The sequence below is a fragment of the Ranitomeya imitator genome, chromosome 1 (genome assembly GCF_032444005.1).
Source record: "Ranitomeya imitator isolate aRanImi1 chromosome 1, aRanImi1.pri, whole genome shotgun sequence".
Classification (NCBI taxonomy): domain Eukaryota; kingdom Metazoa; phylum Chordata; class Amphibia; order Anura; family Dendrobatidae; genus Ranitomeya; species Ranitomeya imitator.
This window is the reverse complement of record NC_091282.1, coordinates 981231507-981303595: the sequence shown is the minus strand read 5'-3', so window position 1 is coordinate 981303595 and position 72089 is coordinate 981231507. Positions and strand designations below refer to the sequence as shown.

At 44.3% G+C, this 72089-nt stretch overlaps 1 non-coding gene across 1 annotated transcript; it reads right to left on the bottom strand.

The window, feature by feature from the left end:
* Nucleotides 1-44426: 44426 nt before the first annotated feature.
* TRNAA-UGC (transfer RNA alanine (anticodon UGC)) lies at nt 44427-44498 on the bottom strand. The gene has a single exon. It is a non-coding gene; the product is annotated as a tRNA-Ala (tRNA).
* Nucleotides 44499-72089: the final 27591 nt, after the last annotated feature.

Sequence of the window (72089 nt, the reverse complement as noted above, 5' to 3'; positions counted from 1 at the left end):
CAAACATTTACCCCCTTTTTTTTTTTTCTCTCCTCATTCCCCTAAGATTCTGGTAGTACTTTAAGGACCCATTGCAACATCCACTGCATAACCAATGATTACTCATTAAGTAAGTGCTCTCTTATTCATTTATTCATCTATTTTTCATTTTATTGTTCGTTTTTGTAGACAGCGCAGGTGAATACCACTATTTTTCATTTTATATACTTTACAGGTCTACACAGAACCTGTCACAATCACCAGCAGCACTCTACATTCAGCAATTTTGTTTCCCCACTAGGGACTATCAGGAGCGCCAGTGCTTTTTACTTTCTTTTTTAGGTTGGAATATGGGTCCACATATATCTAAATGCTGAAGCAGCCGGGGAGGTCGAGGGATAGAGCACATGATCGCATACATTATATATATATAAGAGATCCTTCTGGGGGCGATAACCCTGATGAAGAAGAGCGCAATTCTTTGAAACCAGTTGGTTAACACCTGTTTGATTTGAGCACTCTGTGTGACGTCACATGTGGGCAGGGCCTGTCGGCCATTTTTTTTCCCCCGCACTGTATCCAGGAATGCCATCGGTCGGGGCTTCCCTGGCTCTGCTTAGTGCATCATCTCCCATTGGGTATTGGCACCAGCTGCACCTGTCCAGGTACACCTTGGGCACCCATCACTTGTGTTTTAGTCAGGATTTAGACAAGGTAACCCCTTGAACCAGGATGCTTTCATGAACCACTGGTCCAGTGAGTGACCATCCATTATATCGATTTGTCCACAATCCTTGTCTCTTCCTATGAACCCACCCTTAAGCGCAGTATCATCTTTTTGTATTGTTTAGTAGTAGTAACCCCTGTTGTCTATTAATTTAGTTATCCATCTTATGGTGTGTAGTGGTTAGTAGGGTTGAGCGAAACGGATCGGTCAATTTCATAAGTCGCCGACTTTCGGCAAAGTCGGGTTTCATGAAACCCGACCCGATCCCAGTGTGGGATCGGCCATGCGGTACGCGATCTTCGCACCAAAGTCACGTTTCATATGACGCGTTCAGCACCATTTCTCAGCCAATGAAGGCGAACGCAGAGTGTGGGCAGTGTGATGACATAGGTCTCAGTCCCCACCATCTTAGAGAAGGGCATTACAGTGATTGGCTTGCTTTCTGCGGTGTCACAGGGGCTATAAAGGGGCGTGCACGCTGACCGCCATCTTACTTCTGCCGATCTGAGCATAGGGAGAGGTTGCTGTAGCTTCGTCTGAAGCAGGGATATTGTTAGGGAGGAAAGCTTAACCCCCAAACTGCTTGTGCTGTAGCGATTTCCACTGTCCAACACCACCTTTTCTTTGCAGGGACAGTGGAGGCTAGATTTCTGTGCATCAGCCCTGTAGCTTATTAGGCTGCCCTATAAGGCTCCCTGATAGCTGCATTGCTGTTTGTACGCCGCTGTGCAAGCCAACTGCTTTTTTCAAAGCAAAAATCCTGTTGCTCCTTCTTTTCTGCACAGTTCTCTTGTTTCTTTGTCCACACTCTTGTGTGCAGCAGTCCTTTTTATTGCTGCCATACTTGTCCTTTGATCATTGTAGGGAGATTGAAATTCTACTACAGCCCTTGTATTTTTTGATATATCTGCCAACCACTTTCTGCCACTCAAACTGTGTAGTGTAATACAGTGGGTCTGATTTTTTTTCTTCATTCTCCCACACATAAAAAAGGGAGATTTATATTGCCACTGAGTGCATCTGCGTCAGTCCTGTTTGTGGCATGTCTGTCATCCACTTTCTGCCACTCAAACTGTGTAGTGTAATACAGTGGGCCTGATTATTTTCTGCATTCTCCCACACATAAAAAAGGGAGATTTATATTGCCACTGAGTGCATCTGCGTCAGTCCTGTTTGTGGCATGTCTGTCATCCACTTTCTGCCACTCAAACTGTGTAGTGTAATACAGTGGGCCTGATTTTTTTCTGCATTCTCCCACACATAAAAAAGGGAGATTTATATTGCCACTGAGTGCATCTGCGTCAGTCCTGTTTGTGGCATATCTGTCATCCACTTTCTGCCACTCAAACTGTGTAGTGTAATACAGTGGGCCTGATTTTTTCCTGCATTCTCCCACACACAAAAAAGGGAGATTTATATTGCCACTGAGTGCATCTGCGTCAGTCCTGTTTGTGGCATATCTGTCATCCACTTTCTGCCACTCAAACTGTGTAGTGTAATACAGTGGGCCAGATTTTTTCCTGCATTCTCCAACACATAAAAAAGGGAGATTTATATTGCCACTGAGTGCATCTGCGTGAGTCCTGTTTGTGGCATCTGTCATCCACTTTCTGCCACTCAAATTGTGTAGTGTAATACAGTGGGCCTGATTTTTTCCGCCATTCTCCCACACATAAAAAAGGGAGATTTATATTGCCACTGAGTGCATCTGTGTCAGTCCTGTTTGTGGCATATCTGTCATCCACTTTCTGCCACTCAAACTGTGTAGTGTAATACAGTGGGCCTGATTTTATCCTGCATTCTCCCACACATAAAAAAGGGAGATTTATATTGCCACTGAGTGCATCTGCGTCAGTCCTGTTTGTGGCATCTGTCATCCACTTTCTGCCACTCAAACTGTGTAGTGTAATACAGTGGGCCTGATTTTTTCCTGCATCCTCCAACACATAAAAAAGGGAGATTTATATTGCCACTGAGTGCATCTGCGTCAGTCCTGTTTGTGGCATATCTGTCATCCACTTTCTGCCACTCAAACTGTGTAGTGTAATACAGTGGGCCTGATTTTATCCTGCATTCTCCGACACATAAAAAAGGGAGATTTATATTGCCACTGAGTGCATCTGTGTCAGTCCTGTTTGTGGCATATCTGTCATCCACATTCTGCCACTCAAACTGTGTAGTGTAAAACAGTGGGCCTGATTTTCCCAGCAGTCTCACACACCTATAAAGGGAGATTTAAACTCACAACAAGTTTACGTACACCTTCTAACTGGTTTTACAGTACCATATAACTTTTGTTAGTTTGGTTACATTTTTCCAAGAATGAGGAAGTCTGGTGGAAGAGGTCGTGGCCGTGGGCGGTCATTGCCAGCTGGTAATGATGGTAGTGGTGGTGGAGCATCAGGTGGTCGTGGGAAAAGCAATATAGCACCTAAGTCTCGAGTTGTTGAGCCAGCGTCATCGTGTGGTAACACAAGGCCTCGAACGCTCCCTTTTCTAGGAGTAGGAAAACCGTTTTTAAAGCCGGAGTAGCAGGAACAAGTTTTGGCTTTCCTTGCTGACTCTGCCTCTAGCTCTTTCGCCTCCTCTTCGGAAAGTGCAAAATTTAAAAGCAGCGTGTCGTCAGTGGATGCTCCCGGTCAGGAACAAGTCACTTCCTTGTGTCCTTAACACAGAACAACAGAGAAGGATGCGTCAGGCGACACAACAGGTTACTCCATGGAGCTCTTTACACATACCGTGCCTGGGTTAGAAAGGGAAATTGTTAACAGGCCATGCCCATTACAAGATGAATCGGACATGGAGTGCACAGATGCACAGCCACAGCTAGATTATTATGCTGTTCCATTGACTCAGATCACAACATTGCCCTCGCAGTGTACTGAGCCAGCATTTGAACCTGATGAGACTATGGTGCCCTGTCCCGAACGCTATAGCACCGGCTTACACGGTGACACAGAGGAAGGTGCACTGGACATAGAAAAGGAGGTGATAGATGACCCAGTTGTTGACCCCGACTGGCAGCCAGTGGGGGAACAGGGTGCCACTGGCAGTAGCTCTGAAGCGGAGGAGGAGGAGCCGCAGCAGGCATCAACATCGCAACAGCTTTCATCTGGCAGGCCCGTATCTGGCCAAAAACGTGTGTCAAAACCAAAAACAGTTGTAGGACAGCATGGCCATCTGGTTAAAGTAGCTCAGTGTGCAATGCCTGAAAAGGTATTCGATAGTAGGAAGAGTGAAGTCTGGCAATTTTTTAACCAAGATCCGAATGATTGGTGCAAAGTGATCTGTAAGAAATGCTCAAGGACCTTTAGCAGAGGTCAGAATGTCAAAAATTTAAATACAAGTTGCATGCGTAGACATTTAACCACCATGCACTTGCAAGCCTGGACTAACTACCAAACGTCCCGTAAAGTTGTTGCACCCGCTCACAATGAAGCTAGTCAGCAACGCTCCATTCTTTCCCTCACTGTAAGCCCACCGTTTACGACACCACCTGCAGCAAATGTGGAGGTATCGTCGCAAGGCCAAAGCAGTCAGGGAATCACCAGGTTCTTGGTAGGAAACACTGTATGTAGGCCAACAGCAAGAATACCATCACCAACCCTCTCTCAGTCTGCCATGTCCACCACCACCCCCGCTAGTTCCACCATATGCAGCTCTCCAGTCCAGCTCATCCTACAAGAGACTCTCCTTAGGAAAAGAATGTACTCATCCTCTCATCCGCATACACAGGGTTTGAACGCCCACATTGCTAGACTAATCTCGTTAGAGATGATGCCCTACCGATTGGTTGAAAGCGAAGCTTTCAAAGCCCTGATGTCCTATGCAGTACCACGCTATGACCTACCCAGTCAACACTTCTTTGCGAGAAAAGCCATCCCAGCCCTCCACCAGCATGTTAAAGACCGCATTGTCCATGCACTCAGGCAATCAGTCAGTAGAAAGGTGCACCTCACAACAGATGCATGGACCAGTAGGCATGGCCACGGACGTTACGTCTCTATCACGGCGCACTGGGTTAATGTGGTGGATGCAGGGTACACAGGGGACAGCCATAGTGGCACAGTTCGGCCTAGCCCACGGTCTAGGAAACAGTTGGCTGTAGGCATTTGCCCCTCCTCCTCCTCCAGAAGCGAAAGCTCGTCCACAGAGTGCAGTCGCACAACCACTCCATCCACAGGTGCCAGTGTTGCAACCGTGGTGTCCCATTATGGAACAGTTTGTGGGAAGCGTCAGCAGGCTGTGTTGGAAATGAAGCATTTGGGCGACAACAGACACACCGCGGAAGTTCTGTCTGACTTCTTGCAGCAAGAAACTCAGTCATGGCTGGGCAGTGTACATCTTGAGGCAGGCAAGGAAGTCAGTGATAACGGAAGGAATTTTATGGCTGCCATAGCCCTTTCACAACTGAAACACATTCCTTGCCTGGCTCACACCTTGAACCTGGTGGTTCAGTGCTTCCTGAAAAGTTATCCGGGATTACCCGCCCTGCTCCTGCAGGTGCGAAGACTTTGCTCGCACATCCGCCGTTCACCCGTACACTCCAGCCGTATGCAGAATCATCAGAGATCTTTGAATCTTCCCCAGCACCGCCTAATAATCGACGTTGAAACAAGGTGGAACTCCACACTGCATATGCTTCAGAAACTGTGCGAACAGAGGCGTGCTGTTATGTTTTTGTGGGAGGATACACATACACGGGCAGGCAGTTGGATGGCAGACATGGAGTTGTCAGGTGTGCAGTGGTCGAAGCTACAAGATCTGTGTCAAGTCCTTCAGTGTTTTGAGGAATGCATATGCCTCGTTAATACAGACGACGCCATCATAAGCATGAGCATCCCCCTAATGCGTCAGCTGATGCAAAGTTTGACGCACATAAAGGAGCAGGCGTCTGCAGCCGAGGACGAGGGTAGCCTTGATGACAGTCAGCCACTGTCTGCTCAGGGAAGTCTCCTGGACGAGGTGGCAGACAAAGAGGAGGAGGACGAGGAGGATGATGGGGAAGAATATTTATGGGAGGAGGAAGCTTCTCAGGGGGCAATAGAAACTGGTGGCGTTGCAAGGTCAGGTACAGGGTTTTTGAGGGAGACAAGTGATGTTGATTTGCCAGAAAGTGCTCCTCAACCCAGCACAAGCAGTAAATTGACAACTGGAACATTGGCCCACATGGCGGATTATGCCTTGCGTATCCTAAAAATGGACCCCAGCATTATCAAAATGATGACCGATGACGATTACTGGTTGGCCTGCCTCCTGGATCCACGCTATAAAGGGAAATAGCAAAATATCATGCCACATGAGAACCTTGAACAAATATTGGCTACCAAACCAACAACTCTTGTAGACTGTTTAGTTCAGTCATTCCCAGCACACAGCGGCAGTGATAGTTCTCACACGAGCTGCAGGGGGCAACATGGCAGAGGTGTTAGAGGTGCACAAATCAGAAGTGGTGTTGAACAGAGAGGTTTTATGACCAGGTTGTGGAGTGATTTCGCAATGACCGCAGACACGACAGGTACTGCAGCATCAATTCAAAGTGACAGGAGACAACATTTGTCCAGTATGGTTACTAACTATTTTTCCTCCCTTATCTATGTTCTCCTTCACAAGTCATTTTCATTTGATTACTGGGCATCCAAAATAGACACCTGGCCTGAATTGGCAGAATATGCATTGCAGGAGCTTGCTTGCCCAGCAGCTAGTGTGCTATCAGAAAGAGTATTCAGTGCTGCTGGGTCAATACTGACCAAAAAAAGGAGTTGTCTGGCTACCCAAAATGTTGATGATCCAACCTTCATTAAAATGAACCAATCATGGATTTCTAATTATTTTGCCCCACCTTTCCCGGCTGACACCTAGCTTTCCAGTAAAAAGGTCTTTTGGACTGCTCTTACTGACTGTTCTAATTTCTCCATTTGCAGCTGCTGTATGTCCAGCATACGCCATTTTTACACCTCCCTAAATGGGCTGACTCCCCCCAAAGGGCCGTGGTCACCACTTGGCGCAAGCACACGTGCGAGTGCCGTTTGGCTGAAGAGGTGGGTGTGCCCACTTTTGGGCGACGGCACTGGCACAGGGTCCCTCATAGTACAATGAAGTGTCTCTGGCGGTGGTGGTACGCACCCAACATCAGACACACCGTTGTAACATGAGGGGCCCTGGGCCAGTACTGCCAGCCATGAGAGAGTGTTCCCCCCTTGCTCAAACAGTGCTCTACCATTTGCAAAATTATCTCTCACTGCTCCACCACTGTTTAGTCTATGCGGTTAAATCCTTCAATGACACTGCCAATACCAATTTGCTGACATGTATGATGCTACTAAAAATATACTGGGGCCCTGTCCTACATTTACACCAGTTAATACTTTGCGCCAAATACCACTGTCTGCAAGTCAGCAGAGGAGCCAACCCCTGTACCTAGGTATGCCACCTTTTTATTTGTTAATTTTTTTTTTTGCCACACATTAACATCAATTTATTATTTTGGACTACTAACTGTGTCAGACACTCCTTCCAATTGTCCTCCGCTGATCACACCAATGCTGCCTGTGTACCCCTGGAACCTATTTAAACCTGCATCAAGCCGACTTTTTTTATTTTAGACCTAGTAAGTCTGTCTGCGGTCCCTCCTTCAAATTGTCTTCCGCTGACTACACCAATGCTGCCTGTGTACCCCGGAACCTATTTAAACCTGCATCGACCCTACTTTTTTATTTTAGGCCTAGTAAGTCTGTCTGCGGTCCCTCCTTCCAATTGTCCTCCGCTGACCACACCAATGCTGCCTGTGTACCCCTGGAACCTATTTAAACCTGAATCGAGCCGACTTTTTTATTTTAGGCCTAGTAAGTCTGTCTGCGGTCCCTCCTTCCAGTTGTCCTCCGCTGGCCTCACCAATGCTGCCTGTGTACCCCTGAAACCTATTAAAACCTGCATCGAGCCTACTTTTTTATTTTAGGCCTAGTAAGTCTGTCTGCGGTCCCTCCTTCCAATTGTCCTCCACTGACCACACCACTGCTGCCTGTGTACCCCTGGAACCTATTTAAACCTGCATCGAGCCGACTTTTTTATTTTAGGCCTAGTAAGTCTGTCTGTGGTCCCTCCTTCCAATTGTCTTCCACTGACCACACCAATGCTGCCTGTTTACCCCTGGAACCTATTTAACCCCTTCATGACCCAGCCTATTTTGACCTTAATGACCTGGCCGTTTTTTGCAATTCTGACCAGTGTCCCTTTATGAGGTAATAACTCAGGAACGCTTCAACGGATCCTAGCGGTTCTGAGATGGTTTTTTCGTGACATATTGGGCTTCATGATAGTGGTAAATTTAGGTCAATAAATTCTGCGTTTATTTGTGATAAAAACGGAAATTTGGCGGAAATTTTGAAAATTTCACAATTTTCACATTTTGAATTTTAATTCTGGTAAACCAGAGAGTTATGTGACACAAAATAGTTAATAAATAACATTACCCACATGCCTACTTTACATCAGCACAATTTTGGAAACAAAATTTTTTTTTCTAGGAAGTTATAAGGGTTAAAATTTGACCAGCGATTTCTCATTTTTACAACGAAATTTGCAAAACCATTTTTTTTAGGGACCACCTCACATTTGAAGTCAGTTTGAGGGGTCTATATGGCTGAAAATACCTAAAAGTGACACCATTCTAAAAACTGCACCCATCAAGCAGGATGGCACCATTGAAGCTCTAAAAAACTATAGGGAGAAAAATACTTTATCTAAAAAACTAATTAAAGCTGCCAAAAAGGAAACAGAGAAGCACATTGCTAAGGAGAGTAAAACTAATCCCAAACTGTTCTTCAACTATATCAATAGTAAAAGAATAAAAACTGAAAATGTAGGCCCCTTAAAAAATAGTGAGGAAAGAATGGTTGTAGATGACGAGGAAAAAGCTAACATATTAAACACCTTCTTCTCCACGGTATTCACGGTGGAAAATGAAATGCTAGGTGAAATCCCAAGAAACAATGAAAACCCTATATTAAGGGTCACCAATCTAACCCAAGAAGAGGTGCGAAACCGGCTAAATAAGATTAAAATAGATAAATCTCCGGGTCCGGATGGCATACACCCACGAGTACTAAGAGAACTAAGTAATGTAATAGATAAACCATTATTTCTTATTTTTAGGGACTCTATAGTGACAGGGTCTGTTCCGCAGGATTGGCGCATAGCAAATGTGGTGCCAATATTCAAAAAGGGCTCTAAAAGTGAACCTGGAAATTATAGGCCAGTAAGTCTAACCTCTATTGTTGGTAAAATATTTGAAGGGTTTCTGAGGGATGTTATTCTGGATTATCTCAATGAGAATAACTGTTTAACTCCATATCAGCATGGGTTTATGAGAAATCGCTCCTGTCAAACCAATCTAATCAGTTTTTATGAAGAGGTAAGCTATAGGCTGGACCACGGTGAGTCATTGGACGTGGTATATCTCGATTTTTCCAAAGCGTTTGATACCGTGCCGCACAAGAGGTTGGTACACAAAATGAGAATGCTTGGTCTGGGGGAAAATGTGTGTAAATGGGTTAGTAACTGGCTAAGTGATAGAAAGCAGAGGGTGGTTATAAATGGTATAGTCTCTAACTGGGTCGCTGTGACCAGTGGGGTACCGCAGGGGTCAGTATTGGGACCTGTTCTCTTCAACATATTCATTAATGATCTGGTAGAAGGTTTACACAGTAAAATATCGATATTTGCAGATGATACAAAACTATGTAAAGCAGTTAATACAAGAGAAGATAGTATTCTGCTACAGATGGATCTGGATAAGTTGGAAACTTGGGCTGAAAGGTGGCAGATGAGGTTTAACAATGATAAATGTAAGGTTATACACATGGGAAGAAGGAATCAATGTCACCATTACACACTGAATGGGAAACCACTGGGTAAATCTGACAGAGAGAAGGACTTGGGGATCCTAGTTAATGATAAACTTACCTGGAGCAGTCAGTGCCAGGCAGCAGCTGCCAAGGCAAACAGGATCATGGGGTGCATTAAAAGAGGTCTGGATACACATGATGAGAGCATTATACTGCCTCTGTACAAATCCCTAGTTAGACCGCACATGGAGTACTGTGTCCAGTTTTGGGCACCGGTGCTCAGGAAGGATATAATGGAACTAGAGAGAGTACAAAGGAGGGCAACAAAATTAATAAAGGGGATGGGAGAACTACAATACCCAGATAGATTAGCGAAATTAGGATTATTTAGTCTAGAAAAAAGACGACTGAGGGGCGATCTAATAACCATGTATAAGTATATAAGGGGACAATACAAATATCTCGCTGAGGATCTGTTTATACCAAGGAAGGTGACGGGCACAAGGGGGCATTCTTTGCGTCTGGAGGAGAGAAGGTTTTTCCACCAACATAGAAGAGGATTCTTTACTGTTAGGGCAGTGAGAATCTGGAATTGCTTGCCTGAGGAGGTGGTGATGGCGAACTCAGTCGAGGGGTTCAAGAGAGGCCTGGATGTCTTCCTGGAGCAGAACAATATTGTATCATACAATTAGGTTCTGTAGAAGGACGTAGATCTGGGGATTTATTATGATGGAATATAGGCTGAACTGGATGGACAAATGTCTTTTTTCGGCCTTACTAACTATGTTTCTATGTTACTATGTAAAGTGCACAAAACCACATTCAAGAAGTTTATTAACCCTTCAGGTGCTTCACAGCAGCAGAAGCAACATGGAAGGAAAAAATGAACATTTAACTTTTTAGTCACAAAAATGATCTTTTAGCAACAATTTTTTTTATTTTCCCAATGGTAAAAGGAGAAACTGAACCACGAAAGTTGTTGTCCAATTTGTCCTGAGTACGCTGATACCTCATATGTGGGGGTAAACCACTGTTTGGGCGCACGGCAGGGCTTGGAAGGGAAGGAGCGCCATTTGACTTTTTGAATGAAAAATTGGCTCCACTCTTTAGCGGACACCATGTCGCGTTTGGAGAGCCCCCGTGTGCCTAAAAATTGGAGCTCCCCCACAAGTGACCCCATTTTGGAAACTAGACACCCCAAGGAACTTATCTAGATGCATAGTGATCACTTTAAACCCTCAGGTGCTTCACAAATTGATCCGTAAGAATGAAAAAGTACTTTTTTTTTCACAAAAAAATTCTTTTAGCCTCAATTTTTTCATTTTCACATAGGCAACAGGATAAAATGGATCCTAAAATTTGTTGGACAATTTCTCCTGAGTACAACGATACCTCACATGTGGGGGTAAACCACTATTTGGGCACATGGTAAGGTTCGGAAGGGAAGGAGCGCCATTTGACTTTTTGAATGGAAAAATTATCTCCATCGTTAGCGGACACCATGTCATGTTTGGAGAGCCCCTGTGTGCCTAAACATTGGAGCTCCCCCACAAGTGACCCCATTTTGGAAACTGGACCCCCCAAGGAACTTATCTAGATGCATATTGAGCACTTTAAACCCCCAGGTGCTTCACAGAAGTTTATAATGCAGAGCCATGAAAATAAAAAATAATTTTTCTTTCCTCAAAAATTATTTTTTAGCCTGGAATTTCCTATTTTTCCAAGGGTATTAGGAGAAATTGGACCCCAAATGTTGTTGTCCAGTTTATGCTGAGTACGCTGATACCCCATATGTGGGGGTAAACCACTGTTTGGGTGCACGGCAGGGCTCGGAAGGGAAGGCACGCCATTTGGCTTTTTAAATGGAAAATTAGCTCCAATCATTAGCGGACACCATGTCGCGTTTGGAGAGCCCCTTTGTGCCTAAACATTGCAGATCCCCCACAAATGACCCCATTTTGGAAACTAGACCCCCAATGGAACTAATCTAGATGTGTGATGAGCACTTTGAACCCCCAAGTGCTTCACAGAAGTTTATTACGCAGAACCATGAAAATAAAAAAATAATTTCTTTTCTCAAAAATGATATTTAGCCCACAATTTTTTATTTTCCCAATGGTAACAGGAGAAATTTGACCCTAAAAGTTGTTGTCCAGTTTCTCCTGAGTACGCTGATACCCCATATGTGGGGGTAAACCACTGTTTGGGCACATGCCGTGGCTCAGAAGTGTAGTAGTGACGTTTTGAAATGCAGACTGTGGCTAAACAGTAGAAACCCCCCACAAGTGACCCCATTTTAGAAACTAGACCCCGAAAGGAACTTATCTAGATGTGTGGTGAGCACTTTGAACCCCCAAGTGCTTCACAGAAGTTTATAATGCCGAGCCGTGAAAATAATAAATACGTTTTCTTTCCTCAAAAATAATTTTTTAGCCCAGAATTTTTTAATTTTCCCAAGGGTTACAGGAAAAAATTGGACCCCAAAAGTTGTTGTCCAGTTTCTCCTGAGTACGCTGATACCCCATGTGTGAGGGTAAACCACTGTTTGGGCACACGTCGGGGCTCAGAAGGGAAGTAGTGACTTTTGAAATGCAGACTTTGATGGAATGGTCTGCGGGCGTCACGTTGCGTTTGCAGAGCCCCTGGTGTGCCTAAACAGTAGAAACCCCCCACAAGTGACCCCATTTTGGAAACTAGACTCCCCAAGGAACTTATCTATGGTGAGCACTTTGAACCCCCAAATGCTTCACAGATATTTACAACGCAGAGCCGTGAAAATAAAAAATCATTTTTCTTTCCTCAAAAATGTTTTAGCAAGCAATTTTTTATTTTCACAATGGTAACAGGAAAAATTGGACCCCAATAATTGTTGCACAGTTTTATCCTGAGTATGCTGGTACCCCATATGTGGGTGTAAACCACTGTTTGGGCACACGTCGGGGCTTGGAAGTGAGGGAGCACCATTTGACTTTTTGAATACAAGATTGGCTGGAATCAATGGTGGCTCCATGTTGCGTTTGGAGACCCCTGATGTGCCCAAACAGTGGAAACCCCTCAATTCTACCTCCAACACTAACCCCAACACACCCCTAACCCTAATGTCAACTCTAGCCATAACCCTAACCACAACCCTAATTCCAACCCTAACCGTAAGGCTATGTGCCCACGTTTCGGATTCGTGTGAGATTTTTCCGCACCATTTTTGAAAAATCCGTGGGTAAAAGGCACTGCGTTTTACCTGTGGATTTACCGCGGATTTCCAGTGTTTTTTGTGCGGATTTCACCTGCGGATTCCTATTGAGGAAGAGGTGTAAAACGCTGTGGAATTCGCACAAAGAATTGACATGCTGCGGAAAATACAACGCAGCGTTTCCGCGCTGTATTTTCCGCACCATGGGCACAGCAGATTTGGTTTTCCATAGGTTTACTTGGTACTGTAAACCTGATGGAACTCTGCTGCGAATCCGCTGCGGATTCTCAGCCAAATCCGCACCGTGTGTAATTCTAAAGATATGTGCACACACTGCGGAAAACGCTGCGGATCCGCAGAAGTTTCCCATGAGTTTACAGTTCAATGTAAACCTATGGGAAACAAAAATCGCTGTACACATGCTGCGGAAAAACTGCACGGAAATGCAGGGGTTTACATTCCGCAGCATGTCACTTCTTTCTGCGGATTCAATAGTAAACTGCAGTTGTAAAACCGCAGTGAAATGCACAGAAAAACCGCGGTAAATCCGTGATAAATCCGCAGCGGTTTAGCACTGCGGATTTATGAAATCCGCTGCGGAAATATCCGCAGAGGACCAGAAAAAGTGTGCACACACCGAAACCCTAACCTTAACCCTAATCCCAACCTTAGTGGAAGAAAAAATTTTTTATTTTTTTTTTATTATTGTCCCTACCTATCGGGGTGACAAAGGGGGGGGGGATCATTTAGTATTTTTTGTATTTTGATCACTGTGAGGTTTTATCACTGTGATCAAAATGCACTTGAAACGAATCTGCCAGCCGGCAGATTCGGCGGGCGCACTGCGCATGCGCCCGCCATTTTGGAAGATGGCGGCGCCCAGGAAAGAAGACGGACGGACCCCGGAAGGCTCGGTAAGTATGATGAGGTGGGAGGGGCACGGAGGGGTTGATCGGAGCATGGGGAGGTGGATCGGAACACGGGGGGGTGGATTGGAGCACGGGGGGATGGATTGGAGAAAGGGGGATGGATCGCAGTGCGGGGGGGGTGGATCGGAGTGCGGAGGGGTGGATCGGAGTGCGGGGGGTGGATCGGAGTGCGGGGGGGTGGGATTGGAGCACGGGGGAGCGGACAGGAGGACGGGGGAGCGGAGCACAGGACGGAGGGGAGCGGACCACAGATCGGAGGGCTGGGGGGCCATCGGTGGGGTGGGGGCACATCAGTGTTTCCAGCCATGGCCGATGATATTGCAGCATCGGCCATGGCTGGATTGTAATATTTCACCATTTTTTTAGGTGAAATATTACAAATCGCTCTGATTGGCAGTTTCACTTTCAACAGCCAATCAGAGCGATCGTAGCCCCTGGGCTAAACTACCACTCCCCCTGTCCCTGCAGATCGGGTGAAATGGGAGTTAACCCTTTCACCCGATCTGCAGGGACGCGATCTTTCTGTGACACAGCATATGCGTCACAGGTCGGATTGGCACCGACTTTCATGACGCATACGCTGTGTCACAGGTCAGGAAGGGGTTAACCCCTCTGTGACCTTAGACGTACTATCCCGTCGAGGTGCCCTGGGCTTATCTGACCCTGGACGGGATAGTACGTCATAGCCGATTGGCCGCGCTCACGGGGGGAGCGCGGCCGATCGCGGCCGGGTGTCAGCTGCTTATCGCAGCTGACATCCGGCACTATGTGCCAGGAGCGGTCACGGACCGCCCCCGGCACATTAACCCCTGGCACACCGCGATCAAAGATGATCGCGATGTGCCGGCGGTGCAGGGAAGCACTGCGCAGGGAGGGGGCTCCCTGCGGGCTTCCCTGAGCCCCCCGCATCAACGCGATGTGATCGCGTTGCTGCGAGGGTCTCCTCACCTCCCTCCCTGCTCGAGCCCCGGATCCAAGATGGCCGCGGATCCGGGTCCTGCAGGGAGGGAGGTGGCTTCACAGAGCCTGCTCAGAGCAAGCACTGTGAAGGCTGCAGCGCTGCATGTCAGATCAGTGATCTGACAGAGTGCTGTGCAAACTGTCAGATCACTGATCTGTGATGTCCCCCCCTGGGACAAAGTAAAAAAGTAAAAAAAAAATTTTCCAAATGTGTAAAAAAAAATAAAAAAAAATATTCCAAAATAATGAAAAAAAAAAAAAATATTATTCCCATAAATACATTTCTTCATCTAAATAAAAAAAAAAACCAATAAAAGTACACATATTTAGTATCGCCGCGTCCGTAACGACCCGACCTATAAAACTGTCCCACTAGTTAACCCCTTCAGTAAACACCGTAAGAAAAAAAAAAAAAAACGAGGCAAAAAACAACGCTTTATTATCATACCGCCGAACAAAAAGTGGAATAACACGCGATCAAAAGGACAGATATAAATAACCATGGTACCGCTGAAAGCGTCATATTGTCCCGCAAAAAAAGAGCCGCCATACAGCATCATCAGCAAAAAAATAAAAAAGTTATAGTCCTGAGAATAAAGCGATGCAAAAATAATTATTTTTTCTGTAAAATAGTTTTTATCGTATAAAAGCACCAAACCATAAAAAAATGATATAAATGAGGTATCGCTGTAATCGTACTGACCAGAAGAATAAAACTGATTTATCAATTTTACCAAACGCGGAACGGTATAAACGCCTCCCCCAATAGAAATTCATTAATAGCTGGCTTTTGGTCATTCTTCCTCACAAAAATCGGAATAAAAAGCGATAAAAAAATGTCACGTGCCCAAAAATGTTTTCAATAAAAACGTCAACTCGTCCCGCAAAAAACAAGACCTCACAGGACTCTGTGGACCAAAATATGGAAAAATTATAGCTCTCAAAATGTGGTATTGCAAAAAATATTTTTTGCAATAAAAAGGGTCTTTCAGTGTGTGACGGCTGCCAATCATAAAAATCCGCTAAAAAACCCCCCTTCATCACCCCCTTAGTTAGGGAAAAATAAAAAAAAATGTATTTATTTCCATTAGGGCTAGGGTTAGGGTTAGGGCTAGGGTTAGGGCTAGGGTTAGGGCTAGGGTTAGGGCTAGGGTTAGGGCTAGGGCTAGGGTTAGGGTTAGGGCTAGGGTTAGGGCTAGGGTTAGGGCTAGGGTTAGGGTTAGGGCTAGGGTTAGGGCTAGGGTTAGGGCTAGGGTTAGGGTTAGGGCTAGGGTTAGGGCTAGGGTTAGGGCTAGGGTTAGGGTTAGGGTTGGGGCTACAGTTAGGGTTGGGGCTAAAGTTAGGGTTAGGGTTTAGATTACATTTACAGTTGGGAATAGGGTTGGGATTAGGGTTAGGGGTGTGTCAGGGTTAGAGGTGTGGTTAGGGTTACCGTTGGAATTAGGGTTAGGGGTGTGTTTAGATTAGGGTTTCAGTTATAATTGGGGGGTTTCCACTGTTTCGGCACATCAGGGGCTCTCCAAACACGACATGGCGTCCGATCTCAATTCCAGCCAATTCTGCGTTGAAAAAGTAAAACAGTGCTCCTTCCCTTCCGAGCTCTCCTGTGTGCCCAAACAGGGGTTTACCCCAACATATGGGGTATCAGCGTACTCAGGACAAATTGGACAACAACTTTTGTGGACCAATTTCTCCTGTTACCCTTGGGAAAATACAAAACTGGGGGCTAAAAAATAATTTTTGTGGGAAAACAAAAAGATTTTTTATTTTCACGGCTCTGCGTTATAAACTGTAGTGAAACACTTGGGGGTTCAAAGTTCTCACAACACATCTAGATAAGTTCATTGAGGGGTCTAGTTTCCAATATGGGGTCACTTGTGGGGGGTTTCTACTGTTTAGGTACATTAGGGGCTCTGCAAACGCAATGTGACGCCTGCAGACCAATCCATCTAAGTCTGCATTCCAAATGATGCTCCTTCCCTTCCGAGCCCTCCCATGCGCCCAAACGGTGGTTCCTCCCCACATATCGGGTATCAGCGTACTCAGGACAAATTGGACAACAACATTTAGGGTCCAATTTCTCCTGCTAACCTTGGAAAAATACAAAACTGGGGGCTAAAATATAATTTTTGTGGGAAAAAAATTTTGTTTTATTTTTATGGCTCTGCATTATAAACTTCTGTGAAGCCCTTGGTGGGTCAAAGTGCTCACCACACATCCAGATAAGTTCCTTAGGGGGTCTACTTTCCAAAATGGTGTCACTTGTGGGGGGTTTCAATGTTTAGGCACATCAGTGGCTCTCCAAACGCAACATGGCGTCCCATCTCAATTCCTGTCAATTTTGCATTGAAAAGTCAAATAGCGCTCCTTCCCTTCCGAGCTCTCCCATGCGCCCAAACAGTGGTTTACTGCCACATATGGGGTATCAGCGTACTCAGGACAAATTGGACAACAACTTTTTGGGTCCAATTTCTCCTGTTACCCTTGGTAAAATAAAACAAATTGGAGCTGAAGTAAATTTTTTGTGTAAAAAAGTTAAATGTTCATTTTTATTTAAACATTCCAAAAATTCCTATTAAACACCTGAAGGGTTAATAAACTTCTTGAATGTGGTTTTGAGCACCTTGAGGGGTGCAGTTTTTAGAATGGTGTCACACTTGGGCATTTTCTATCATATAGACCCCTCAAAATGACTTCAAATGAGACGTGGTCCCTAAAAAAAAATGGTGTTGTAAAAATGAGAAATTGCTGGTCAACTTTTAACCCTTATAACTCCCTAACAAAAAAAAAATTGGTTCCAAAATTATGCTGATGTAAAGGAGACATGTGGGAAATGTTACTTATTAAGTATTTTGTGTGACATATCTCTGTGATTTAATTGCATAAAAATTCAAAGTTTGAAAATTGCGAAATTTTCAAAATTTTCGCCAAATTTCCGTTTTTTTCACAAATAAACGCAGGTACTATCAAAGAAATTTTACCACTATCATGAAGTACAATATGTCACGAGAAAACAATGTCAAAATCACCAGGATCCGTTGAAGCGTTTCGGAGTTATAACCTCATAAAGGGACAGTGGTCAGAATTGTAAAAATTGGCCTGGTCATTAACGTGCAAACCACCCTTGGGGGTAAAGGGGTTAAACCTGCATCGAGCCAACTTTTTTATTTTAGGCCTAGTAAGTCTGTCTGTGATCCCTCCTTCCAATTGTCCTCCGCTGACCACACCAATGCTACCTGTGTACCCCTGGAATCTATTTAAACCTGCATGAAGCCGACTTTTTTATTTTAGGCCTAGTAAGTCTGTCTGCGTTCCCTCCTTCCAATTGTCCTCCGCTGACCACACCAATGCTTCCTGTGTACCCCTGGAACCTATTTAAACCTGCATCGAGCCTACTTTTTTTATTTAGGCCTATTAAGTCTGTCTGCGGTCCCTCCTTGCAATCGTCCTCCGCTGACCACATCAATGCTGCCCGTGTACCCCTGTAACCTTTTTTAAACTACATTGAGCCTACTTTTGTGTTTAAGGCCTACTACCAGTGTCTGTCTGCGCCACTCAATACAGCTGTCCTCTTAAAAAAGCTGAGCTTCAATTGTCAGGTTTTCAGCCTATCGGAATTTGAAAACTGCATTGGGGCTACTAGTTTGGTTGGGACCTACTAACGGTGTCTGCCGCTCCTAGGTGCTCTCCTGGTTTCCTTTCCTGAGCTTCTATCTTCAGACTTTCATTAAGTAGTTTTAATATTAAACTGCATTTGGCCTACTAGTTTGGACGGGGCCTACTAACGGTGTCTGCCACTCCTAAGTGTTCTCCTGGTTTCCTTTCCTGAGCTTCTATCTTCAGGCTTTCATTAAGTAGTTTTAATATTAAACTGCATTTGGCCTATTAGTTTGGTTGGGGCCTACTAACGGTGTCTGCTGCTCCTAGGTGTTCTCCTGGTTTCCTTTCCTGAGCTTCTATCTTCAGGCTTTCATTAAGTGGTTTTAATATTAAACTGCTTTTGGCCTACTAGTTTTGTTGGGGCCTACTAACGGTGTCTGCCACTCCTAGGTGTTCTCCTGGTTTAATTTCATGAGCTTCTATCTTCAGGCTTTCATTAAGTAGTTTTAATATTAAACTGCATTTGGCCTACTAGTTTGGTTGGGGCCTACTAACGGTGTCTGCCGCTCCTAGGTGTTCTCCTGGTTTACTTGCCCTAGCTTGAATCTTCAGGCTTTCATTAAATATTTTTAATATTAAACTGCATTTGGCCTACTAGTTTGGTTTGGCCTACTAATGGTGTCTGCCACTCCTTGCTGTTCTCCTCCACTGAGCAAAGCAGTGCTGCCTGTTTACTACTGTTTCCAATTTTGAACTGCAGTTAGCCTACTTACTGATTTGGGCCTACTCACTGTGTCAGCCTCTCATTACAGTTGTCCTCCACTGAACAAAGCAATGCCCCCTGGTTAGTCCTGTTACCAATTTTGAACTGCATTTAGCCTACTTTATTATTTGGACCTATATCTGTGTTTCCTCCTCTTCCTGCCCATTGCCCAGCCAGTGCTAGATGAGTCAGCTGGTACATTGACCCACACCACTACATTCCCTTTGCACGCTACACAGCCAGAATCTGACCCTGCTGAAAGTCAGGTTCCCCTTTCCGCATACTATATCACCTTACACGGGGACAAAGAGGAAGGTGCAGATGAAAGTGCAGATTCCTTCATCAGGTGGGGGGCATACTCGTTGGCGACGTCACTGGCACAGGGCCCCTCATAGTACGCAAAAGTGTCGCTGCCGGTGGGAGGCGCCCCCGCCGTGCAAACACACCGCCATACTTTGAGGGGCCTTGTGCCAGTGCCAATGCGAACGAGTGGGCCCCCCCTGCTTGCTCAGGATCACAGCACTTGCAAAGTTGAAATACTTACCTCTCCCTGCTCCACTGCCGTGACGTAGTCCACGTTTTCTGGGCCCACTAAAAACTTGAACTAGCCATACCCCCCACAACTTTAGCCAAATGACCCCCAATTTCCAATGCCTAACTATTATTGTAAGGTAAATTAAGATTGACAAGCTTCAGTAACAAGAATGGATGTTTTTGCCATTAAAATGGGCACTGTAGGTGTTTTACTGGCCTCCACCCACTGCCGACTATGCTTCCCCATTGACTTGCATTGGGTTTCGTGTTTCGGTCGATCCCTGACTTTTCGGGATAATCGGCCGATTTCACTCGACTCGACTTTTGAGATAGTCAGGTTTTGCAAAACCCGACTCGATCCAAAAAAAGTTAAAGTTGCTCAACCCTAGCAGTAACTCCTCCTACACTTCCTGATTCCGGAGCAGACTGTGACGAGCATGGCAGCCCCTCGTCTGATATAGGCCTGATGATGCTGTGCGGCAAGCCAATCACTGTAATGCCACAACCAACATGGCTGTGGCATTATAGTGTGTGGCAGACAATCCCTACATGTTCATTGGCTCTCTAAAGAGCACCAAACATGCAGCGCAGGGACCCATGCTCCTGTCAAGCAACCCCGGAAATACTACTCGGCGAGCTCCAAGTATGTCGAGCAGTGAGATGCTTGGGCGAGTACCAAGTAGTGGTGAGCATGCTCCCTCATCACTAACGTCACCCCTCCCACCTCATGAACAAATGTCCTACTGTAGTTGTAGTATTATCTTAAATGTTATTGTAATCCTGCCTGAAGAAGGAGCCCCTGTGCTCTGAAAGCTTGCAAACATATATTATTTTCTGTTTAGCCAATAAAGGTATCGCTCCAAGAATACTTGTGTTATCATTGGGTAGAAAAGTATTCACATTTAGTTTTTTGAAGAAAGTGTCCAAACCCTAATTCAAATAGAGATGCAAGTAATTTATTAGCAAAATATTTCTTTAATAAAGACTCAATATCTTCAGTTTTGAAATTAGGGGAGGCTCACAAACTATTGTGACTAGTGAGATGAAGAAAAACAGAGCTTCTAAAACTTTAGACTTCCATTGTACTATCCATGCCCTGTAAGTGTAGTTATTCCCCTCAGTCCTATATTGAAAAAAATAATAGTCAAGTCAAACTGAAAGAACTCTGTTTAATTAGAAAAGCCATTCCAGCTCTCTAAACCACTTTATAATGGAAGATTTAATAAAGCCCTTCCTTGCTTGAAAAACAGTTTATGGACTCTCATCTAGCTATCTCCCTTTTGACTGTTGGAGGCTCCTCGGGAAACATTTTAAATAACGCCACCAATATCGACAATTGCTCAGTGACAGGCAACAGCTAAATGAGTTCTGCCTTTCTTAGTAACTCACACCTCCATAGACTGTTCTCAGAGTCCTTGAACCAGCTTAACAGAGAAATTTCATTGGAGGAGTTGCTGGAGACAGTGAAGGAAGCTCTGTAAAACATTCTAAAACATTTAGGGACATCTTATTTCGTCATGTTACTGCTCCTTATTCCTTTCTACACAGAGAGACGATTACTTTGCCTATGATGCACATATTACAGTGATCTCAAAGCCAGGCATATATCACTCAGACAGCTGAAATTATTGAGCAATTACACTTTTGAACGCTGTTCACAAGATTTTTGCCAAAATTGTAGCGTTTATTGTAAATGTTTAGCTATTCCACTTAGCGCATAAAGATCAAGTCGGCTTTATATCTTTCTGTCAGATGATGGTGGACATTACCTGGCAAATCATTGCAATGATAGATGCTGTTAAAATAGCAGAATGAGCCAATGTTATTACCAGAGATGAGCACATAAATTCAAAACTTATGAAATGTGTGTAGAATTTTTAAACCTTCACCCAACTTGTTGAGATTGACTTCTTTCTCACTTGCTACTAAAAGAAACAATTACATGAGTATCATTTTTACCTATCAGGAGCCCCTCACTAATAAGCAGTGTTGAGCATTCCGATACTGCAAATATCAGGTATCGGCTGATATTTGCTGTATCGGAGTTCCGATACTGAGTTCCGATACTTTTACAATATCGAATACCGGAATCGGAAGTTCCCATATTGCACTGAGCCAGTTGAAGAGCCTAAGAAGTGTGGGCACATCCTGTTAGGCATGTTAGCCATGTTAACTAATGGCATGGCTGTGATTGGCTGCTGAAATGATGTCATAATGCGGAATAATGGAGTGTGGGTGGTGCGTGGGCGGATACTGCATGTCTGTGTGTGCGGGCGGGGTCTGTGTGTGATCGTGAGAGGTCTGTGCGGGCCTGCCGGGGGTCTGTGCGGGCCTGCCGGGGGTCTATGCGGGCCTGCCGGGCGTCTGTGCGGGCTGCCAGGGGTCTGTGCGGACCTCTCGGGGGGTTGTGTGTGTGCAGGCATCATCTGATGGGACTACAAGTCCCATTGGGCTATGCCTGCTACAATGACAGTGATTGACACATTAGCCAATGATGGGACAGTAGTAGTCCCATCATCCGGCTAATGTGTTGAAGGTAAAAAAAAATACACAAACATACATACTATATACAACATACTACATACTATATACATACATACAACATACTACATGCATACAACATACACACAACATACTACAAACAACATACATACAACATACTACATACATACTACAAACATACAACATACATACTGCATACATACTACATACATACTACATACATACAGCATACATACAACACCCATATAACATACTACATACATACTACATACATTCAACATACATACAACCTACTACATACATACAACATACATACTACATACATACTATATACATACTACATACATACTACATATATACATACAACATACATGCATACTATATACATACTACATACAACATACAATACAATCATATATTACACACAATACATACATATAGACATACAGTACATATAACATAGAGTACATACTCACCATCGCTTGTCACTTTGTTCCCCAAAGCCAGTGTCTTCTGTAAAAAATATTAAAATAACAAACAACCAATATACTCCCTGATCTGCAGAAATCCACGAGTGTCCCATGACGATCTCCCATGGAGAACAGCAGCATCAGCTGATGGGACCGCTCTCTAGGGGCTCCAGGAATACAATGACGGGAGGAAGGTATCCTTCCGCACTGCATTTCTCCGCCACTGTAAAAAAATAGTCACCAGTCTCACTTTTGGCATTGCTGTGTGAAAAAGTTCCCACACAGCTTTTGCCATAAAGTGAGACCAGTGAACTATAGTAACCTCTCAGTGATGCACTGCAGAAGCCTTTGTCTCCTGTCAGTGTGCCACTGGAGGTTCTATAGAGCAGTGACATCACCCGATGTCACTGTTCTATAGGGGAGATCATCATGGGACACTCGTTATTAATTGGAGTATGGCGAACAGGTAGTATATGGTTTACTATTTTACGTTTTTTACAGGCACTAAAGTATGGTTAAATTAATAATATTAGAATACTTTTTTTCTGGCTGTGTCTTTATTTTTTTTTTTATCTCTTTCACTACTGTAGGATTAATAATGGATATGCGTCTTATTGACGCCTCTCCATTATTAACCCGGCTTAATGTCACCTTACAATAGTAAGGTGACATTAACCCCTTATTACCCCATATCCCACTGCTACATGGGAGTGGGAAGAGAGGGGCTAAGTGCCGGAATTGGCGCATCTTTCAGATGCGCCATTTCTGGGGTGGCTGCGGACTGGTATTTGTAGCCGGGGGGCCAATATCCATGGCCCTTCTCTAGGCTATGAATATCAGCCCACAGCTGTCTGCGTAGCCTTTCTGGCTATAAAATATAGGGGGACCCCACATAATTTTTTTGGGGTCCCCCTATTTTAATAGCCAGTAAAGGTTGCACAGACAGCTGCAGGCTGATATTCATAAGCAACACAAGCTCCAAAACAGAAACCATTTCCTACAGCATCAGTTCCCCTCTAGTACCATCGTGGGGATGCTAAATTTAGCTCAGAACACTCTCAAGTAACTATACCACGCAAAAGAACCAAAAAGAGAGTACAATATCCTGAATAAAATCCAAATAATTTATTTCATAAGTACAAATAAATCATAACATAAACCAACAAAGGCAATCACATATAGACAAGGTAGAAAAAATGACACCCAGGGACAGAATAAGTAAGTGGATGGGAGGACACAACAAAACACTAAACCCATAAATAGTAGGTATCACTATCACATTTAGTGGCGCAGCCGCAAAAAAGATTATTTAAATGTGGTAAATTCATACTGACTTTTAAAGTGCCAAGTGCATAGGATTAAACACAAATATAAGGTGCTACTAATCCAAAAGCGGCCAAGCCATTTAAGTCTAATTTCACATTTGCGGTGTGCGCCGCAGCGTCATCGCCGCAACGCACAACGCAAACAAAAACGCAACAAAACGCATGCAAAACGCAGCGTTTTTTTGAAACGCAGTTGCGTTTTGCGTCAAAAAACGCTGTGTTTTTCGACGCATGCGTTTTTTGTGCAGTGAGCCATTCTTCATCCCCCCCCCCCAAAAAAAAAGTATCTACAGGAACACCAATGGCTAGAAGAGGGTTGGTGTTATGTTGTGTATATACCCTGGCAGAGATGAATTCCTCCCATTTTGCTGGTATTCATGATGGAGCGTCCCATGGACAGTATCTACATTGATATGGAGATGGAACTTGCCTTGGCTCATGCTTATGCTGTCGCCTGTTTTCATCAAAGGGAAAGGGAAAAACGGAGATGGATTCGTCGCCGCTTTTGGATACACCCTATCGTGGAAGTCCGGGAGAGCCGTGGAGCATACCATTGCTTGTTTGGCGAACTGAATGACAACCTGGAGAAATATTTCGAATATACCAGGATGTCTCAGGACAGCTTCCGCTATCTTCTGCGTCGGGTGGAAGGATCCATTACCAGGCAGGATACGCAGCTCCGGAGAGCTATTTCCGCAGAGGAACGGCTGCTGGTGACTCTACGGTACGTAGCTGTTTGAATGACTGTGATATGTTCTTCCCTTTTTTTTTTTATAATTTTTTTTGGGTTTGGTATGGTCAATGTACTTTTATAACTTACAATGTACTTTAATGTAAATTTCTTTATCTTCTTGGCAGTTTCCTGGCTACCGGAGAGACCTTAAGATCCCTTCATTTTCAATTCCGGATTGGAGTCTCCACTCTTTCCGGAATTATTGCTGAGACATGCCGCGCATTGTGGGATAATCTCCGGGAGGAATTTTTACCCGTCCCTACAAGCGATATCTGGGAGGCCAACGCACAGAAATTTGAGCAAGTGTGTTCTTTTCCAAACTGTATTGGCGCAGTGGATGGAAAGCACATTCGGATTACCAAGCCTGCGAAAAGTGGATCCCTTTTCTACAATTACAAAAAATACTTTTCAACTGTGCTCATGGCAATTGCCGGTGCGGACTGTCGTTTTCTCGCAGTGGACATTGGTGCGTTTGGGCGTGCAAATGACTCACGCACATTTAAAGAGTCGGATATGGGCCAAAAATTATATGGCAACAATTTTAATTTCCCACAGCCACAACCTCTTCCCCACACCGAAGGCCCTGCGATGCCATTTGTTGTGGTTGGGGATGAGGCATTCCAAATGTCTGCCAACCTATTGAAACCCTACTCCAGTCGGGGCTTGGACCATACAAAAAGGGTTTTCAATTACAGACTGTCCAGGGCCAGAAGGACTGTGGAGTGCGCCTTTGGCATCCTTGTCTCCAAATGGCGGATAATAGGATCCGCCATTAATCTTAAAATTGAAACAGTGGATGAAGTGGTGAAGGCTTGTGTGGTTCTCCACAATTACATTATGGCCAAAGAGAGACTGAATGTGGAACTCGATGAACCCATTGCCAACCCATTGCCCGATTACCATGATCATCCTCTGAGGACAAGTGTGGAAATTGCGCAGATGAGGGATCGTTTTGCGGCCTATTTTGTGTCAGATGTTGGCCGTGTGTCATGGCAAGATCAAATGGTGTAGTAATAATATTACTGTTGGACTGTGTTCTGGTTTTAACTACACCAATAAATACCTCTACTGTGACTGTGCTAAATATATAATATGATAAACTAATTCTCCAGTAAATGTGCAATAAATGTTATCCGTTTAGGTTGGTTTGGTTATGTCAAAGTTGGCATCTACCTATAGTTCACAAATGTAATGTGCCTTATATACAAAATTGGAACCCTTTGTTTTTAAAATGTTGTTGTTTAATAAAAAAAATTTTGAATTTTTCTACCCTGCTTCAAATAATATTTTTATACCATACCATATAACATTTTTATTTGTTTGTCAGATCGCCGTGTATCGTTGTGTTTGACAGCAAAAGCAACGATACCAGCGATGTTTTACAATGGTAACCAGGGTAAATATCGGGTTACTAAGCGTAAGGCGGCGCATAGTAACCTGATATTTACCCTGGCTACCAGTGTTAAATGTAAAAAAAAAATACAGTACATATACTCATCTTCGCGGCCCCCGGCGTCCGCTTCCTGCACTGACTGAGCGCCGGCCGTAAAGTGAATGCACAGCACAGACGCGATTGTGAGTATATGTACTGTTCTTTTTTTTAACATTTAACACTGGTAACCAGGGTAAACATCGGAAGCGTGGCCCTGCGCTTAGCAACCTGATGTTTACCCTGGTTACCCGGGGACCTCGGCATCGTTGGTCGCTGGAGAGCTGTCACACAGACAGCTCTCCAGCGACCAAATAGCGATGCTGCAGTGATCTGCATCATTGTCTGTTTCGATGCTGCATTGTTAAGTGTGAAGGTACCTTTACGGTATGTGTCCACGTTCAGGATTGCATCAGGATTTTGTCAGTATTTTTCATCAGTATTTGTAAGCCAAAACCAGGATTGGAACGATTAGAGGAAAAGTATAATAGAAACATCTGCTCCACTTCTGTATTTATCACCCACTCCAGGTTTTGGGTTACAAATACTTAGGTAAAATCCTGACCAAATCCTGATGCAATCCTGAGAGTGGACACATACCCTAATTATTGTTTGAAAACACCTCATACTGCAATGAGAGACACCCAAAAAAAGGCAAAATAACAATTGTAAAAATAGTGTCTGACATTGCATATATGAGGTGTTTTTAAGCACAAAATATGTGTAGACAGCGCACGGCGTGACTTGCCGAGAAGTATACTGGAAAATAAGAACAAATATTGTTGTTTTTAAACAAAATATTTTTATTGGGGGGAAACAGAAAAAAAAGGGGGAAATAAACTTAGGGGGTATCAACCTGTGCCACCAGGGGGGAATTGTATGTCTGTTGTTTGGAATGGGGATAGGAAGAGGAGGATGATGCCGAAGAGGAGGATGATGACAAAGAGGAGGATGATGACCTATAGTCCAGGAGGCTCGATGGCAGGTCCAAACTCTCCGCAGGGTATACTGGGGAAGAAACCGCCACCTCTGTAGGGGAGGGAGGAGGCAACACAAGCCTTTGGGCGGTTCTTGGTTGGCCCTGGCTGCTCCTGCTGCGGCTAGAGCCCCGACGCGCACTTTGTGTCTGTACTGGAGCAGCCAGAGCCTCAGTGTGTGCCTCAGTGTGTGTCCTCTTTCTTTTTTTTCGTTTTTTCTCTCCCGCGGCAGCTCCCCCAGAATGACGCCTACGGGAGGATGAGGGCCTGGCAGGAGCAGGAGTCGGTGGCACAATGCTATGGTGCCTGTGGTGGCGTCGCTCGGCACGTGGACCACGGTGGGGTGGCTGGAGTGGCTCTCCAGCAGGAGTCGGAGTCATGCTAGCCAGCGACGGCACTACAGGCATTGTCGCTGACTGCATGACCCGAGCCTGCTGCAGAGCCCTCACGTAGGTAGTGTTGCAGGCCTGCATCACTGAAATCTGGAGTTCCGGCGTAAGGTGTTCCACCATGCCCTTAGCAATGGTACTAAAAAAATGTTTGGCCGGACTCGAGAGCTCGGCTTCCATAGTTTCAAGGCGCCAGTCGATATTGGACAGACGAGTGTCCATTTTATCGCTCAACGCCTTGAAACAGTTCTGGAAAACCGTGCTCAAATGCAAAAATTCGGGCATGGCTGGCCTGTCCGAGGCCCTCTGGCGCTGTCGGGAATTCCCAAACGAAGGTGCGCCAGAGGCCTCGGGCAGGGGAACACCTGATATACCGGCTGCCGGTTCTCCAGATGGCGGTGCAAACCTGCTGTCGCTGTGGGAGGGCTGTGATGGGTCAGATGGCGATTCATGAAGGTCCGCTGCTGCGGGGCGAGCTCGCTCGAGGGTGCTGCTGTGTGTCCTGTGAAAAGATAAGGGAAAAATTAGTCTTCAAATAATAACCTATCCCATACGCCAACTCCTGTAATAAAATTAACATTACATTACACAACAATACAAATCCTCTGTCTCTCAGTCTGTGTGGCCTATAATAAATTGCTGATTGTTATGATTAGGTAGATTAGATTAGATTGTAACGTTAGGATCATGTGATCGAGACGTCATCATTATTCCGGCGATCAGAACTATCCTGACTCAGAACGTAACCTGTCATTGACTACAAGGACTCACGCTTATCCCAAAAAATTACTAATGGGCTATATACCATTCCACTGGGGAAAAAGTTACGTGGATGGCCAATATGCTACGCTGACTACATGGATGGCCAATACACTATGTGCCTGGGAAATATACTATGTGGATACGTGGCTACAACGTGTACTATGTGGCTGCAATATAGTGGCCTGGCAATATACTATGTGGATGCACAATGTACGTAGCTGGGCAATGTACTATGTGGCTGTGCAGTAGGCTATGTGGCTGGGCAATGTAATGTGGCTGTGCAATATGGTATGTGGACAAAATACTTACTGTCGGCGGCCAAGGACCAGTCTTAAGAACTGTAAAGCCTTGCTGTATTTGTATGGCACAGACTTGGCCGCAGCAGCACCACTCTTCGATCGCTCCTCCTCAGCCCGGATCCCCTTATTGAAACGGTCCTTCATGGATCGCCATCTGATCCTCAACTTTTTAACTGTGAATGCAAAGAAAAAAAAAAGGTTACATATTTAGCATTTTAAAATGATAAAACAACCGTGTGCGATGCAAACTTTAGGCGTTGATCGCATCACACACGGTTGTGTTTATCCTGGAAAGATGGGTCATAGCAGCATATCAGCACGGCGTATCAGCAATACTCACCAAAGTTGGCTTTGTCCTTGGCTGGAGCAATTTCAAAGCCATCCCACAACGACTTTGCCACCTCTACCCACAAATGCCTCAACACCACCTGGTCCATGTGCCGGGAGTCACGGCTGTCCCACAACGGGCCACGCTCCTGGATGCTGGAGATCAGGAGCTCAACGTCAATTACTGCATCTCCTTTGTCCCGTTGTGAAACCTAGAAAAATTAGAAAACAAAAAGGTTACAAATATGCAAATATTAACAACCACCAGCACCTGTCATGATATGTACCTTGGCCCTATCCTTTGCCATTTGATATATGTATATTGATGGTTTTTACACCAGTATTTTGGAATGTTTTTGTGCTGGAAGTTTCAACTTTGTTACCTTCCCCCAATACTTGCTGCCCTGAAAAGTTATAATGTAAGCTTACTAAACATCCCTAGTGAAAGCAGGATGCTACTCAAATGTAATGTTCCGCACAGCAGGATGCTACTCAAAAAAACCCCAAAATTAAAAAAAAAAAAAATACTCACTCGCCGGCCTGACGCCACACCTTTGCCCCGACCTCGCTGCTCCCGCTGACTGCCTTCCCCCTCACTTGAAGAAGCCTGTAAAAATTGTTTAAAAAAATTATTGTCAATGTTACAAATGACAGCGAATAGTAAGCAAATGGACATAATTACTCACCGCACTCCCCTGCGCCGATTGGCTATGTTCTGAATCACTTGCCATTCTTGCAAGTTTGTTCTGCAATGAAAAAATAGAAAAAAAAATCTCATCCAAAGCTAACAATGCCACATACAATAAAATAGGCCCAAAAAATTAAAACAACCACAATTGACTGTTGACTGATAAGACAATGCAAACTCAAAAAGCGACACCACAACGCCATACATTGCAAGAGAAGACAATAGAAGAAACAATACAAGAATAGACCCAAACAAAATTAAGCAAAAATAGACACCTATGTCCAAATGTTTACATATAAAAAATTACAAAAAAAACCTTACAGGCAAAAACAAAAAAAATGAAATAGCAAACTAATGAACACCATACTTTACAATTACAACAAGACATGATCCAAAACAACACCATGTGGTGTCATCTAACCACAGAAAGACATCAGAAGAAGGCAATAAATACCATTCTAGATAATAAGCAATAAACATTACGGGAAAACCGCTGTAAAAATATACAGCAACCCAAAGATAAACCATAGTCAAATAGAAAAGAAAACACATGAAATTAAAAAAAAGGGCCCACCAAAAAAAAACAAAAATCCATTATACTACACACTTGACAATGCAAACAGTCAAGCGTGGGCTTCCTCGGGGACCTTATTTTTTAATCTTTTTTTCGGCTGCGCCACTAAATGTGATATTGATACCTACTAATTATGGGTTTAGTGTTTTGTTGTGTCCTCCCATCCACTTACTTATACTGTCCCTGGGTGTTATATCTGTGAAGTTATTTTTTCTACCTTGTCTATATATGATTGCCTTTGTTGGTTTATGTTATAATTTATTTGTGCTTATGAAATAAATTATTTGGATTTTATTCAGGATATTGTACTCTCTTTTTGGTTCTTTTATGGGGCTGATACTCATAGCCTGGGAGGGGTTATGGGTATTATCCCCTTCCCAGGCTACAAATATTGGCCCCCAGCCATCAGCTTTCCCCTCTGGCACAGAACACTGCGCAGGAGCCCACGTCGTTTTTTTTCCCGTTTTTTTCTTTATGTTCATTTATCAACATTGGCCTATCTATGGATATATCTATCTATAGATATATCTATAGATACATAGATGTTTCTATCCATATATCTATCTGGCTAATTTCACACATCAGGTTTTTGCCGTCAGGCACAATCCGGTGAGTTTTGAAAAAAAAGATCCGTTTTTTTCTGCTGGATCCATTTTTTCTCATAATTGTATTAGCACCGAATTGCGCATGATGGACACAAGTTTCATCCGGTTTTTGCTGGATCCATCAAAAAAGCTGTTTCCGCCAGACAGAAAACACATACAGAGGAAAGGTTTTTCTGTCCGGCGAAAAAGCGCACAGCAACGGATCCGGCGAAAATCGTATGAAACTGAGATGTGAAATGATAAATCCGGCTTCCGAATTCGCTTTTTCATGCATGTTTCCATTCAAATCATGCACATTTTACGTTTATTTATTTAAAAAAATTGCATCAAAATCGCGCAAAAATCGCACCAAAAAATTCATCAAAACTGCACCAAAAACCGCCCCAAAAACTGCCCCCAAACTGCATAAAAACTGCTTCAAAAACTGCATCAGGGTAAGTTCACATGTAGAATGGTCCACTGCGGATTTTTCCGCAGCAGATTTGATAATTCCACAGGGCAAAAACACTGCGCTTTTCCTGCAGATTTATCGTGGATTTACCGCGGATTTACCTCGGTTTTTGTGCGGATTCCACTGTTGTTTTACACCTGCGGTTTTCTATTATGGAGCAGGTGTAAAACTGCTGCAGATTCCACACAAAGAATTGACATGCTGTGGAATGTAAACCGCTGCGTTTCCGCGCGTTGTTTTCCGCAGCATGTGCACTGCGGATTGCGTTTCCCATAGGTTTACATTGTACTGTAAACACATGGGAAACTGCTGCACAGCCTCATAACTGCACCAAAAACTGCATCAAAACTGCATCAAAAACCGCACCAAAAAGTGCATCAAAACTGAACCAAAACTGCATCAAAACCTGCATCAAAAACTGGTGCAGTTTTGATGCAGTTTTTGGTGAGGTTTTTGATGCAGTTTTGGTGCAGTTTTTGGTGCAGTTATGATGCAGTTTTTGATGCAGTATTGGTGCAGTTTTGGGTGTGGTTTTTGCGCGGTTTTGATGCAGTTTTTGGAAATAAATAAATAAACGGAAAATGTGCATGATTTGAATGGAAACATGCATGTAAAAATGGATTTAGAAGCCAGATTCATCATTTCACATCTCAGTTTCATACGTTTTTCGCCGGATCCGTTGCTGTGCGTTTTTTCGCTGGACAGAAAAAACGTTCCTCTATATGTGTTTTCCATCCAGCGCAAACAGCATTTTTGACGGACTCGGCAAAAAACAGATGAAACGTATGGCCATCAGGCGCAATCCAGCGCTAATACAACTTTATGGGGAAAAACGGATCCAGCAGAAAAAAAAACTGATCGTTTTTTTCAAAACTCGCCAGATTGTGCCTGATGGCAAAAACCTGATGTGTGAAATTAGCCAGATAGATATATGGATAGAAACATCTATAGATATATCTATAGATAGATATATCCATAGTTAGGCCGATGTTGATAAATGAACATAAAGAAAAAAATGGGAAAAAACAGCATGGGCTCCCGCACAATTTTTTTGTGCCAGAGGGGGAAAGCCGATGGCTATTTGTAGCCTGTGAAGGGGGTAATACCCATGGCCCCTCCCAGGCTATGAATATCAGCCCGCAGCTGTCTGCGTAGCCTTTACTGGCTATTAAAATAGGGGGACCCCAAAAATAAATGACATGGGGTCCCCCTATATTTTATAGCCAGAAAGGCTACGCAGACAGCTGCGGGCTGATATTCATAGCCTAGATTCATAGCCTAGAGAGGGGCCATGGATATTGGCCCCCCCAGCTACAAATACCAGTCTGTAAGATGCGCCAATTCCGGCACTTAGCCCCTCTCTTCCCACTCTTGTGTAGTGGTGGGATATGGGGTAATAAGGGGTTAATGTCACCTTGCTATTGTAAGGTGACATTAAGCCGGGTTAATAATGGAGAGGCGTCAATAAGATGCCTATCCATTATTAATCATACAGTAGTGAAAGAGTTAAAAAAAATAAAGACACAGCCAGAAAAAAGTATTTTAATATTCTTAATTTAACCATACTTACCATACTTTAGCGCCTGCAAAAAACGTAAAATAATAAACCGTATACTACCTGTCTGCCGTAGTCCAATTAATAACGAGTGTCCCACGACGATCTTCCCTATAGAACAGTGACATCGGGTGATGTCACTGCTCTATAGGACCTTCAGTGACACACTGACAGGAGATAATGGCTCCTGCAGTGCATCACTGAGAGGTTAATATAGTTCGCTGGTCTCACTTTATGGCAAAAGCTGCGTGGGAACTTTCTCACACAGCAATGCCAAAAGTGAGACTAGGGACTATTTTTTTACAGTGGCGGAGGAATACAGTGCGGAAGGATACCTTCCTCCCATCATTGTATTCTTGGGGCCCCTAGAGAGCGGTCACATCAGCTGATGCTGCTGTTTTCCATGGGAGATCGTCGTTGGACACTCGTGGATTTCTGCTGATCAGGAAGTATATTGTTTGTTTGTTATTTTAATATTTTTTACAGATGACACTGGCTTTGGGGAACAAAGTGACAAGTGATGGTGAGTATGCACTCTGTTATATGTACTGTATGTTTATATGTATGTATTGTATGTAATGTATAGTATGTAGTATGTGTGTAGTATGTATGTAGTATGTTTTACGTATGTAGTATGTATGTAATTTGTATGTATGTAGTATGTATGCATGTGGTATGTTGTATGCATGTTGTATGTATGCAGTATGTTGTATGTATGTTGTATGTATGTATGTATGTAGTATATAGTATGTTGTATGAATGTGTGTTGTATGTATGTAGTATGTATGTTTGTGTTTTTTCTTTTGTTTACATTCAACACATTTGCCGGATGATGGGACTACTACTGTTCCATCATTGGCTAATGTGTCAATCACTGTCATTGTAGCAGGCATAGCCCGATGGGACTTGTAGTCCCATCAGACGATGCCTGCACACTGACACAAAGATCCCCGCGAGGCCCTTAAGACCCCGGCAGGCCCGCACAGACCCCCGAGAGGCCCGTAGAGGCCCCGGCAGGCCCGCACAGACACCTGAGAGGCCCGTACAGGCCCCGGCAGGCGCGCACAGACCCCTGAGAGGCTGTACAGGCCCCGGCAGGCCCGCACAGACGCCTGAGAGGCCCGTACCGACCCCACCCGCACACACAGACACTCACAGTCTCCGCCCACGCACCTCCCACACTTTTCTCCCTCCCGAACTGGATGTGCAGGGAAAGAAAGGGTTAATTTTCATTCCGATATTTGTGTCCCATTGACTTGCATTGGTTTCCGGTATCGGAATCGGCGATACCCGATATTTTTGGGGTATCAGTCCGATCCAATCCGATCTGATATTTCCCGATATCAGAAGGTATCGCTCAACACTACTAATAAGCATAGATACATTTATTTTTAGTTTGCAGCAAAGTCCCATGGATAATGCTATAAGATCAAGAACAGTGATGCAGAAAAACTGGCATTTATTTAGTGAGGATGCTGACCTAAAAGAAATAACAGTTAAATAGATCAATCCCAAAAGGTAACTATAGATGTGGACATGTCAGTTTTGTACTTTTCAACATTGCAAAATTTTTATTAAGATGAGTGAAGTCACCCAGAAAGTTAAACAGGTTTCTAACTTGCAAAATACAGATTGTAAGTATACACATGTGGTCAAAATTTGAAAAGCAATGTCTGACTTTCATTTGTCCATTTTCATAGATTTTTAATTTATTATTACTTTTGTCAGATTCAAGTTATTTCTGTGACCAATGTGGGTTTTTCTGTCATTAAAACTATTAGGAGAATGTACCAAAAGTTTAGGCATCACCTTAAATCGAGACTGTGGTAGTAGTCACTCAGCTGATTCAACACATGGTTGAAGCCCATAATTGTGACCTTACAGTATTGATATTTGCTGGATTAGAATGAGGAAATGCCCCCTAAATTGGAAGAGATAAACAAAAAATCTTATTACCTAATGAAGCACTTGGATAATAGGAACAGATGCAAAGGGACATTATTCTTTAAATGGGTTTTGCCTGAAGAAAGTACATTTTAATTAAAGGGAACCTGTCACCTGAATTTGGCAGGACCGGTTTTTGGTCATATGGGCGGAGTTTTTGGGTGTTTGATTCTATGTCCTTCGTACTACACGCCTGCGCAAGGCAAGATTGCCTTGCGCAGGCGTGTACTACGGAGGACAAAGAATGAACTTCAATCCAATATTGCGGCCAGCATGCAGCCAGCGGGTAAGGAAAGGGTGAATCAAACACCCGAAAACTCCGCCCATATGACCAAAAACCGGTCCCGCCAAATTCAGGTAACAGGTTCCCTTTAATAGATCAATGAATAATATTCCACAATTGGATGTGCTAAAAAATGTTCCTGTACATAGATAATTCTTATAAATGTGCCCCTGCAGTGTACTGTGTAATTGCTAAGTCTGACTGTACAGGAACCTAGTCTGATTATACCACATCTCCTGGCCAGGGAACGATTGTCATGAGGGTTTTACGTCCCCTTGGAAGACTTGGGGTTAGATGGTCACGTCGGGGAATAAATCACAATCCTCTTTAGAGATGGTGTAATTCATGTCCTAATTTAAATGGATTTCCCGTTCATTCAGTGCTGAGAGGGTTAAGGCCTCTTCCCTTGCTGACTGAGACCATACAGCCTGGTTGTTCTCAGCTGCAACTGCTTATCCTTTGCTTCCTCTATATACAGGCTCTGGGCATTTACTTCCTGCCAGTGAAAGATTTGTCTTCCTGTGCTGCGTGCTAAAGCTAAGTAGTGGAATTTGGAGAGTTCTGTAGTTTGCTGTCCCATGCTTCATGGGGTGGTGGAGGGAACAGATTAGGGTTTAACAGGAGCATATTAAGGTCAGAGACCTGCGCCTCACTACCTTCAAGACTACACTCAGGACAGGGATGGTTAGGATCCTAGCTTCACGGACATTTGAGGCTCCTGTTCTTTACGGAAATCTGCCACAGCATGACAACGATGCAAAAGAAAGTGTACAGATATTACAGCATGGGTTCGACTATTAACATGTATGCTATTGTTTGATATGATATGTCAAATATTTTTTACTTTTTGTGTAAGTGCCCTTCTGTGCCACCATTTACCTACTTGAGTTGTCAATAATGGTATTTTATTTAAGTTTCAAATACATTGTCTGCTATTGACCTTTTATTTGGGTTTTTCTCGTTATTGTTTTTATGGTATTCCAATTGGTCATATGACTTTGTTCGCAGGCATATATAAATATATGCATTGTGACCTAGATTTAACTTTATATTTTCACACTTCCTGTATTTTTCGGACTATAAGGGGCACCCTTATATGCCTTATATGTCTTATAGTCAGAATGTACAGTGCCTTGCGAAAGTATTCGGCCCCCTGGAACTTTTCAATCTTTTCCCCACATATCTTGCTTCAAACATAAAGATGCCAAATGTAAATTATTGGTGCAGAATCAGCAACAAGTGGAACACAATTGTGAAGTTGAATGAAATTTATTGGTTATTTTAAATTTTTGTGGAAATTAAAAAATTGACAAGTGGAGCATGCCATATTATTCGGCCCCTTTAACTTAATACTTTGCTGTGTCACCTTTTGCTGTGATTACAGCTGCAAGTCGCTTGGGGTATGTCTCTATCAGTTTTGTACATCGAGAGACTGAAATTTTTGCCCATTCTTCCTTGGCAAACAGCTCAAGCTCAGTGAGGTTTGATGGAGATAGTTTGTGAACTGCAGTTTTCAGCTCTTTCCACAGATTCTCGATTGGATTGAGGTCTGGACATTGACTTGACCATTCTAACACCTGGATATGTTTATTTGTGAACCATTCCATTGTAGATTTTGCTTTGTGTTTGGGATCATTGTCTTGTTAGAAAACAAATCTTCGTCCCAGTCTCTGGTCTTTTGCAGACTCCAACAGGTTTTCTTCAAGAATGGTCCTGTGTTTGGCTCCATCCATCTTCCCATCAATTTTAACCATCTTCAATGTCCCTGCTGAAGAAAGCAGGCCCAAACCATGATGCTGCCACCACCATGTTTGACAGTGGGGATGGTGTGTTCAGGGTGATGAGCTGTGTTGCCTTTATGCCAAACATATTGTTTGGCATTCTTGCCAAAAAGTTTGATTTTGGTTTCATCTGACTAGAGCACCTTCTTCCACATGTTTGGTGTGTTTCCTAGGTGGCTTGTTGCAAACTTTAAATGACACCTTTTATGGATATCTTTGAGAAATGGCTTTCTTCTTGCCACTCTTCCATAAAGGCCAGATTTATGCAGTGTACAACTTATTGTTGTCCTATGGACAGACTGTCCCACCTCAGCTGTAGATCTCTGCAGTTCATCCAGAGTGATCATGGGCCACTTGGCTGCATCTCTGATCGGTCTTCTCTTTGTTTGAGATGAAAGTTTAGAGGGACGGCCGGGTCTTGGTAGATTTACAGTGGTATGATACTTTTCCATTTCAATACGATCGCTTGCACAGTGCTCCTTGGGATGTTTAAAGTTTTGGAAATCATTTTGTATCCAAATCCAGCTTTAAGCTTCTCTGTGCTTCAAACAGAACCCTGAGACTATCACAGGGCAGGTGCATTTATACGGAGACTTGATTACACACAGGTGGATTATATTTATCATCATTAGGCATTTAGGACAACATTAGATCATTCAGAGATCCACAATGAACTTAACAGTATAGGGGCTGAATAATATCTCACGCCCCACTTTTCAGTTTTTGAATTTCCAAAAAAATGTAAAATAACCAATAAATTTCGTTCAACTTCACAATTGTGTTCCACTTGTTGTTGATTCTTCACCAAAAATTTACATTTGGTATCTTTATGTTTGAAGCATGATATGTGGGAAAAGGTTGAAAAATTCCAGAGGGCTGAATACTTTCGCAAGGAACTGTAGCATAACAGTAGGGTTGCGGCAGTGGTGGAGTGGGATCATTGGAAGCAGAATCCCTTCCTCAGGAAGCCAGTGGGGGCAGAAGCGGTGTGATGCTACTGGTATCTATGGTCAGGTGGAGCGGAGTGGTTTGCTTTCCCGTCAGCTATTTACTTAAACCTGTGAGCTGCCGAAGGTGGTTCATGTACAAATTGGGATTTCTGCCCTCCTGATTGAGTTCTCAGGGTGCCAAGATCTTATTCTGCGCATGCGCCACCTCTGGTGGCCTCTGGATTCAGGAAAATGGTCAGTGGGAAAGCAGTATGCTCCGTTCTACTTCGTAGCCAACACTAGGCCCGCAGCATCACACTGCTGGGGCATCCACTTCTCCCACCGAGGGGCACTGCCCCACTTCTTCCGCTGATGAATTCCTGAGGAAGGAACCATGCCTCCTGTGACTGCTCCACTGCCACTACCCACCAGGCACACAAAATAGTTAATAATTTCCCACATGTCTACTTCACATCAGCATCATTTTTTAAACATATTTTTTTTGTTAGAATTTTAGAAGCGTTAAAATTTTATTAGAATATTTAAATTTTTACCCAAAAAATTTACAAGACCTATTTTTTAGGGACTGCATCACATTTGAAGAGACTTTGAGGAGATATATGACAGAAAATACCCAAAAGTGACAACATTTTACAAACTGGACCCCTCAAAGTGCACAAATTCACATTAAAGATCTATATGAACCCTTTACATGCATCATAGGAATTAAAACAATGTAGAAGGGAAAAAAATGAAAATGTTATTTGTTTTTGCAAAAATTTGGCATTAGCCCCCAGTTTTTGGCTGAAATAAATTGTGGACACCATGTCGTGTTTGTAGAGCACCTGATGTGCCTATACAGTGGAAACCCTGCACAAGTGACCTATTTTGAAACTTCACCCCTCAAGGAATTTATCTAGAGGTGTGGTGAAAATCTCAAACCTATAGGTGCTTCACAGAATTTTGAAACATTGGACCTTGAAATTAAAAATGACAATTTTTCTCCAAGAAATTTGTTTTAGCCCTCAAAATTAAAAGTTTACCAAAGGTAAAAGGAGAAAATGGACAGCATTATATATTTTTTTAGCAATTCTTCCTGAGTAAAGGCATGCCTTATGTGTAGTCATAACATATATGCTTCAAGCCCTGCCATGTGTCCTGTTTGGGCACATGGTAGGGCTTGGAAGAGAAGGAGCACTATTTGATTTTTGGAGTGCACAATTGTCTGAAATAGATTGCGGATTCCATGTTGCATTTTGAGAGTCAGCAAGATTTCAAAATCGCAGAAACCCCCCACAAGTGACCCCATTTTGGAAACTACACCTGTCGAAGAACACCTATAGGGGTATAGTGAGGATTTTATCTTCACAATTTACACAATAGTAGAACATTAGGCTGTGAAAATGAAAAAATAATTTTATTGCACTAAAATGTTTTAAAGGCTTAAAGGAAGACCACAAAATTTGTTATGCAATGTCTACTGAGTACGGCAATACCACGTATATGGTTGTAAACTACATTTTAGGCACAGTGCAAAGCTCAGAAGGGAAGCACCATCTCAGAGTGCAGATTTTCCTGTAATGGTTGCTAGTGCCATTCATGAGACATGTGATATTGCATAAGCAGATAGACTTAGACAGAGCCTATTGTTAGTTCTACCTGGCCACAGTACCTGGCACATAAGGAGGTCAACATCTGATTTTTATTGCTTGCTATGAGTTAATATAAAAGTTTTTTTTGTGGTGAGTGCCATCATCTTCACTTCTACTACTTGGGAAAGAGTATTAAATAAAAAAAAAAACAACAATCTTTCTTTGTGAATGACAAAGTATACATGTCACACATGCTTTTTGTACTTTTGTTAGTGTAATTTGGAATTTGCCATTGCAATAATTTTGCTGAGTGCAACGTTAGTCTTTTTGAACTTACAATAGCAATTTTTTGTTGGTCCTTTTTGGGATGGATTATTTGAGATAAAAAGAAAGTTAAGGAAAATTTTACTTGGGAAAATTTCCCACTGTGCTCGCGCTGATGCCGCATAGGTGAAGTGACTTCAATGGCTGTGAACTCGCAGAACCTGTCTGACGGCACCATGAGCAGGAGAACTTTCTCACGCTCGTGGTGCTGTCAGATGGGTAATAAGAGTTCATTGGGAGATACTGCTGGGTGGCAGGCTGTATGGTTGCATCATGCAACCATGCAGCCTGCCATCTAGATGTAGCAGAGCTAGACCCATCATGAGACAGACCCATCCATTAAAGTAAATGGCTGCTCACTGTCCTCAGTCCCACATTGCCTCGGTGCAATCCTTGACTCTGATCTCTCCTTAAAACCACATATCCAAGCATTTTCCTGATGACGGATCCATACATTCCTCAACCTAGAATCTGCAAAAACTCTAGTGCATGCCCTCATCATCTCCCATCTTGACTACTTAAACTCCTGCCGTGTGGCCTCCCCTTTAACACTCTTGCGCCCCTCCAATCTATCTTAAACGCTGCTGCCTGATGAATCCACCCATCCCCCCACTACTCCCCGGCCTCTCCTCTGTCAATCCCTTCACTGGTTCCCCATTACCCAGAGACTCCAGTTCAAAACCCTAACCATGACAAACAAAGCCACTCACATCCTGACTCCTCCATACATCTGTAACCTCGTCTGCTGGCACCTACCAGCACACAACCTCCGATCCTCACAAGATCTCCTTTTCGACTCCCCTTTTACCTCTTCTCCCCACAATCGCATACAAGATTTCTCCCGCGCATCACCCTCCTCTAGAACTCTCTACCCCAAAATATCAGACTCTCGCCTACTGTGGAAATCTTCAAATGAAACCTGAAAGCCTACTTCTACCGACAAGCCTACACCCTGCAGTAACCACTGATTCACCAGACCGCTACATGACCAACAATTGTGGAATTGCACTTTTTTTGCAATTTCACCGCACTTAGATTTTTTTTTCCCATTTTCCAGTACACAATGTGAAAACCAATGTTGTGGGACCCTACATAATTTTTGAGGGTCCCCCATTTTCGTAGCCAGTAAATGCTAAGTATACAGTTGTGAGCTCATATTAATAGCCTGGGAAGCTCCATGGGTATTAGCCCCCTCCCCAGGCTATCAACATCTGCCCCCAGCCGTCAACTTTTCCTCCGCTGGTTAAGAAAATTACATGGGAGCCCATGCCATTTTTTTCAGAAAAATCTTTTATTTATTTAAATACATATACAGTAAGCTGCACACACTGTTCTAATTGTATATGTCACTGACATCTGTATATCTACCTATTCTATGTGTATTTACGGCATGTAATCCATCTATTCAATCCTGTCGGTTCCTGCTATGATTTTACAGTACACGACTGCTGAATTGCTGGCCTTTCTTCTATCTATCTATCTATCTATCTATCTATCTATCTATCTATCTATCTATCTATCTATCTATCCATATGTATACTGTATGTGTGTCACTGACATCTATATAGTTATGTATTCTATGTGTATACATCTATTCTAACCTGTCACTCTGTGATTTTACTGTATGTGGCACATGAATTGCCTGCTTTTATTCTATCTATGTGTTTTGAAGAATATTTTCTTTGAAAACGATGTGTAAATGGCATAGAGAATTGCTCTATGTAAAAGCTCATGTTAAAATCCCATTTTAGTCAATAGCAATCACACTGCATTCAGGTGTAAATCAGATTCTAGGTGTGAAAATCAGATTGTATTCGAATGACACCGGTCCATTTTTTCGGTCCTGATATCGGAACATTTTTTTTCCCACATATGGGTATGAGCCCTAAAGGTGAACAACTGGCTACGCAGATAGTACAATCAGCAACATTTTGGGTTTCTTGATCATGGAATGAAATAACCTGTATGATGGAATCCTTGCTAGAGGTGTGTTACATCGTACAAAAACAGGAAAACACATATTTGGTAGACTCCTTGCTACACTCATCAGGAGAGCTTTAAACTAGAGTAATATGGGATGGGAAATATACGGCCAGAAAAAGTATTCAGCTAATGAATTATTTAGATAACCATGCTATTAAAAGTGGAAATAAAGAATAAAGACAACAAATTCTGCATGAAAATAGAGGAGTAAGAGAAACCGACTACAAACTAAAATGTGTCTATACAAATGCACAGAGCATGGGAAATAAACAAGAAAAATTGGAGCTGCTAACACAGGAAGAGAAATAAGATGTCATAAGTATCACTAGAACTTGGTGGGATGATATCCACAATTGGAATACAAACCTTGAAGGCTAAAACGTATTTATTAGAAACAGGATTAACAAGAGGGGAGGAGGTATTGTACTGTTTGTGAGGAAAGCGTATATCTCCACAAAGATCCAAGCCTCAGAGAATGGTAGCTGTGCAGAAACTGTTTGGGTAAGAATTCAATGGAATAATAAAAGAAAAGGACACTATTGTAGGTGTTTGCTATTGGCCACCTGGAAAGACTGAAGATATTGAAGAACTATTTTAAAATCAGATGTTTCTATTCTCTAAAAAGTACAACATAATGTTCATGGGAGATTTTAACTATCCAGATAGTTGTTGGGAATCTCTCTCAAGCAAAAGTAATGGGCCCAGACAATTCTTATCTTCTCAAGCTGACAATGTTATCTTTCAAAAGGTAAAAGAGAGATAAAGAAGATCTACCATCTTGGACCTAAAGGTACCTTCACACTGAACAATTTAACAACGATATCGCTAGCGATCCGTGACGTTGCAGCGTCTGGGATAGCGATATCGTTGTGTTTGACACGCAGCAGCGATCTGGATCCTGCTGTGACATCGTTGGTCGGAGCAGAAAGGCCAGAATTTTATTTAGTCGCTGGATCTCCCGCAGACATCGCTGAATCGGTGTGTGTGATGCCGATTCAGCGATGTCTTCACTGGTAACCAGGGTAAACATCGGCTTACTTAGCGCAGGGCCGCGCTTAGTAACCCCATGTTTACCCTGGTTACCAGTGTAAATGTAAAAAAAAAACCCACTACATACTTACATTCCGGTGTCTGTCCCCCGACGCTCTGCTTCCCTGCACTGTCAGCGCCGGCCGGCCGTAAAGCACAGCGGTGACGTCACCGCTCTGCTTTACGGCCGGCCAGCGCTGAGGCAGTGCAGGAAGCAGAGCGCCGGGGGACAGACACCGGAATGTAAGTATGCAGTGTTTTTTTTTTTTTTACATTTACACTGGTAACCAGGGTAAACATCGGGTTACTAAGCGCGGCCCTGCGCTTAGTAACCCGATGTTTACCCTGGTTACCAGGGGACTTCGCATAGTTGGTCGCTGGAGAGCTGTCTGTGTGACAGCTCTCCAGCGACCACACAGCGACACTGCAGCGATCGGCATCGTTGTCTAGATCGCTGCAGCGTCGCTAAATGTGACGGTACCTTAATTCTTACCAACAGGGAGCAAATGGTTGAGGAAGTAAAGGTGGCTGGGATTTTAGAAGGCAGCGATCATTCTATTCTTGAATTTTGTATTGCAAGAGGAGGAAGGCCAACGAGGACTCAGACTTTAAGGTTGAACTTCAGAAAGGCAGATTTTAATGAATTCAGAAAGTGGGTAAAAAAGGATGACCTAACTGTACTTTAGCTGTGGGCAAAGAAAATATTTTAACAAACTTTTTATTGCTGCCAAAATTAAATTCTCACATGCAGCTAAACTAAGAATAAACCATTGTTTTTTCTTGGGCTATAATGTCTGGGCCGTGGATTGGTGCTGCCCATCGCTTCTTCATTGGCCATACATTTTACAAACAAGCACAAAAACTGTTGCTACTCCATGAAATGAAATAGTATTATTTACAAAAAATCAAAACCACTGCTTTTTCCTGTTTCCAAACACCAAACCTGGGATAATTATTCTACTACCGTTGGCTAAAAAGCCATGGCTTCTTGCGTATATACTGCATGTGTATAAATCTGCTTCCAAACCAAATGTTTGTTCTATTTGTTTTTTTTTAATTATTTTACAATGCATAAAATGTCCAGCAGTGCAGTGATTAATTAAACAGTTACCATCAGTGTATCTATATCCAGATATGTTGTGGTCACTTTGACATTATTATAGAGTTATTTGCAGAATCACACATTTTTTTTTACTCGCAGCACAGTAAATGTGTATTTATTGTAATTATACTGTAGAGACTAAGTGCCAGATAAAGCTTCTTTCTTGCACCTTTGTGACATTTTTCATCTCGCTGTACCCCTTGGTGCATCCAGCCTCACGTGGCAGACTGAGCAGTCCTATTCTTATTTTCTAAAACTACATTTCTTTCTTAGTTCATCAGACCCCTTCCACCCTGTCATGTGCCTCTGACTAGCACCACCTCTAAAGTTATCAAACTGATCTAAGTGTAGAATTCTTTATTTCTTATGCTTGCTTATATAGCACCATCATATTCCACATTACTTTACAGACATCATCATCACTTTCCCCATTAAGTCTCACAATCTAAATTCCCTTTCATTGTGTCTTTTTGGGGTGTGGGAGGAAATCGGAGAACATGGTGGAAACCCACGCAAATAAAATTTCACCATATGCTTCTGTGCACTCTCTACTCCTGTATAAGTACCATGCCAAGTAACAAACTTCCATATATTCTATTCAATTTAGTTTATCTGCAGAACACTGCCAATATGCATATGTTGAAAGGTTTTCTAAAATACTTGCTGTCAGCATTAATAAATGTTGAAAAAGTGCATGCAGGGGGCACTCGGAGTTGAACCAAGGAACTCTTGATCTGCAGGCAAATGCTCTACCACTGAGCTATACCCCCTATATTTTTTTAAATAAGGCGAAGCAAAAGCAGCCACCTGTTGGACGTGCGTTCTTTGCACGTAAACCCAGGCCATGGAGATGCCGGGGATTGAACCCGGGGCCTCACACATGCAAAGCGTGCGCTCTACCACTGAGCTACATCCCCGCTATGTTCTGTAAATGCTTTTAATGTATTGCTAAGACTGTAAATGAATGGAAATGCATGTGGCATATCTCAGTCTACTGAGACAATATTGAGTTGCTGCAGGGATGATTTGCATGAACATGAAAAATTAAGTAGAAATAAGAAAATCGATTAGATGCCAATAGATTGAGACAAATTTGATGATATTTGCAGGTTCCAGTGGTTTTCAACAATTTGCGATTGAATCCATGCAAATTGCCCCTAAAAAGCACCACACCGTTTTACAGATGTAAGGCTGCCGTCACACTAGCAACATATGGTCAGTATTTTACATCAGTATTTGTAAGCCAAAACCAGGAGTGGAACAAACAGAGGAAAAGTATAATAGAAACATATGCACCACTTCTGGATTTATCACCCACTCCTGGTTTTGGCTTACAAATACGGATGTAAAATACTGACCAAAAACTGATAGAGTGACGGCAGCCTCACAAATATTATATAAGTCAGTGAGGGCTCACATATCCTGAAGTGTGGCTTCCTCATAATTCCTAGAACCTAAAGATAGGTGGATCAAGCAAAATTCAAATTTGTCTGCATCTGTTTCCTGGGAAGCTCAATTTGTGGAGGTTATTCTTAGCAAATTTAATTTTCCTTAATTCTCTTTGGGGTCTCTTCAGACCCTGGAGATTAACCCCTTCCCGACATTTTCATTATATATACGTCATGTTTGGAAAATATTTACCGACCGATGAGGTATATATCCGTCATGGTGATTACTACAGTTACACAGTTACTGTGTGCGTGATCGCCGCTGGGTGTCCAGCTTACACCACAGCTGACACCTGGCTCTCACTGCCAGGAGTGGTTCTCACACCGCTCTATGCAGTTTAACCCCTAAATGCTGTGATAGATATTGACCGCAGCATTTAAAAGCAGTGAGAGGGAGGGGGCTCCCTCTCCTCTCCTATCGGTGCACCTGCAATGTCATTGCGAGGGCCCAATAGTTGCCATGGTCACCAGAGGTTGTCATGACATCTGGGTCACTAGGCTACGACAGGCCCCTTAGACTTATGTGCAGAGCATGGTCTAAGGGGTTTGTGTCAGTGCAGTACTGACATGTATATAGCATTGTAATGCTCATGATTTGCAATGCTTTAAACCAGCGATCAGACTGCTGAAAGTAAAAATCCCATAATGTGACCAAGTAAAAAAGTAAAAAAAGTAAATAAAATGTAAAAATATTTAAAAAAAAAAATCACAAAATAATAATATTAAAAAATAAAGCTATGTATATACAGTACAGACCAAAAGTTTGGACACACCTCATTTAACCACTTCCCGACCTCCGCCGTACTATTACTGCAGAGTTCAGATCCCCTGCTTTGATGTGGGCTCCGGCGCTGAGCCCACCTCAAAGCCGAGACATGTCAGCTGTTTTGAACAGCTGACATGTGCCCGCAATAGCGGCGGGTGAAATCGCAATTCACCCACCGCTATTAAACAGTTAAATGCCGCAGTCTAACGCTGACAGCGGCATTTAGCTGGCATTTCCGGCCGCGTGGTCAGAAATGATCGCATCGCCGACCCCCGTCACATGATCGGGGGTCAGCGATGCATCAGGATGGTAACCATAGAGGTCCTTGAGACCTCTATGGGTACTGATGCCGGCCTGCTGTGAGCGACACCCTGTGGTCGGCGCTCATAGCAAGCCTGCAATTCAGCTACATAGCAGCGATCTGATGATCGCTGCTATGTAGCAGAGCCGATCCAGTTGTGCCAGCTTCTAGCCTCCCGTGGAGGCTATTAAAGCATGGCAAAAGTAAAAATAAATGTTTAAAAAAATAAAAAATAAAAATAAAAAATATAGAAGTTTAAGTCACCCTCCTTTCACCCCATTTAAAATAAAACAATAAAAATAAAAATCAAACCTACACATATTTGGTATCGCCGAGTTCAGAATCACCCGATCTATCAATAAAAAAAAGGATTAACCTGATCGCTAAACGGCGTAGCGAGAAAAAAATTTGCAACGCCAGAATTATGTTTTTTTAGTCGCCACGACATTGAATTAAAATAACGGGTGATCAAAAGAACATATCTGCACAAAAGTGGTATCATTAAAAATGCCAGCTCGGCATGCAAAAAATAAGCCCTCACCTGACCCCAGATCACGAAAAATGGAGACACTGAGTAACGGAAAATTGCACAATTTTTTTTTTAGCAAAGTTTGGAATTTTTTTTTTAGATAAAATGTAACCTAGATATGTTTGGTTTCTATGAACTCATAATGACCTGGAGAATCAAATTGGCAAGTCAGTTTTAGCATTTAGTGAACCTAGCAAAAAAGCCAAACAAAAAACAAGTGTGGGATTGCACTTTTTTGCAATTTCACCGCATTTTGAATTTTTTTCCTGTTTTCTAGTACACGGCATGATAAAACCAAAGATGTTGTTGAAAAGTGCAACCTGTCCCGTAAAAAACAAGCCCTCCCATGGCCATATTGACGGAAAAATAAAAAGTTATGGCTCTGGGAAGGAGGGGAGTGAAAAACAAGAATGCAAAAAAGGAAAAGGGCAAGGTCGTGAAGGGGTTAAAGTTTTTTCTGTATTTTCATAACTATGAAAATTGTAAATTCACACTGAAGGCATCAAAACTATGAATTAACATATATGGGATTATATACTTAACAAAAAAGTGTGAAACAACTGAAAATATGTTTTATATTCTAGGTTCTTCAAAGTAGCCACCTTTTGCTTTGACTTCTTTGCACACTCTTGGCATTCTCTTGATGAGATTCAAGAGGTAGTCACCGGAAATGGTCTTCCAACAATCTTGAAGGAGTTCCCAGAGATGCTTAGCACTTGTTGGCCCTTTTGCCTTCACTCTGCGGTCCAGCTCACACCAAACCATCTCGATTGGGTTCAGGTCTGGTGACAGGTCATATGGCGTAGCACCCCATCACTCTCCTTCTTGGTCAAATAGCCCTTACACAGCCTGGAGGTGTTTGTGGGGTCATTGTTCTGTTGAAAAATAACTGATGGTCCAACTAAACGCAAACCGAATGGAATAGCATGCCGCTGCAAGATGCTGTGGTAGCTGTTGTGAATTCTGCTCTTGGGTTCCCTCCAGTGGTTGTTGGTGGGAATGCAGTTGTCTCTGACTCGCAGTCCTGGCCAGGTGTATCGGATAATTACAATTCTGACTGGGATATTTAGGTGTGCTGGATTCATTAGCCCTTGCCAGTTGTCAATGTTTCTTTGGAAGTATTGGTTCTCTGCCTGGCCTCACCTGCTTAGCTGCCAATTTCAGCAAAGATAAGTGTTTTGTTTTTGTATCTGTGGCACACTGCTGTGTGCTTGTTTCAGTTTATTCCTGCTCTGTTTGTAGGATTCACTGGAGTTGCAGATATACGCTCCTACAACTTTAATTAGATGTAGGAAGTTTTTGTATATCCTGCTGTGGATTTTTTGAAGGGTTTTAATACTGACACGCACAGAACTCTGTCCTATCCTGTCCTATCTAGCTAGAGTGGCCTCCTGTGCTAAATCCTGTTTTTTCTGCCTGTGTATGTTTTTTCCTCTCCGACTCACCGCCAATATTTGTGGGGGGCTGTCTATCCTTTGGGGATTTTCTCTGAGGCAAGATAGTATTCCGATTTCCATCTTTAGGGGAATTTAGTCCTCCAGCTGTGACGAGGTGTCTAGGTGTGTTAGGTACACTCCACGGCTACTTCTAGTTGCGGTGTTAAGTTCAGGGTTGCGATCAGTATAGTGGCCACTTTCTCCAGTGAAAGTTCTCATGCAGCTCCAAGGTCACCGGATCATAACAGTACAACTGGCCAACAATGAGTTAATTGCATCTCAGATGAAGGGAGGAAAGATCTTGAGCCATTTTTTTCCTCCAGTCTGTTTTGTCTTCTCCTCCCTCTTTATCTCTGGGTGGCTGAAGAGCCTTGTGCTAGCATGAATGTTCAAGAATTAGCTTCTCGTATAGACCAGCTTGCTGCTAGAGTACAGGGTATTTCTGATTACATTGTTCAGACACCTGCTTTAGAACCGAAGATACCTACTCCTGATTTGTTTTTTGGTGACAGGTCCAAATTTTTGAGTTTTAAAAACAACTGTAAACTGTTTTTTGCATTGAAACCTCGATCCTCCGGTGATTCCATTCAACAAGTTAAAATCATCATTTCCCTGCTGCGTGGTGATCCACAGAATTGGGCATTTTCCCTGGAATCTGGGGATCCTGCTTTGCCTAATGTAGACTCCTTCTTTCAGGCGTTAGGATTACTGTATGATGAACCTAATTCGGTGGATCAAGCTGAGAAGACCTTGTTGGCCCTGTCTCAGGGTCAAGAGGTGGCAGAATTATATTGTCAGAAATTCAGAAAATGGTCTGTATTGACTAAATGGAATAATGATGCTTTGGCGGCAATTTTCAGAAAGGGTCTTTCTGAATCCGTTAAAGATGTTATGGTGGGGTTTCCCACACCCTCCAATCGGAGTGATTCTATGTCTCCTGCCATTCAGATTGACCGGCGCTTGCGGGAGCGCAGAACTGTGCACGCTATGGCGTTATCCTCAGAGCAAATTCCTGAGCCTATGCAGTGTGATAGGATTCTGTCTAAAACAGAACGACAAGGTTTCAGACGCCTCAATAGGTTGTGTTATTATTGTGGCGACGCTTCTCATGTCATTTCTGTCTGCCCTAAGCGGACCAAGAGGATCGCCAGTTCATTTACCATCAGTACTGTACAACCTAAATTTCTGTTATCTGTGTCCTTGATCTGTTCTTTGTCATCATTTTCTGTCATGGCGTTTGTGGATTCAGGCGCCGCCTTGAACTTGATGGACTTTGAGTTTGCCAGGCGTTGTGGTTTTCCCTTACAGCCTTTGCAGAACCCTATTCCTTTAAGGGGCATTGATGCTACACCCTTGGCTAAAAATAAGCCCCAGTTTTGGACACAGGTGACCATGCGCATGGCGCCAGCCCATCAGGAAGATTGTCGATTTCTGGTGTTGCGTAATTTGCATGATGCTATCGTGCTGGGTTTTCCGTGGTTGCAGGTACATAATCCTGTTTTGGATTGGAAGTCCATGTCTGTGACTAGTTGGGGTTGTCAGGGGGTTCATAATCATGTTCCTCTGATGTCTATCGCCCCTTCTCCCTCTTCTGAAATTCTGGAGTTTTTGTCTGATTTTCAGGATGTATTTGATGAGCCCCAGTCCAGTTTCCTTCCACCACACAGGGACTGCAATTGTGCTATTGACTTGATTCCAGGCTGTAAGTTTCCTAAGGGCCGCCTTTTCAACCTGTCTGTACCTGAACATGCTGCCATGCGGAGCTATATTAAGGAGTCTTTGGAGAAAGGGCATATTCGGCCATCTTCTTCACCATTGGGAGCGGGGTTCTTTTTTGTTGCTAATAAAGATGGTTCCTTAAGAGCCTGTATTGATTATCGCCTCTTGAATAAGATCATGGTCAAGTTTCAATATCCTTTACCTTTGCTTTCCGATTTGTTTGCTAGGATTAAGGGAGTTAGTTGGTGTTAGGGGTCGAGTTCCCGCTTCTGCACAGGGGGAATCTCGAGCCACCTCTGCTGCGGTCTCCCATTCTTATCCAGCCGCAGTGGAGTCTGCTCAGCAAAGACGTCGGTCCCAGCGTCTTGCTCATTCTCACTCTGTTCTGAGAGTTACTGCTGTTTCTCCAGTCTCTGCCATTAAAGCCAGTACTGGTCAGCAGCGAGCGGACTTCTCTGTCTGCGCATACTGAGCATGCCCAGGGTAAGATCTCCCGTTGGAGATCGAGGGTCATGTGCTCAGGCTCTGCGGCACATTCCATTGGTCCTCTTGACAGGTCTTGGAAGGGCAAAAGTCCTGTGGCCACTTCCTGTGCTGCAACTATATAAACTGCGCATGACCGCACGGCCATGCGCTAGTATTGTCTTGTAAATATGTGTGTGTGTTGTGAGTGAAAGTCGCTCTTTAAATAACCCTCCCTATTGAATGTCTGTTCGCGGAAGGTGTATGTTTGCTATCTAGCGCCCGACTTGTCCAACAGCACGAAACACACATTGCAGCGTCCTCTTGCTGTGTCCGCCTGTACGGCGCCGTGCGCTTGCCTTGCGCTTTCCATACCCAAGCCAGTGTGGTTGGTGGCGTCCGTCAGTGTGGCATTGCTCGCACTCCTGTGCATTTATATATTTATTCTTAGTTTCCTTACACACCCCGTTGTGGTGTAGTGCCAGCGAGGGTCTAATCGGACTTCAATCCCAGTTGGGGTTAAGTACGCTGACTGCTCGCTCGCGCTTTAGGTGCGGTGCCGCGATCCTGTGACGCAGCAGGATTGCTCCCTTCATGCTGGGTGAGGTTGAACCCACGTGTATATACTTTAGTGTACCGCCATATAGTCTGCTATTTACTAGCAGCAGGGTTTCTCCTGCACTGTGGACCCCGGACTGCGAACGCATCTATAACATCTTTCTTGGTGCGTTCCGCCAGTCCTAACAGAATACTAGCGCCAGGGTCTGGCTAGTAAATGGCGGACGACCAGCGTTTACAGAGGTACATCCAGCAGCTGGAGGGAAGGTTGGCAGCTCTTGAGCGTACAACCTCAGCTGTGGATGTCACTGCTGTAGCTGTTCAGGCTGCTAGTGTAGCCGCAGCCAGTTTGTCCGCTGCCACCCCTGCTCCGACTTTATCCCGTCTCCTGCTTCCTGACAAGTTTGCTGGCGACAGTAAACATTGTCGCGGATTCGTGAGCCAGTGCTCCATACATCTTGAGCTCCTGGCGTCACGTTTCCCTACGGAACGGGCGAGAGTGGGATTTATTCTATCTCTCTTGTCGGGCAGGGCGTTGGAGTGGGCAACGCCACTTTGGGAGCGAGATGATCGTGTGGTACAGAGTGCTCCTCTCTTCTTGGACACTCTGAAGCAGGTCTTTTTAGGACCTCGTGTTACCCACGATACCGCGCTCCAGTTGTTGACTATTATTCAGGGCACGTCCGTGGTCAGCCAGTTTGCCATCCAGTTCCGGACTCTAGCTTCTGAGTTAGAGTGGCCAGACAAAGTTCTTATTCCGGTGTTCTGGAGGGGACTGGCAGACCATGCGAAGGACTCCTTGGCCACCAGGGAGATACCCGCCACACTGGAGGAACTTATTTCAGTATCTACCCGCATCGACCTCCGTTTTCACGAGCGGAGGTTGGAGCGGACCCAGTGTAGGCAGAGGTTTCGGCTGGCTCCTACCTTCGCCAGACCTCTTGAATCTCCTGTCTTGGCGTCAGATTCCCATGAGGCCATGGAGGTTTCTCGAGCGGGACCTAAGTCTCAGGCCGCTCGAGTACCCGTGGTTTGTAAAAACTGTCATCAACTTGGACATTACGCCAATAAATGTCTGTGGCGGTCGGGAAGACGATCGCGTCTAGTAACCATTGGGGGAGGTTCACTAGACACAGCAGCATTTTCCTCCAAACTGTCCTTTAAAGGGACAATCCTGTTAGGCTCCTCCACTCTAACAGTCGAGCTTTGTGTGGATTCAGGAGCAGAGGGAAACTTCATGTCCTCTGCTTTTGCTCTACGCCATGCTATACCACTAGTCATGCTCGCCAAACCAGTTACAGTTAGAGTTGTGAATGGGGCGACACTTCCACTGCAGATCACACACCAGACAGTTCCGTTCACGCTGTCCATGTCCCCTTCCCACCAGGAGTTTATTTCCCTTCTTGTTCTTCCCGAGGGAATGGATGAGATTTTGCTGGGAATACCCTGGCTCCGTTTCCACTCTCCACATATTGAGTTGTCCTCAGGGAGAATATTGGGTTGGAGTAAGTCTTGTATGGGCAGGTGTGTGAGTGAGTGTCTACAGGTTTCTACTACTGAGGTACCCGCAGACCTTTCATCTCTTCCTAGGTGCTATTGGTGCTATGCAGACGTATTCTCTAAGAAGGCTGCTGAGACCCTACCGCCTCATCGCCCCTACGACTGTCCTATAGACCTCCTGCCTGGAGCTGAACCTCCTCGGGGAAGAGTATATCCCCTCTCTCTCCCAGAGACGGAGGCTATGTCTCAATACATTCAGGAGAATTTGGCAAGAGGGTTTATAAGGAAGTCGGTGTCTCCGGCAGGGGCGGGATTCTTCTTCGTACAGAAGAAGAACGGGGAGTTACGTCCTTGCATCGATTACAGGGGTCTCAATGCTATCACCATTAAAAATAAATACCCGTTGCCCCTGATATCGGAGCTCTTTGACAGGCTAAGGGGAGCTAAGATATTCACCAAATTAGATCTGCGGTGTGCCTATAATCTGATTCGTATCCGTGAGGGGGACGAATGGAAAACGGCTTTCAATACCAGGGATGGGCACTATGAGTACCTGGTGATGCCCTTCGGGCTCTGTAATGCCCCAGCCGTTTTTCAGGACTTTGTCAACGATATCTTCCGGGATATGCTTTCCACCTCGGTTATAGTCTATCTGGATGATATTCTCATCTTCTCTCCAGATATTGACTCCCACCGGAGAGATGTTGCCAGAGTCTTCGAACTCCTACCGGCGAATTCCTTATATGCAAAGTTGGAGAAGTGTGTGTTTGAGCAGGAGTCCTTACCTTTCCTGGGCTATATCATCTCGGCCCAGGGATTGGCTATGGATCCTGCCAAACTACAGGCAGTGATAGACTGGCAGGAACCCCATTCTCTTAAAGCGGTGCAGCGCTTTATGGGGTTCATAAATTACTATCGCCAGTTCATCCCCCACTTCTCAACTTTGGTAGCTCCCTTGTTATCCCTCACCAAGAAGGGAGCCAATCCCAAATTGTGGTCCGAAGGGGTCTCCAATGCCTTCGCTTCTATAAAGTCCCATTTTGCTAGCGCTCCCATCTTACATCGTCCCGATGTAGATAAGCCATTCCTTATGGAGGTGGATGCCTCATCCGTTGGTGCTGGAGCAGTCCTCTATCAAAAGGATGTTCAAGGTCGGAAGCACCCATGCTTCTTCTTCTCAAAGACCTTCACACCAGCGGAGAGAAATTACTCCATCGGGGATAGGGAGTTGCTGGCAATGAAGTTGGCCTTTTCGGAGTGGAGACATCTCTTGGAGGGTGCTCGGTTCCCATTCCAAGTCTTCACGGACCACAAGAATTTGGTCTATTTGCAGACAGCCCAGCGGCTGAATTCTCGTCAGGCCAGATGGTCCTTGTTTTTCTCCCGGTTCCACTTTACTCTACATTATCTCGCCGGGGAGAAGAACATTCGTGCTGACGCTCTCTCTCGCTCCCTTGTGTCAACTGAGGAGGAGGAGGACGAGCCTCGGCTCATTGTCCCTTCGGAGAGTCTGAGAACCGTAGCTCCGGTTTCGCTTGAGTCTGTGCCTCCGGGCAAGACTTTTGTTCCCATCAATTTGCGACCGGAGGTTCTCTCCTGGGCTCATTCGTCCAGAGTGGGTGGACACTTTGGGGCAAAGAGGACATCAGAGTTGCTGGCGAGAATGTACTGGTGGCCACATATGGTTCGTGACGTCGGAGACTACGTTCGGGCATGTGTGCCAAGAATAAGTCTCTCCGTCAACGGCCAGCTGGGTTGTTATACCCTCTGCCGGTGGCAGACAGGCCCTGGGAGATGGTCGGGATGGACTTTGTGGTGGGTCTGCCCAAGTCTCGTGGCTGTACCATTATTTGGGTAATCACCGACCATTTTTCTAAAATGGTGCATTTGGTGCCGCTTCCTCGGCTACCTTCTGCACGGGCCTTGGCAGCGTTGTTTATTAAACACATCTTCCGTCTTCACGGTATGCCAGACAAAATTGTCAGTGATCGGGGTCCCCAGTTTGCGTCTCGGTTCTGGAGAGAGCTTTGTCATCTTCTCACTATTGAGTTAAATCTCTCTTCGGCATATCATCCCGAGACGAATGGGTTGGTGGAGAGAGCCAACCAGACCTTGGTCACATATCTGCGACATTTTGTCTCTGCTAAGCAAGATGACTGGGCATCTTTGCTACCGTGGGCGGAGTTTGCTCTTAACAATGCTGTAGCTGACTCCACTGGACAGACCCCATTCCTCCTTAACTATGGTCAGCATCCGCGGGTACCTGTGCCCATGCCCGTGTCTTCCGCCGATTCCAGGGTGGCAGACTGGGCTGTGGAGGCACGGGACATTTGGGATCGCACTCAGGATGCCATTCGGGCTTCCAAGGAGAGAATGAGGTCCTCCGCCGACGCACATCGGCGCCCCGCTCCAACCTTTGCTCCTGGCGATTTGGTGTGGCTCTCCGCCCGTAACATCAGGCTGCGAGTTGAGTCTACCAAGTTTGCACCTCGCTACTTAGGTCCTTTTAAGGTCCTCGAACAGGTTAATCCTGTGGTTTACCGTCTGGCCCTTCCTCCACGCCTTGGTATCACCGACACCTTTCATGTGTCCCTCCTTAAGCCCGTCTACATGTCCCGGTTTTCTGAGTCTTCTACTGGGACGTCGGGTTCGTCTACGGACGATTACGAGGTGAACGCTATCTTGGGGTTCAAGGTGGTTCGTGGCAAAAAATTTTATTTGGTGGACTGGAGGGGTTACGGTCCTGAGGATAGATCCTGGGAGCCTGCTGAGCACATCCGGGCTCCGCAGCTCATTGCTGCCTTCGAACGTAGCGAGGCCCAAGGGGGGGGGGGGGGCCCTAGGAGGGGGGGTAATGTTAGGGGTCGAGTTCCCGCTTCTGCACAGGGGGAATCTCGAGCCACCTCCGCTGCGGTCTCCCATTCTTATCCAGCCGCAGTGGAGTCTGCTCAGCAAAGACGTCGGTCCCAGCGTCTTGCTCATTCTCACTCTGTTCTGAGAGTTACTGCTGTTTCTCCAGTCTCTGCCATTAAAGCCAGTACTGGTCAGCAGCGAGCGGACTTCTCTGGGACTAAGTCCTTGTCTGCGTATACTGAGCATGCCCAGGGTAAGATCTCCCGTTGGAGATCGAGGGTCATGTGCTCAGGCTCTGCGGCACATTCCATTGGTCATCTTGACAGGTCTTGGAAGGGCAAAAGTCCTGTGGCCACTTCCTGTGCTGCAACTATATAAACTGCGCATGACCGCACGGCCATGCGCTAGTATTGTCTTGTAAATATGTGTGTGTGTTGTGAGTGAAAGTCGCTCTTTAAATAACCCTCCCTATTGAATGTCTGTTCGCGGAAGGTGTATGTTTGCTATCTAGCGCCCGACTTGTCCAACAGCACGAAACACACATTGCAGCGTCCTCTTGCTGTGTCCGCCTGTACGGCGCCGTGCGCTTGCCTTGCGCTTTCCATACCCAAGCCAGTGTGGTTGGTGGCGTCCGTCAGTGCGGCATTGCTCGCACTCCTGTGCATTTATATATTTATTCTTAGTTTCCTTACACACCCCGTTGTGGTGTAGTGCCAGCGAGGGTCTAATCGGACTTCAATCCCAGTTGGGGTTAAGTACGCTGACTGCTCGCTCGCGCTTTAGGTGCGGTGCCGCGATCCTGTGACGCAGCAGGATTGCTCCCTTCACGCTGGGTGAGGTTGAACCCACGTGTATATACTTTAGTGTACCGCCATATAGTCTGCTATTTACTAGCAGCAGGGTTTCTCCTGCACGGTGGACCCCGGACTGCGAACGCATCTATAACATCTTTCTTGGTGCGTTCCGCCAGTCCTAACAGTTGGCTTACTAAGATTGACCTTCGGGGGGCTTATAATCTTGTTCGTATTAAGCAGGGTGATGAATGGAAAACTGCGTTTAACACGCCCGAGGGCCATTTTGAATACCTTGTGATGCCATTCGGACTCTCTAATGCTCCATCTGTTTTTCAGTCCTTCATGCATGATATCTTCCGGGATTATCTTGATAAATTCTTGATTGTATATTTGGACGATATTTTGATTTTTTCCGATGATTGGGAGTCTCATGTGCAGCAGGTCAGGATGGTATTTCAGATCCTTCGTGACAATGCCTTGTTTGTGAAAGGGTCTAAGTGTCTTTTTGGGGTGCAGAAGGTTTCCTTTTTGGGCTTTATTTTTTCTCCCTCGTCTATAGAGATGGATCCGGTTAAGGTTCAGGCCATTCATGATTGGATTCAGCCCACATCCGTGAAGAGCCTTCAGAAATTTTTGGGTTTTGCTAATTTTTATCGCCGTTTCATTGCTAATTTTTCCAGCGTGGTTAAATCCTTGACTGATTTGACTAAGAAGGGCGCTGATGTGGCGAATTGGTCCCCTGCGGCTGTCTCTGCCTTTCAGGAACTTAAACGTCGTTTTACTTCTGCTCCTGTGTTGCGTCAACCGGATGTTTCTCTTCCGTTTCAAGTTGAGGTTGACGCTTCTGAGATTGGGGTAGGGGCTGTTTTGTCTCAGAGGGATCCTGTTGGTTCCTTAATGAAACCGTGTGCCTTCTTTTCCCGTAAGTTTTCGCCTGCTGAACGCAATTATGATGTCGGCAATTGGGAGTTGTTGGCTATGAAGTGGGCGTTTGAGGAGTGGCGACATTGGCTTGAGGGAGCTAAGCACCGTATTGTGGTCTTGACCGATCATAAGAATCTGATTTACCTCGAGTCTGCCAAACGGTTGAATCCTGGACAGGCTCGATGGTCCTTGTTTTTTTCTCGTTTTGATTTTGTGGTCTCGTACCTTCCGGGTTCTAAGAATATTAAGGCTGATGCCCTCTCTAGGAGTTTTTTGCCTGATTCTCTTGAGGTCTTGGAACCGGTCGGTATTCTGAAAGAAGGGGTGGTCCTTCCTGCCATTTCTCCTGATTTACGACGGGTTCTTCAGGAATTTCAGGCTGACAAACCTGACCGTTGTCCTGTGGGGAAACTGTTTGTTCCTGACAGATGGACTAGTAGGTGATTTCTGAGGTTCACTGTTCCGTGTTGACTGGTCATCCTGGCATTTTTGGTACCAGAGACTTGGTTGGTAGGTCCTTTTGGTGGCCTTCTTTGTCGCGTGATGTGCGTTCTTTTGTGCAGTCCTGTGGGACTTGTGCGCGGGCCAAGCCTTGTTGCTCCCGTGCTAGTGGGTTGCTTTTGCCATTGCCGGTCCCTGAGAGGCCCTGGACGCATATTTCTATGGATTTTATTTCCGATCTTCCTGTTTCCCAAAGGATGTCGGTTATCTGGGTTGTTTGTGACCGATTCTCTAAGATGGTTCATTTGGTGCCTTTGCCTAAATTGCCTTCTTCTTCTGATTTGGTTCCGTTGTTTTTTCAGCATGTGGTCCGTTTGCATGGTATTCCGGAGAATATTGTGTCCGACAGAGGTTCCCAGTTTGTTTCTAGGTTTTGGCGGGCCTTTTGTGCCAAGCTGGGCATTGATTTGTCTTTTTCTTCTGCATTTCATCCTCAGACAAACGGCCAGACCGAGCGAACTAATCAGACTTTGGAGACTTATTTGAGATGCTTTGTGTCTGCTGATCAGGATGATTGGGTGGCTTTTTTGCCATTGGCCGAGTTTGCCCTTAATAATCGGGCTAGTTCGGCTACTTTGGTTTCGCCTTTCTTTTGTAATTTTGGTTTTCATCCTCGGTTTTCTTCTGGGCAGATTGAGCCTTCTGACTGTCCTGGTGTGGATTCTGTGGTTGATAGGTTGCAACAGATTTGGGCTCATGTGGTGGACAATTTGGTGTTGTCTCAGGAGGAGGCTCAGCGTTTTGCTAACCGTCGTCGGTGTGTTGGTTCCCGGCTTCAGGTTGGGGATCTGGTTTGGTTGTCTTCCCGTCATGTTCCTATGAAGGTTTCTTCTCCTAAGTTTAAGCCTTGGTTTATTGGTCCTTATAGGATTTCTGAGATTATTAATCCGATGTGTTTTCGTCTGGCGCTTCCGGCCTCTTTTGCTATCCATAATGTTTTCCATAGATCTTTATTGCGGAAATATGTGGAGCCCGTTGTTCCCTCTATTGATCCTCCGGCCCCTGTTTTGGTTGATGGGGAGTTGGAATATGTTGTTGAGAAGATTTCGGATTCCCGTTTTTCGAGGCGGAAGCTTCAGTACCTGGTCAAATGGAAGGGTTATGGCCAGGAGGATAATTCTTGGGTTTTTGCCTCTGATGTCCATGCTGCTGATTTGGTCCGTGCCTTTCATCTGGCTCGTCCTGATCGTCCTGGGGGCCCTGGTGAGGGTTCGGTGACCCCTCCTCAAGGGGGGGTACTGTTGTGAATTCTGCTCCTGGATTCCCTCCAGTGGTTGTTGGTGGGAATGCAGTTGTCTCTGACTCGCAGTCCTGGCCAGGTGTATCGGATAATTACAATTCTGACTGGGATATTTAGGTGTGCTGGATTCATTAGCCCTTGCCAGCTGTCAATGTTTCTTTGGAAGTATTGGTTCTCTGCCTGGCCTCACCTGCTTAGCTGCCAATTTCAATAAAGATAAGTGTTTTGTTTTTGTATCTGTGGCACACTGCTGTGTGCTTGTTTCAGTTTATTCCTGCTCTGTTTGTAGGATTCACTGGAGTTGCAGAAATACGCTCCTACATCTTTAATTAGATGTAGGGAGTTTTTGTATATCCTGCTGTGGATTTTTTGAAGGGTTTTAATACTGACCGCACAGAACTCTGTCCTATCCTGTCCTATCTAGCTAGAGTGGCCTCCTGTGCTAAATCCTGTTTTTTCTGCCTGTGTATGTTTTTTCCTCTCCGACTCACCGCCAATATTTGTGGGGGGCTGTCTATCCTTTGGGGATTTTCTCTGAGGCGAGATAGTATTCCGATTTCCATCTTTAGGGGAATTTAGTCCTCCGGCTGTGACGAGGTGTCTAGGTGTGTTAGGTACACTCCACGGCTACTTCTAGTTGCGGTGTTAAGTTCAGGGTTGCGATCAGTATAGTGGCCACTTTCTCCAGTGAAAGTTCTCATGCAGCTCCAAGGTCACCAGATCATAACAGGTAGCCATGCTGGTTCAGTATGCCTTCAATTTTGAATAAATCCCCAACCGTGTTACCAGCAAAGCACCCCCACACCATCACACCTCCTCCTCCATGCTTCACGGTGGGAACCAGGCATATAGAGTCCATCTGTTCACCTTTTCTGCAACGCACAAAGACACGGTGGTTGGAACCAAAGATCTCAAATTTGGACTCATCAGACCGAAGCACAGATTTCCACTGGTCTAATGTCCATTCCTTTTGTTCTTTAGCCCAAACAAGTCTCTTCTTCTTGTTGCCTGTCCTTAGCAGTGGTTTCCTAGCAGCTATTTTACCATGAAGGCCTGCTGCACAAAGTCACCTCTTAACAGTTGTTGTAGAGATGTGTCTGCTGCTAGAACTCTGCGTGGCATTGACCTGGTCTCTAATCTGAGCTGCTCTTAAACTTATCCTCAGAAGCAGCCCTTTCCTGGGGCGGTCCTCATGTGAGCCAGTTTCTTTGTAACGCTTGATGGTTTTTGCAGCTGCACTTGGGGACACTTTCAAAGTTTTCCCAGTTTTTCAGACTGACTGACCTTCATTTCTTAACCCCTTTATCCCATATGACGTACTATCCCATCGAGTTGACCTGGGACTTAATTCCCAGTGATGGGATAGTATGTCATAGGTGATCGGCTGCGCTCACGGGGGAAGCACGGCAGATCGCCGCTGGATGTCAGCTGCTTATTACAGCTGACATCCGGCACTATGTGCCAGGAGCAGTCACGGACCGCTCCCGGTACATTAACCCTCAGCACACTGCGATCAAAGATGATCGCAGCGTTCCCGTGGCATAGGGAAGCATCGGGCAGGGAGGGGGCTCCCTGCGTGCTTCCCTGAGTCCCTCAGAGCAATGCGATGTGATCAACAGGCTGTGCTGAAGCTAATCTGCATAGTTGACAAACCACACAATGCAAAAGAGTTGTGGACAGCGCTAAAAAAACAGGCAAATATTTGGATGACACCGCTGAACCTACAGCCAGACATGTTTGTGTGTGACAATGGCAGGATCTGCTAGTGAAAATATGCCGTCTGTGTGCCCATTTTAGAAAGTCAGCTACAGTTTCAGCCACCATTGCCATGCTTTAGCAGCGTTTGCAGCTTACGGCTCACCAACTGATGTGTGATGTCCCCATGCACTGGAACTCTACGCTGCATATGTTGGAAAGGATTTGTGTGCAGAAGAGGGCAGTTGTTGACTACCAACATCAACAAGGCCATCAATATTCAGATCAGACTCCACACATAAGACCTCAGGAGTGGACATGGATGTCAGACATATGTACCATCCTACAAAACTTTGTGGACTGCACCAAGATGGTGAGCAGCGATGACACCATAATTAGCATCCCCATCCCACTCTGCATTCTGAAAACCTCTCAACCGCTCATAATTAAAGAGGATGCATTGCAGGCAGAGCACAAGGACATGAATCAGGGAACCATACAGGGGGATTACACTCAGCCCTGCCACAAGTCTTCCCAACTTGAATTGGTAGGCAATGAGGAGGAGAAGGAGGAGGAAGAACAGGAGCTACTTTCATGCGCCATAGTTGGTACTCCAAGCACAGCTGTCATAACATCTATTCAGCAGGGATGGCCTGAGGACAGGGAGGAAGAGGATGAGGATGAGGAGAAAGACAGCATGGTCAGTTGTCCTGCTGGTGAGGACACTGAAGTCTTGCCTGTTAGCAGTCTGGCATGCATGGCTGACTTTATGCTGTGCTGTGTTTCACGTGACCCTCGCATTATAAAAATTTTTGGTGACACTCATTCCTGGTCGGTGACACATCTAGACCCACGCTACTAGAGAGCTTTCAATCTCTTCTGCCTGAGACAGAGAAGTGTACTAAAAATTGCAGTACCAGAGGGCCCTTGTAGCGGAATTACTTAGAAAATTCCCATGTGAGAACGATGGCAGCAGACATCAGAGTTTGTTGTACAACCAAGAGGTCCAAGAGAGAGAGACAGAAGTACAATCCAGCTCTGACAGGGGAACAATGGCAAAATTCTGGGACAGTTTTCTCAGACCCTCCCATCGTGCCGGCACTGAGGAAAGGGGTGCTGTCACAAGAAGTGCAATGTTTGGGAATATGCTGAGGGAGTACCTTGCAGATCATACCAATGACCTCCGGGATTCCTCTGTGCCTTTTAATTATTGGGTATCCAAACTGGACACATGGCATAAACTGGCTCTCTGTGCCTTGGAGGTCTTGGCCTGCCCTCCTGCTAGTGTTCTGTCAGAGCGGGTTTTTAGTGCCCCTGGTGAAATTATAACAGATAAGCGCATCCACCTGTCAACTGAAAATTCTGACAGGCTGACTCTTATAAAATTGAACAAGGGCTGGATTGGAAAGACTTCTGTACAGCACCAAGTGAAAACAGCGAAATAACCTCTAATACATTCTCTTCTTTGGGTAAGTGTATTCTCATGCACCTCTTCACACATGGATACACGCTTCCAGATTTGGTCTGTTTTTGTTATCCTCCTCCTTATCCTCATCCTCATCATCCACAACCAGTAGAACACCAGGGTGAACGGATTCCGTGATGCCAAAGTCACAATTTTTTTTGTGCAAAGGTGCTTTTATGATGCCGGTTACTAATTGGAAACCAAAACAAATGTTACTCCCACAGGGGGAAATGTCATAAAAAAGAGATGTATGTCTATTATTCCCATTTATTCTTACATTTTCCATTTTCCCTATCTCTGGACAGTCCTCTAATGAGGTATTGTATACTTCTACAATAAAAAATTATTCAAAGACTTTTATATTATATTTTTATTTATAGTCCTGTTTCTGAGCTGTTGCTAGGGACAAACATATCTCGTTGGACACATTCTGGCTTCAAATCTATGAACCTGTGTTTGCCCCACCCTTTTGCTATTTACTTTCAAAGGAGGATTCACATTTTTTATTTTTTCAATTGATTTAGTTATGATTTATCTTTATGTCTCCTCATTCTCCACCACTAGATCACCTGGCTTAACGTCTTCTGTGCCGCTACAGGCAGTCCATTTTTTGGCAAGGGTGCCTATGACTTCTTCAATATATTTTTAAAAAATGTATCCCCCTTGGGGAAATGTTTGTCAGCCCATGCACTGCGTGTATGGGTATTGCAAGTCTAGGAGACACATTCTTTTACAATGGGCCTATTTTTTCATGAGGCCTTCAGCAATGTCTCCTCATTCTCCACCACTAGATCACCATGCTTAACATGTTCTGTGATGCTACAGGCAGTACAATTTTTGCCAAGCCTGTCTATGATGTCCATAAAAGATTTTTAAAAAGGTACCCCCATGGTGAAATGTTTCTCAGCCCATACACTTCGTATATGGTCGTTACAAGCCTAGTAGACCCACTGCTTATCATTGGGCCTAGTTTTTAACGAAGCCTTCCTGCATGACTCATCATTTTCCACCACTAGATCACCAGGGTTCACGTGTTCTGTGCTGCTACAGTCAATTTTTTGGCAAGGGTGTCTGTGATCCCAATTAAATATTTTTTTTACAAATGTATCCTCCACTTAGTGTATGGGCATTATAAGTCCAGGAGACACAGTGCTTTGTAATGGGACATGTTTTTTTGAGGCCCTCCTTCATGTTTCTTCCAAAGGGGATTGGGGTGCATGCAAATTTGGGTCAAGGCAGAACTTGCATTCAATGCATAGGGAAACAGTATGGCAGGACCAACTGAAGAATGTAAAGTGGCTTTTCCTGTGGCCATCCAGTACCTGAGTTCAAAGGCTTATTGAAGAGGGCAGTTGTTAACTACCAGCATCAACAAGGCCATCGGCATTCAGTTCAGACTCCACATATAAGACCTCAGCAGTGGACATAGATGTCAGACCTTCCTTCTAAAACTTTTAAGACTCCACCAAGATGGTGAGCGGCGATGACACCATAATTAGTGTCACCATCCTGCTTCTCTGTGTTCTGAAATGCTCTCTGCTCACAATCAAAGAGGATCCATTGCAGGTGGACACGATGAGATGGAGCAAGGAACAATGCAGGGTGATTACACACAGCCCGGCCACATATCATCCCAACATGGATTGGGTAACAATGAGGAAGAGGAGGAGGAAGAACAGAGCTAGTTTCATACGCTATAGACAGTACTACCTGCACAACTGTCATACTGTCTGTTCAGCATGGATGGCCTGAGGATAGTGATGATGAGGAGGAGGAGAGTGTGGTTCTCTTGGTGAGGACACGGAAGTCTTGCCTAATAGCAGTCTGGCACGCATGGCTGAGTTTATGTTACGCTGCCTTTCCTATGACCCTTGCATTCTCAAAATTTTGGGTGACAGTCATTACTGTTTGGTGACTCTTCTAGATCCACGCTACAAGGAGAACTTTCTATCTCTTATTCCCGAGGCTGACAGATCTACTAAAATGGGACAGTATTGGAATGCCCTTGTTGTGGAATTAAAAAAATTACCATCTGAAAATGCTGGCAGCAGAGGCCACAGTTCTTTGAAGAATCAAGGAGTACAGGCGAGCGAGACAACTCCAATCCAGCAGAGGCAGTGGAACACCGTCAAAGATCTGGGAGAGTTTTCTCAAACCCTCCTATCTCACAGGCACTGATTCGCGGGGTATTCTCACAAGGAGTGCAAAGTTTGGGAACATGCTGAGGGAGTACCTTGCTGATCACACCAACATCCTCTGTGATTCCTCTGTGCCTTATAATTATTGGATATCCAAGCTGGACATGTGGAATGAACTGGTTCTCTACGCCTTGGAGGTCCTGGCCTGCTTTTCGGCTAGCGTTTTGTCAGAGCGAGTTTTTAGTGCCGCTGGTGGAATTATAACTGATAATCGCTTCTGCCTGTCAACTGAAAACGGTGACAGGTTAACTGTTATAAAAATGAACAAGGGCTGGATTGGGACAGAGTTCTTAACACTACCGAATGATAGTAGCGTAACAAACTCAAATCCAGTCTTTTTTTGGGGAGGTCTATTCCCATGCAACTCTTCACACCCACACATGGGTATACACTTCCTAATTTTGGCTATTTGCTGTTGTCCTCCTTGTTTTCCTCATCCTGCACCACCATATCTCCAGGGTGACCGTGGTCCGTGATGCAACAACCACATCATTTTTTTAAAGGGTGTTTATTATGCCTGTAAAATAAAATTGTTATGCAGTATGCTCATGTACCCACAGGGGTAAATTTTTGTCAGCCCATACACATAGTGCATGGGCATTACAAGTATAGGAGACCCGCTCCTCTTCCAAGGGGCATTGGAGTGCGTCCATTGCATTCACTGCATAGGCAAACACTATGGGAGACCTACTTCCTAATAATGCGAAAATTGTTTTCAGGAGTGCCTCTGACCTCTACGTCTCATCCAAGGGGCATTGGAGTTCCTCCAAATTTTTGGCAGCCATTGCTTCACTGCATAGGCAAACACTATGGAAGACACACTTCCTAATAATCTGAACATTTTTTCATGAAGCTCTCCTTTATGTCTCTTCTAAGGAGCATTAGCGTGCCTCCAAATTTTTTTAAGCCCTTGCATTCACTACATAGTAAAACACTATGGAAGACCCACTTCATAATAATGGGAACATTGTTTTCAGGAGGCCTTCCTGTACGTCTTTCAAAGGGGTATTGGGGTGCGTCCAAATTTTGGGCAGCCCTGCCACTCACTGCATACGCAATAACAGTATAGGAGACTCACTGTTTAAAAATGGGAACAACAAACCATAGCCGGCTGATAGCTCTCTAAGAACAGTAAGGGGTGACTGCTGGCCCTTTAAGAATAGTAAAGGCTGCCTGATGACCCTAGAAAAATAGGCTTAGTGACTTTCAGAGTTCCTCCTTCATAAATGAAACAGGATGAGTCTGATGAAGTGTAACACACTACATGGCCAGATAAGGTTGTAAGATGTTAAAATTACGTTTCCCAGTGAATGCATTTGTCTCGTTTGAAAGCAATGCTAAAGTTCAAAAACGCTACGTGTGAACATAGTCCAAGCTGTGGAGGAGCATTTTGTTTTTGGTTATTTATTTTTAAATTACCTCCCTTTTAACAATAAAGAATTAATATAAAAAATACACATATTTGGTAATGCCGTAATCAGAAATGCCAAATCTATTAATACATAAAAATAATTAATCCGATCGGCAAACAAGGTGATGAGAAAAAAAAATGCCAGAATTACTTTTTGTTTACCGCAACATTGCATTAAAATACAATAACATGCGATCAAAACATCTTATCTACAAAATGGTATCAATAAAAATATTGGCTCGGCACCCAAAAAATAAGCCTTCACCCAGCCCCAGATCACAAAAAATGGAGACAATACGGTTCTCAGAAAATAGAGACTTTCTTTTTCACCACTTAAATAAAAAAGAACCTATATATGTTCGGTATCTACATACTTATAATGACCTGGAGAATCACAATGACAGGTCAGTTTTAGCATTTAGTGAACGTGTTGAAAAAAATGGTGGAATTACACTGAATTTTTTTCCTGTTTTCCAGTATACTATGTGACAAAACTAATGGTGTCATCCAAAAGTACAACTCATACTGCAAAAATCAAGCCCTCACATGGCCATATTGATGGAAAAAGAAAAAAGTTATGGCTCTGGGAAAAAGGGAAGCAAAAAAGGTAAAATCAAAAACAGAGAAAAACCCATGGTAGTGAAGGGGTAAAAAATAGGATATAAGTAGCAATGAGTAGGGTTGAGCGAAACGGATCGGACAATTTCAAAAATCGCCGACTTTCGGCAAAGTCGGGTTTCATGAAACCCGACCCGATCCCAGTGTGGGATCGGCCATGAGTTTGTCGATCTTCGCGCCAAAGTCGCGTTTCGTATGATTCTTTCAGCGCCATTTTTCAGCCAATGAAGGAGGACGCAGAGTGTGGGCAGCGTGATGACATAGGTCTCGGTCCCCACCATCTTGGAGAAGGGCATGACAGTGATTGGCTTGTTTTCTGTGGCGTCACAGGGGCTATAAAGGGGCGTGCACACCGACCACCATCTTACTTCTGCCGATCTCAGCATAGGGAGAGGTTGCTGCAGCTTCACCAGAAGCAGGGATATCGTTAGGGAGGGAAGATTAACCCCCAAACCGCTTGTGCTGTAGCGATTTCCACTGTCCAACACCACCTTTTCTTTGCAGGGACAGTGGAGGCTAGATTTTTGTGCATCAGCTCTGTAGCTTATTATGCTGCCTTATAAGGCTCCCTGATAGCTGCATTGCTGTTTGTACGCCACTGTGCAAACCAACTGCTTTTTTCAAAGCAAAAATCCTGTTGCTCCTTTCTGCACAGTTCTCTTGTTTATTTGTCCACACTTGTGTGCAGCAGTCCTTTTTATTGCTGCCATACTTGTCTTGAGATCATTGTAGGGAGATTGACATTGTAGTACAGTTCTTATATTTTTTTATATATCTGCCAGCCACGTTCTGCCTTGTACATTGTGTAGTGTAAGGCCGGCATCACACTAGCGAGTTTTACGGACGTATGAGCACAGAAAATACGTCCGTAAAACTCGCAAAACAAACGGCACAATTATTCTCTATGCCTTCTCTTATACGGCTTTCTACGGCCGTAGAAAATCGCAGCATGCTGCGTTTGTCACCGTACTGCGCAAGAAATACGCCAATGAAAGTCTATGGAAGCCTGAAAAATACGGATCACACACGGACCAGCAGTGTGACTTGCGAGAAATACGCAGCGGTGTTAGAGAGAAAAGCCGGTAATTCATTGCGGAGTACAGTAAAATCACACTGACAGCTTACAGAAGAATAGGTAGAATAAATGTGTACACATAGAATAGGTATATATGTCAGTGAGACACATATATGTATATATATATTAATATTTATTCCAGCGCGAGATAGCTTTAAAGCCGGTAATTCAATTACCGGCTTTTGCTCTCTCCTTCCTAAACCCGACATGATTTGAGACATGGTTTACATACAGTAAACCATGTCATATCCCCCTTTTTTTTGCATATTCTACACTACTAATGTTAGTAGTTTGTATATGCAAAATTTGGCCGTTCTATCTACTAAATTAAAGGGTTAAATGGCGGAAAATATTGGCGTGGGCTCCCGCGCAATTTTCTCCGCCAGAGTAGTAAAGCCAGTGACTGAGGGCAGATATTAATAGCCTGGAGAGGGTCCACGGTTATTGGCCCCCCCCCTGGCTAAAAACACCTGCCCCCAGCCACCCCAGAAAAGGCAAATCTGGAAGATGCGCCTATTCTGGCACTTGGCCACTCTCTTCCCATTCCCGTGTAGCGGTGGGATATGGGGTAATGAAGGGTTAATGTCACCTTGCTATTGTAAGGTGACATTAAGCCAAATTAATAATGGAGAGGCGTCAATTATGACACCTATCCATTATTAATCCAATACTAGTAAAGGGTTAAAAAAATACACAAACACATTATTAAAAATTATTTTAATGAAATAAAAACAAAGGTTGTTGTAATATTTTATTCATCGCCCAATCCAATCACTGAAGACCCTCGTTCTGTAACAAAAATAACATAATAAACCAACAATATCCTTACCTTCCGCAGATCTGTAAAGTCCAACGATGTAAATCCATCTGAAGGGGTTAAAATATTTTGCAGCCACGAGCTTTGCTAATGCAACGTTGTTCGTGGCTGCAAAACCCCGGGGAATGAAGGTAAAGTAGGTCAATGACCTATATTTACCTTCATTTGCGGTGAGGCGCCCTCTGCTGGTTGTTCCTAGATCGTGGGAATTTTCCTAGAAAGCTCCCAGGCTCGAGTTCATATGAGGACAACCAGCAGAGGGCGCCGCACCGCGAATGAAGGTAAATATAGGTCATTGACCTACTTTACCTTCATTCCCCGGGGTTTTGCAGCCACGAACAACGTTGCATTAGCAAAGCTCGTGGCTGCAAAATATTTTAACCCCTTCAGATGGATTTACATCGTTGGACTTTACAGATCTGCGGAAGGTAAGGATATTGTTGGTTTATTATGTTATTTTTGTTACAGAACGAGGGTCTTCAGTGATTGGATTGGGCGTTGAATAAAATATTACAACAACCTTTGTTTTTATTTCATTAAAATAATTTTTAATAATGTGTTTGTGTATTTTTTTAACCCTTTACTAGTATTGGATTAATAATGGATTTGTGTCATAATTGACGCCTCTCCATTATTATTTTGGCTTAATGTCACCTTACAATAGCAAGGTGGCATTAACCCTTCATTACCCCATATCTCACCGCTACATGGGAATGGGAAGAGAGTGGCCAAGTGCCAGAATAGGCGCATCTTCCAGATGTGCCTTTTCTGGGGTGGCTGGGGGCAGATGTTTTTAGCCAGGGGGGGGGGGCCAATAACCGTGGACCCTCTCCAGGCTATTAATATCTGCCCTCAGTCACTGGCTTTACTACTCTGGCGGAGAAAATTGCGCGGGAGCCCACGCCAATATTTTCCGCCATTTAACCCTTTAATTTAGTAGATAGAACGGCCAAATTTTGCAGATACACACTACTAACATTAGTAGTGTGGAATATGCAAAAAAAAGGGGGATATGAGATGGTTTACTGTATGTAAACCATGTCTCATATGTCGGGTTTAGGAAGGAGATAGCAAAAGCCGGTAATTGAATTACCGGCTTTAAAGCAATCTCGCTCTGGAAGAAATTATATATACATATATATATATATATATATATATATATATATATATACATTTTTTTTTTTTTTTTTGTGACACATGGATCCCTTCTATAGAGGTATGTTGGTTTTGCAAGCCTGCGAGAAAAACACGCAGTACGGATGCCATACGGATTACATACGGAGGATGCCATGCGCAAAAAACGCTGACACACCCTGCCTACGGAGGAGCTACGGACCACTATTTTGGGGACTTTTCAGCGTATTACGGCCGTAATATACGGACCGTATTTTTCAACGCTGAGTGTGAGGCCGGCCTAATACACAGGGATTGTTTTTTGGTGCAGTCTCCACCCCAAAAAAGGGAGATTTAAATTGCCACTAAGTGGATCTACATCAGCTCTGTTTGGCGTATATCTGCCAGCCACGTTCTGCCTTGTACATTGTGTAGTGTAATACACAGGGCCTGTTTTTTGCTGCAGTCTCCCCCCCAAAAAAAGGGAGATTTAAAGTGTCAATAAGTGGATCTACATCAGTTCTGTTTGTCGTATATCTGCCAGCCACGTTCTGCCTTGTACATTGTGTAGTGTAATACACAGGGCCTGTTTTTTGCTGCAGTCTCCCCCCAAAAAAGGGAGATTTAAATTGCCACTAAAGGTATCTACATCAGTTCTGTTTGTAGTATATCTGCCAGCCACGTTCTACAACTTACATTGTGTAGTGTAATACACAGCGCCTGTTTTTTGCTGCAGTCTCCCCCACAAAAAAGGGAGATTTAAATTGCCAACAAGTTTATATACACCTTCTACCTTGTTTTTCAGTAGCATATAACGGTTGTTATTTTGGCTACATTTTCCCAAAAATGAGCTAGTCTGGTGGAAGAGGCCGTGGGCGGTCGTTGCCAGCTGGTACTGATGGTGGTGGAGGTGGTGGAGCATCTGGTGGTAGTTGGAAAAGCAAAATAGCAACTAAGGCTGGAGGTGTTGAGCCAGCATCATCGTCTGGCGACACAAGGCCTCGAAGGCGCCCTTATCTGGGAGTAGGATAACCGCTTTTAAAGGCGGAGCAGCAGGAAAAAGCTTTGGTTTTCCTTGCTGACTCAGCCTCTAGCTCTTTCGCCTCCTCTTCAGAAAGTTCCAAATATAAAAGCAGCGAGTCATTAGTGGATGCTCCTGGTCAGGAACAAGTCGCTTCCTTGTGTCCTTCACCCAAAGCAAAAGAGAAGGATGCGGCAGATGACAATACAGTTTACTCCATGGAGCTCTTTATACATACCATGCCAGGGTTAGAAAGGGAAATAGTTAACAACCCATTACAAGATGAATCGGACATGGAGTGCACAGATGAACAGCCACAGCTAGATTATTATGCTGTTCCATTGACTCAGATCACTACATTGCCCTCGCAGTGTACAGAGCCAGAAACTGACCCTGATGAGACTATGGTGCCCCGTCCCGAACGCTATAGCACCTTACACGGTGACACAGAGGAAGGTGCACATGAGATTGAAGAGGAGGTGATAGATGACCCAGTTGTTGACCCAGATTGGCAGCCATTGGGGAACAGGGTGCCACTGGCAGTAGCTCTGAAGCGGAGGAGGATGATCCGCAGCAGGCATCTACATGGCAACAGCTTTCATCTGGCAGGCCCGTATCTGGCCAAAAAACGTTTGACAAAACCAAAAACACTTTTAGGACAGCGTGGCCATCCGGTGAAAGTAGCACAGTGTGCAATGCCTGAAAAGGTATTCGATAGTAGGAAGAGTGCAGTGTGGGAATTTTTTAACCAAGATCCGAATGATCAGTGCAAAGTTATCTGTAAGAAATTCTCAAAGACCTTTAGCAGAGGGAACAATGTCCAAAATTTAAATACAACGTGCATGCATAGACATTTAACCAGCATGCACTTGCAAGCCTGGACTAACAACCAAACGTCCCGTTCTGTTGGTGCATCCGCTCAGAATGAAGGTAGTCAGCAACGCTACATTGCTTCCCTCACTATAAGGCCACCGCTTAGGACACCACCAGCAGCAAATGTGGAGGTATCGTCGCAAGGCCAAAGCAGTCAGGGAATCACAAGGTTCTTGGTAGGAAACACTGTATGTAGGCCAACATCAAAAATACCATCTCCAACCCTCTCTCAATCTGCCATGTCCACCACCACCACCCCCGCTAGTTCCACCATATGCAGCTCTCCAGTCCAGCTCACCCTACAAGAGACTCTCATTAGGAAAGGGAAGTACTCATCCTCTCATCCGCGTACACAGGGTTTGAACGCCCACATTGCTAGACTAATCTCGTTAGAGATGATGCCCTACCAGTTGGTTGAAAGCGAAGTTTTCAAAGCCCTGATGGCCTACACAGTACCAAGCTATGACCTACCCAGTCGACACTTCTTTGCAAGAAAAGCCATCCCAGCCCTCCACCAGCATGTCAAAGACTGTTCTGCCCATTCTAGCGAAGGTCAGGTTTCGTATCTAGCTTTAAAAAGGTTTAATACCATAGTTTTGGTTTTGCTGTGTTATAGCACCACCCAGTGGTGGTTAAATTTATTACCTGTGTTTTTCAGTAACTATTAGAGTGTTGCATTCTGGGATTTACCAAGGTATCATGGGAAGGGGAAACTCCATTTTCTCTCTGTGTATTTCCCTGGACACACGTGTTAATCTGCTGTGTTTAACTACCTCACTTACTTGCCATTCCGGTTAAGATTATCCGGTAAGACCATTATCCCTGTTCTTGCTATGTAATTTTGTACAGAGTGTGATTAACTGTATAGCAGCTAGTACACAGGAAATGTGATTTTTGGTTACCTGCTGTATGTAGTTATTATAGAAGTTGCATCATCCTGTATGCTTTCCCTGTTAGTTGCAGTCATGTTATTATTTGCCCAATACTTATACAAATCATTTGTATTCTTATAGTTTTACCGCACTCATGTTTACCAATAAACAAGTTAGACTACAGAGAACAGTCTGCTTATTTGGGAGACAGAAGTGGTTTATGCCGTATGTCGGATCACACACCGTATCAACGTGTATGAAGACAGAACAGTAAAACGGATTCTTGACGCCAGCGGAGGCCAGTAAAACGCAGGCTAGA